Genomic DNA, 72,089 nt, shown 5'->3' on the forward strand with positions numbered 1-72,089 from the left:
ATTTTGTAGATGGGTTTGGTTAAACCACTTAAGATTGAAGATGATACTTTGCCTTCCTACAGAAATGAGCTGGATGTGATCCTTGAATCAATAAGCTTCTCACTACCAAATGACCAAAATGGGCCAAATGGCTCCTCTCGGTTGTACCCTTCTCATCCTCTTAAGATTTTCTATTTTTAGATAAATGTACAACATGCTCCCTAACCTTCCTGTGAACAGAGAATCCAAACCCATGTTGGATTTTTGATGTCATAAAGAAAAAGGTGTTTATTTAAGCGCTTAAACATATGCCCACATTATAGGAAGCATAATTAAAAAATCAGTTTATTTAAAAGAAAGTTGTCATTTCAGTGTCCAAAGAAATACTACATAGTATTCCATAAACACATGTATAAGACATGCATAGGAACTAGTAAAAGTTTATTCCATGTTTATTCCAAGAGACACTGTGTTTCGTGTGACACATGAAGACAACAGATCACACTCAAAGAAGGCCCCACAGCCGAAACGTTGCATCTCTTTTCTTTTCAGATGGAATAAACCTTTACTTGTTCCTTTGTCTATGCATGCTGATGCAGTTACCTACATGAATATTTGTTTTTGATGTCACTTTATTCTTTGAAATAGCATCAAAAGCTTTTCCAGAAATTAATCATGAATATTTATCCTATATAGAAATTATACATCTTTTTCTTTTAATAAAGTGGGAAATTGAGTTAGATTTGGAAAACCATGCAATGTAAATCAGTTCAGTGATTTATGACTCGATGTTAAATGAATAACCTCAATACATTTGCAAAATCTCTTGAAAAAGATCAGTTCATGTTTTCTTTTCAATGCATTCACCAGATTCAATAAACTACCATTCTATCATTTTCTGGTCATCACATTCAATGTAGGCTGCTTGAATTAGCCCCTCAAAGGCAGGACATTTACAGAGCTGTAAGTGTGAGGTTTGTGGTCTGTACAGGGAAATGACAGAAAAAATGTACAACCTAAAAAAAGGAGGTATATGACGATATTTTTACTAGGTAACGTGATTGTAAAGAATGAAATAGAGATCTGCATGGTTCTGTAGTGTAAGCAAAATATCACATCCCTGTGAAGTGCCGTTAGTTGGTAACTGAAGGAATTGCAAATGAGGATCTGTGCCGCAGGGAGTTTCAGGATTGCCGTGTGCTGCAGCTGCTGGTCACTGGAGCGTGTTTCCTGACTTCAGCCCCACCTAGCAACGAGGTGCTGGAAACAACATCCCTCACCCCACTACACAGACAAAGGTGTTGGTCTGGACAAACTGAATGTGTCGAATATAATGAGGAATATATATATACGGATCTAGATTTTAAAGCATATTTTACAAAAACAAAACGAAATTCCATTGACGTATAAAAAAATAAAATTGCTCTTGTTTAGAATCCTGAAGGATTGGTTCTTATCTTCGATTTTTAATTTAGTGTTTGTTCTACAACACTATGAAATACTTAATCTAAACCAACACAAAAAAGTCAGGGGAATAAAAAAAACTGCTGCTGCATTGGAGACAGCTGTGTAATGATAGGATCTGTAGATGAGTAGCTCAGAGCTGTAATGCGGCGGCCAGAGCGGTGTAGTGATGCCTTCATAGATGGTTTCCTATTGGCGTGAAGTTAAACATTGCTGCTATTCTTTGTAACGATTTTTGTTCCTGTACCTTTCTTGTTTACTGTTAAAGGAAAGAAACGACGTGGGAAATATGGTGCAGTGCACAGAAGCAGTTGTGCATGGGTGCTCTTAACGCATCCCCGGAGCGAAGAGCGCTCATTGCGATCGCTTCGCCCGAGGGTTCAGCACACTCTTTCGACCACTGGGAGCAAGGAAACTACGAATGATGCTTTATAGACGTTTCCCTTCATTTCGTTTTCCGATGTGCAAAATAGAAGGTCTGGTAAAAGGGCGCAGCCTCAGTATTCTTAGAAATTAATTTCTGGAAGAAACAGTGGCAAGAGATTTTCTTTTTTGAATTTTAAGCGAAACATCAAGATGAAATTTCCCATTGAAAATCCAAGAAAGCAAGTGAACTGGGATCCTCAACAAGGTTGGTTCATGAATATTTTTTCACATTAACATTATTATGACATTTATTCTAAGCTGCGTGGTGTTTTCTGTTTTTTATCCATTTGTTTTTGTTTGCGTATTTGTCGTTTATTGTATTGCGGACATGAAAATGCAAATTGGATACCCTTATATACAACAGACAAAATTATAATTCAATAATTAAAGCAAAATTAATTCATTTAATTCATTACATTTTGAAATTCAATTAGGATATTTTGGGTATCTAATACTGAGCTGAGCTCTGCATGATGCCTTCTAATATCCTTTGAATGAAAATGAGGTATGTCTAACCATGATACTATGTGGTATTATTGTCTGTTCGTAAATTTTTTTACAACTGTCCAGTTAAACAAAGCCGTCCTAAAACCCTTTAAAGTCCTGACTTGAAGTGGGTGTATTCCGTGGGCTCAGATGTCTGTGTGCTTCAATGGTCTCAGGGGGGATATCTGGGAGTAGACTGCCGGGGAAAGGAAGGACAAACACGGCGACACGAGCGTGTGCAGATAAAGAACTGAGATGAGACCGACTAGCCGGGTAGATTTACAATTAAATTGGGTTTATTGTATTTGCATGCGTATAAAATCCTTCCCAAACACAGCTCGGGAGGGTTAATTTCGTAGTCGTGGTATCAGTTCTTGTCTATACGCATGTAACAGGTTAAATTTAATTTCGACTGTTGCTAATAAACATATAATTGCTACAATACATACAATACAATGTACAGTATACAATACATTGGTAATCGTTAAATAATTCCTAGAATCCATTTTGTGAGATAATGCAAAGCGATTTCAAATTCACAAAAAATATATCTAAACATGTTAAATGTAATGATTGAGTGGTATTTCCTAGTGCACTCATAAAAAATAATGCCCAGATGTAAGCTATTTTACAATTATTTTAGTGGAGTTAGAACTCATTTTCATTTTTCCAGCTGTAACCAAATGTTTTACACTTTAACAATGATTAGTAGCTTATGTTGATCGAGGAAAGCCGGGAATTACATAACTTGATCTCTTTGTAGCCTGAGCACAGGGCAGACCTGGCCATGTAAAGAACATCTTTTCACTCATAGATACAAAACAATGTGGGTGCCATATCAGCCAACTACTCACGTAATTCTTCAGTAAAATTAAGTTATTATTTTCCTTCTTATAGGTTTTTACACAGTCAGTGAACAGAACTTTTGCTACTCCTATATTTAATATTTGTAAGTGATGAGTTGAAACACCCCAACATGTTCCTTATCAGTGATGCATAATAACACAGGTACTTGTGAATGAGAATGGAATATGAAATGGAATTGTTGGATATCTTAGAACAAAACACCATTACAGGTTAGGGTGTGTGTTAAAACAGTGTAGTCTTCATTGTTTCATACAGTATCAATTAATTCATATAGGAAGAGACAGTTTCAGTTTAATATTTGTCTTTTAAGAGCAACTAATATGAATTATAGGAATGAATATCAAGTGTCTCTATTTCACAATGCTTCAAAGGTGAACCACCTAAACAGATTTACTGTATATTGATATAAAACCCATACATATACAATATAGGCTACTATAATATATACAGAATTTTAACTGAACAAAATGTTACTATCTTTTGAATAAAAAAAACAGAAAATCACCTGACCTTACAGGTATATTTTTAACTCCTTGTATTTATTTACTCCATGTTCTTAACATAGGTCAAGCCTTTCCCATTTATTGTCTTTCTGTTAGCATCTTGATGATAGAGCAGTCTTAGGACAAGAGGATTTTAGCAGCATGTTGTGCAGCCATTAATGTTTGTATTATTCTAATATCAAAAACGGACTAATGAGTGTCTAAGTCTAAAGTCTTCTAAAATATTTAAATCATAAAGTAAATGTGATATGTATTAAACATATTAGAATATACATGGATCCATGAGGAATATCGTTGAAATCTGCTATGAACAACAAACTAATAACATTTGTTCAAGCAGGCCTTTAAAAGAAGAAAGGCAGCAAAAAAATAGTGGACATGAAAGAGGCTGGGAAATTTCTTGAATTACCTACGAACAGTATCAAAGTGTAGGCTTGCCTTTTTGTTTGCTTGTTTTTGACTTTTGCAAATAAAAGTAGGTATTGTGCAATACATAATGAGTAACATTCTATGCTGGAGCAGCATGTATTGGCTGCAGAGGAACAAGTACACTGAAGAAGGCTGAACAGATAAAACATTATGTTTCTTCTTTTTAAAATGAACATTTTTTTTAAATGCTTGTATGTTGTCAGATCCTTGGTTTGCCTTTCAGATTCAATGATGCCTTGAACTTTATAAGTAATTACATAGCCCATTAGAAAATAAATGATTCAAAGTAACAATTCTCATTTCATTGTCTGCCCATCCATGTCGGCTGTAAAGCAGTAATTCCATCTCAGAGTAGGAGGAAAATAAGCTATTTTGTGTGTTGCTGCTGGTGTGAATGTCTCAGTAATTCTACAGTATGGTCTCCTTCAGATGTCTTTGGTTGTGAACTCATTCAGCAGTTTCTGACAATTCAATGACCTGTCACCTGACCTTTACCTGATTCTGCTACTTTATTTTGAAGGTACAGGAATACAGCTCTAGGGTCTTATGTTGTTTAAATATGATTATAACACAGCAGAAATACTACCATGAGCAACATTCTATTACTTAATATACAGTATTTATGCTACTTATTCAAATGTACTGTATACTTTATCAACTTTTAAGCTATTAGTACTAATTGCAATTTCCAGTGTTTTTTTGTTTTAATTGCACCTGAGCGCTCAATTATTTTTTACAGTATTTAATTACCTAAGAACTGTAATATCTTATCCAAAATACTTTTATAGCTAGCTGTACTTTTAATGAAGTATATGGTTTGAGTAAGCAACGGTAAAATATTTAAAAAGAAAAGTTAATTACACATTTAATAAAATTAATTAGACTGATTATATTGCTACCATTATATATTTAAATACTTTCTAAAGTGAAAGAGAGAGTTTCTTTGGGGCTTGGAAGGGCTATAATGCTGTGTGTGGTTTCTGGAGAGTGATGTCACTCGGGGACACCATCAACTTTGCACTTGAATACACCATCTGTTGCTGCTTGATATTTCATTTCACTTAGCATCATAAAACTGTGCTCTGGAATGAATTAAACTTACCAAACAGTACAGGCTTGTATTGCTAATAAGGAAATCAAGTGGTTGGTTTTTATTTAAAGTTTTTTGAAACAGAAAACAGCAGTCATTTAACGATTACTTAAATATGGATGACACATAATTTGTTGTTTTTCTCATACATCTAGGAGTGGTACAAATTTATGGTCTAGAAAAGCCCGAAAAGGCATAATACATTGTTCTCTGTCTTCACTTTTCTGCTTTTAAGTTGTCTTTCTTCTAAAGGCTTTCAATACACTGGGCTTATTTTCTTTAGCAATTCCTTAATTTGCTGTCTTCTACAGCAGTACATACAGTAGTTTACAAAAGTATCTCAAAATCTATTTAAACAATAACTTTATACACAAAGTCTTTCATTTCTTAGATCCACTGTTTGTGCACTTGCTTTTGTTCCATTGAATATGACTTGAACCTTATTAGTCACTCTTTCCATCTGTTCCCATTGATTTTTGTGTCTCCTACAATTTATTAGCAATTTATTTTTTATTATTGATTGCTGCATTTCCCCTGTTTACTAAATCAGAATATGTAGATTTAAAAAATATTTCTTTAATGCTTTCCGATATTATAAATGGGACTTAAAGAAATATGGAAAAGCTCTTAAAGCAAACTGTCAGAAACTAGTATAAAATGAATTGCTTTATTAAGCAATACCTTAACAATTACAAGATTTCAATATTATCATCTTTACTCAGTCACATTGTATTGACATTTTGTGTATGAACTTGTAGTATAGGATCTTAAAACATATTTTGATGTAGACTTGATGACATTTACCATTTGGAATGGTTTTATTTATTATCTATGACTATTTATTTTTTCTGCAGCCGCAGTTCAGTCCAGCTCCTCTGCAAGTGATGTGAAGCCCAACGGTCCCTCTCCTCGTCCACGGCTGTCCATATCATCTAGGGCTACAGTAGTCGCCAGTATTGACAGTAGTACTCCCTACCTCCAGACAGTAATGAAGTGGAAAACAGTGCTGGCCATTTTCGTGGTGGTGGTGGTATACCTGGTAATTGGAGGTCTGGTGTTCAGTGCTCTGGAACAGCCCTTTGAAAGTAGCCAGAAGAATACGATTATACTGGAGAAATCAGAATTCCTCCAAAATCATAGTTGTGTCACACGTGAGCAACTGGACAAGCTTATACAGGTAAAGTAAAAGTTAACAAAGTGCTGTTGTCAATTTTAGCTGTTTAGAAGTGAATGAGTATGAATGCTGTGGTTCTCTTGATTGGTCATGTGGCAGGCTGAGAATGTCCTGCTATCCATATGTCTCATCATGGCAGATGTGTCATCATGGTGTACCAGGACTCATCATGACTTGTAGTCTGGTTCATACATAGCTGAATTGTTGGCTACATTCCTTGTGCAAGAGCGGTCTTTGTTTTCAGATTAAGTTCTTATGTTGGTTTCTTCGAGCTGTTTAACACATATTCATATTTCTCTACTTTTAATACATAATGACCTTCATATAGTTTTAATCTACAGTGACATACTGAACAGCAGTATAATGAAACAATGGATTCCTGTATGAATAAAAAACCACAGCTTTTCCTTGAGATCAGTTTCTCATGTAGTGAGGCTTGAATCTTTGTAAGGTCTGAACGTACTGTACTACAACCTCTGACAGTACATAGTTACATAGTTAGGGGCTATAGGGTTATAGTACATAGTTAGGGGCGGAGCGGTGGCTCTGTGGCTGAGGATCTGCACCTGTGACTGGAAGGTTGACGGTTCAAATCCCGTGGCCGGCAGAGGAATCCTACTCCGTTGGGCCCCTGAGCAAGGCCCTTAAACCCAACTGCTCCAGGGGTGCTGTATAATGGCTGACCATGCGCTCTGACCCCAAGCTTCTCTCCCTGTCTGTGTGTCTGTGCCTCATGGAGAAAAGCTGGGGTATGCGAAAAGATGAATTCCTAATGCAAGAAATTGTATAGGGCTAATAAAGAAACATTACATTAGTTACATACTAGTACAGGTATCACAGCTAAACAATAGAGCAAAGTGTCGGGAGAAGAGGGAGTCGTTGGTGATGTTATAGTGCATTCCACTGTCATTTCTAAAATTGAAACTAAATAAATTAGACTTTCTGAATATTCCATTATTTCCCCTTTTTTAAAATTATGAAATGTTTAGTGATGAATGTTGGCACAGCATTTAAACTGCTACAGTACATTTTTCTGTAACATTTAATAGGAAGTCTATGTACTGTATATGGTTACTGGAAACATAAATAGGTATCATGTGTATTTTATTTAACTGAAGTTTTATTCTTTTTTTGGTGTTTCAAGGAAATAATTCCTCAATATTTGTTATGCATTAGATCAGTCTAGGTTCTGAGTGTACATCTAGGTATCCTTTAATTCATAAATGTCTTTTGATAATTTTGAAATTATTTCCACAATCGTCAATGCCATGGACGCTTTGTTAGTGATTTAAAAAGAAACCTTGTTCTTGACCCTTAGGTGTTCAGATTGGCTGTGCCACTAAAGCAAGAGTATCCTGAAAAACATGCTGCAATGGACAGCACAGCCTTAGTTCGTTAGAGACATAAGCAAATCTGAAACTTTCATAATCACAAGAAAAAATAGTTCACTAAAACGTTTGGACAGTTTTTATGCTGCTGTGTGCACTCTTTCAACAAGCCTTGAAGTTCAGAAACAAGTAGTATGTTTTGTTCACATAATAACACACTATTGGACAAGTTTCATTACCTGTCCATTTTTAAGTTTCCAGCAAATATATTCAGTATAATTATCATTTGATATTTAACATGATTTCTATAGTACAAAATTGAAACTTTAAACTGTACAAAAGTACAGGAATAATTAAGAATAATTAAGGAATAATAAAGAAATTAAAAAAATAACATTTGAATAATCCCTTTTAGTGTAAGATTTATGAAAATGTAGCAGTTTAGTATTTTTCTCAGTTCTGACAGGCTAAATTCACATTAGAGAAATTAGGTTATTGCAAATGTGAAAGAATAATGTTGATTATTATTCTATTTCTGTGTAACTGAACATGAGACAGGGGCACTGCTGCTTTAAGCGGGCTGGCATTCTGTGTGTTACCATCTGCTATCAGCTTATCAGCGTGTGGAGCTAGATGGGTAACAGACTGGCAATCCAAAAACACGATGTTATGTGAACTGAGGAATCTGCCGCACATTGAGCTGGTTTTCTGCTGCAGTACGTATGTACAGTATGATCTCAGACATTAGTGATGAAACAAGCTAGACTTGGTAAACAGTTATGCTGTTTTATTCAACCTTCCTAGTGAAGCATCAAGGCTGTTTTATGTTCTTTCCTACAATTTTTTTAGGGAACAAAACAAAAGATTAATGTTTTCTTGTTTTACATAACATACTGTATTTACAAATACCAAGGATAAATTGGTATTACATTTTCTTTATATTTGAGCTAGAAAAGCTAAAATTCATAAGCTAGTTTAACACTAAATTATATCATTTGAACATTGACATATTTATTGTGATTAACTCAATTTTATGATCATGCTAAATATTTATCTTTTCTTAAATGGTGGACTTTAAGCATTTCAGAATAATATTTCCTTTTTTTGACTTACAAACATTAAATAAAATAATGTAAAAATAATTTTATTTAAAATGTATAAACATTTAAATTAAAATTGACTGTAAACTACTGTATGGCTCTCTCACAACCCAGTATTGGATAAAACAATTAAAAATGGACGAATGGATTTATTAAGATGGAACCATTTTTGGAACCATTATTCACAAATGATTAGGTAAGAAAACAATAGATAAGGCTTAACCTTCTTAAAGGATTCTTAGTATTAAGAAAGTTTTATTAATTTTATTTGGAAGTCCATGAGGAACCAATCCTTCATCTGTGCAATTACAAAATAAACTGGAGTGGTCACCCCTGCTTCTGGAGAGCCATACTCCAGCAAATGGTACAGGCCACTTTTAACTCAACAATATCTAAATGCCTGGGGCACTGAAGCTGGTGATTGTTTTTAATGAAATAGTTTAAAGATCATTTGAAATGAAAATATCAACATCATGTATGTCTGAATGACTGCAACTGGCCTTTCATAATTTAGTGTAATTGGACAAATTAACTCAATAAATTGATCAAAACCCATGTGTACCACGTCTGCATGCATGCTACTGTATTTCTTGGGGGATGTTTAGATGTGCCATAAATTACCTCCCTATGTGACTCTACATCTGTTAGTGTGGCAATCTTGCATGACATGACACGTGTTTTACATGCTGTAGTGTGCCCTTGTTGCTTACTCTGCTGTCTTGCACTGGCTATTCTTGCTTGGTGCAACTCATGCTGGACATTGAAGGCACGTATTTTATGTAGTTGTCTCCCCAGCCTATTCATTAACCTATTGATTATCTGGGAAATAACTGTGGCATAACATGTCTACTCTGAGTTTCCAAGGAAATCACACTTTTGGAAGGGCCACTCTGCAGAGCAACACATTTTACTTCAACCACTGCATCAAAGTTTTCGTTCAGCTACATAAGAATTCATGCTGATACGTTCTATCCCAATACTTTACAAAAACAGCACTTTTACAATATACAGGTCATTGAAAGACATTTGTGTCCTGAAACAGCAATTAGGTTGCAAAGGTATTATAGGTAAATAATAGAAAACCTCTATTATAGCATGTGGGCAGACATTTTATAGAACAGATCATCTGTATATATATGGCCTATAGGATTCTAACCCTGTCCTTTCATTGTACCTGGACAAACAAGTGCCTGCTCACTGGTCTCTGTTCTCTAAATTTGGCTTATTATATAATTGTTCAATTGGGTTCAATTCTGACAAATAGAGCACCCATGATATCAAGATGCTGAGGTTTGGTATTTGTTCAAGTGTTCAGGGTCATTGGATTTCAGGATTATACATTTTTCAGAGCACAGCTCATCACAGCTGTACCTACAGTACAGTAACTCAGTGTCAGAGCATCACTCCAATGTTGCACCAAGGATTAAAAAGGCAGTTCAACTTGAGGTTTGATTAGCTGATTGTGTGAGTGATTGACAGGGGAAAGGGTGCAAGGTGAATGGTGATCCCACCATGTCCCAACATTTATTTAGCAAGAGTGCAAGCACTCATGAGAAGGTTGTGGTTTTGAAAATTGTGAGCTGCCACCAACCCAGGTGTGACAGTAACACAGGCTGCATGTGAGCATATGTTGTCCTGTTGAAATACTGTCACATTAGGATGAACCTACAGCAAGGGCAGGAAGGGAGGTCCTAAGGCTTGATCAGAGTAGTGCCATGCAGACCATCAATCACTAAATGTAGAGTTCTATGTGAACAAGATACCTCTCTCCAGAGCATCACACTTAAACCTCTCCATCAATTGGTCTTTGGTATGCAACAATTATGTTTCGTTCTACAAGTTTGTGCCTCACTCACTGATGTCCATCTGGGTAGTCAACACAAAATCTTAATTCATTACTATAGAACATTTGGTAGTCCAGCCTTCAACATACAGATGGCGTGAAGGCATTGTTCTCTTGATAAGTGGTGCATATGGACTCTTTTCTGTCCTCTTTTCTGTTATCATGATTAGGATGAATTCATAAATTGATGAAAATGGCACCAAAAAAATAGTATATTTATTTAGAAAAACAATATATGTATAGTGTGGCAAATTTCTTTTGATGTTCAGTCTGTGAATATATCAATTTTTGGATCAAGATTAACTGGTATCAAGATTATTGTTTTAGAAAAAGTGGATGTGTTATGTGTGTGAATTCAATAATTATTCCTTTGTAGCAACAATTTAGAATATCACTGTATTAATTTTGTCTGGACTGGAAAATGCACAATAATGATTTGAAATGGAAATGGAAATGATAAAAAATGGAAAATTATATATTGGAGATTTATTCTTGGAAGACACTGATTCTCTTTGCAGAATATTTGTTGTTTTTATCACGTTATACAAAACAATTGTTACAGTAGGTGTTTTTTAATGTATTCCATATCTTTTTAAATATTTAAAACATCATACATAAAGGTTACATTTTATATAAACAACAATAACTGATTTGTGGAGTGATAATTCTCATTATGTAATGATAATTATTTAAAAGTTCTAATACTGTACATTTAATATAAGTTCAATGTACTGTATAATTCATGCACCAGGCTTCTTTTTGAAAATAACATGTGTCAATCAGTCTCCTGGGACAGCTTTATAAAGCAAGAGTTCTGTGTAACAGAAGAAGGATGAGTGAAAAAACTGGGCATTTTAGAGTTCAAGGAAATGTAGCTTAACACTTTTCTGTTCATGTACTTTTTTGAAGAATAAACAGAAAACCACAAAGTCTAGGTATAACAAAACCCTCCAGTTTTCACAATAAAATCTTTCTGAATACTGAAATCAAATCTTTACTGTGATTCAAGAATGTTCATAGAGAAATCAATTATTCATTGCAGGGTTGAGTGCTTTCCTATCAGTAAAGTGATGTGGTTGAAGTGCTAAGAGGTATACTGATACACACTGATGTGGTTCATCTGTCCTCAACAAGGTTCCTCGCCCAGCAACGCACTGCTGTAAGGATGCATGACTGTGAGAGAAACACTAGAGAGCAAGGAGAGAATCCTCTATCTATAAGCTCTCACCCCAGGCCTCAGAACAGTGCAACATTGGGACACACAGGCTGAAAGCCTAGGACTTCAGTAAACAAGTATCATACAATGCTGTATGGCTATAAATGTTCCTAGCAGGTTAATAAACCACTCTTTCATTTCCAGGGATCACCAATGTGTAAAATGGAGATACGACTAAAAAGTAATACATTTACATATATATCATAGGTTTCATTGTTAATAAGGGTATTTTATTTACATTTAAATCATCTACACAACCAGAATCCAGAAATAATTCAAATGTAGGAAATGTGTTTAATTCATAATGTCTTGTAAACATTACATAGGGTCTTTCAGTTGTGTAATATACAATCTTACTTGAGCCTTGGACCCAAATAGAAGAAAGGAATCATAAGGAAAATGCTTTTCCTGTATTTATGTCCCCTAATTACTGTCTTCACACTGTAATCATGTCAGACTCGCCTATTTATTTCCTATTTATCTGGGCTTTCTAGCAATGAGTCAGTGCTACACTTATTAAAACTTATGAGTACTAAATGAGTAAATTTATGAATTATCATGAATGAATTTCATTTTAAAATGTATTTTTATTATCAGTCTTAGACTAATAAAAGTTACTTTGTTTAACACAAATGAGTGAAAGCAAACATTTCTCAGCTGTAAGATTTAGCAAGGATATATCAGATTGAGTGTCAATTTTTTTTGTCACACTCTTTTAACATTTAGCTATTGATTAATAGTGTCAAGTTTTAATCAAGAGGTGTAAAGTTAAAAGTGTAAAATGTATCTAATTTATAATGCTGAATACAGGGCAAGGTTGTGAATATGCTATAAAAAACTATTGCTGCTCTGGAATCGGTTTAGAGAAAAGCAACCACGTAAATACCAGTATTCAAAATAATTTCCTACTCTGACAGGCAAAGATAACTGAAAGGAAACTAGATTCCAGTATTCAAAATGTTGCATTGAGAAAAAGCTTTGACAAAGTTTACTAACTAAAGTATGTTTGAAACTGAAAACAGGAGGCACTTAATGGGATTTTGCAATAAGGTACCCGATTATGTTTTCAATGTTGAAACTATGGCTTCTTTGAAGAAATGTTTGAAGTCTTCAGATCATTTACTGTATGTATTTTCAACCAAAGGACCTAAATGGACTGAATCGTCTCATACCATTTTCAAAAGATATTTGCAGAAGAACAGGGGTTAATTTCAAAGTTGCTTATCAAATGTGGTAAACCCTGTGTTACAGTTTATACTACTTGACTACAGTTTGATTTCCCTCTATTTCTTCATAATACATTAACATAATCACATAACTTTGAAACCTGAAATATACATCAGGATCTGGCAGTATCATCGACTGTTATCCACACACAGAATGTCCATCTGTTCACAGGAAATCCTGCTGCTTGATCTTACGTTTCTTACTTGAATGGGACATTCAGCAGCATATCCTTTTGTATGCCTGCAGCTCGTAGAAAAAAATATTAACAGAATAGATTTACAGTAAGTAGTTTAATCATATATGTTACAAAAATCAAGTTTAATATTTCAGGAAACAAAAGTTTTTTGTCATAATGAAGCATCACACAATACAGTTGTTACTGTTATGTGAGGAACGGATATCTGTAAAGGCTGAAGAGGTTCAGTAATGCTTATTAATACTCACGCTATTTGGTCTGAAGATGGTGTTACTTATACAATAAAATGGTATCCAAAAACACCTTAACAGACACACTCTCCTCAACACCCAGACACGTTAATCAAGATGAGGGACAAAAAATAACCAACTTCCACATTTGTTGGTGAGACCCAACACATAATAGTATGTTATGTGTTGGGTCTAACATAATATGTTCTACTTATTTAAAACAGCTTTGTGGATTTACAAAATTATCAGTATTACATAGACAAAAAGCTTTGACTTCAAAATAGCCATTGTTTAGACATTAGAAGGTTAGATGCTGTAGTACAGAGTGAGTAATAAAACAGGAGAATCTATGAATGAGTAGTGAAAAGAGCACCAGAGCCCTGTAAAGCCTTACAGAAGGTTAATATTGTTTTGTTTTAAATCCGCTGAAGTCTTTGTTCATTATTATAAAACATTTAGCAATGTTAGGGTTAGGATTCGGTGCTCTCACAGTCGCAGCCTGGGTTCGATTCTCAGTCAGGGAATTAATGTATAGGGCAGTGTGGTGGCTCAGGATCTGCACCTGTGGCTGGAAGGTTGCCGGTTCATATCCTGTCGCCGCCGGAGGAATCCTACTCCGTTGGGCCCCTGAGCAAGGCCCTTAACCCCAGCTGCTCCAGGGGAGCTGTATAAGTGGCTGACCCTGTACTCTGACCCCAAGCTTCTCTCCCTCTCTGTGTCTCATGGAGAGCAAGTTGGGGTACGCAAAAAGACAAATTCCTAATACAAGAAACTGTATATGGCCAATAAAGTGATCTTAAAACATATTTTATGCCAGATATGTTTACTAATTGGAATTTACTTCCCAATCCTAAGGAACATGTACACTGCCGTATTATAATCACATCATTATCTTATCAAAAGTGATTAAGATTAATAGGATTTTTTTCAAATTAACATGAGAAACAAAGACTGTTCTGTTCTGGATATGTTAGGATTTGATTGAGTATTGGTAAACTAATTTTTAATTTGTCTTCTTTTTCAGCATGCCATTGACGCTGTCAGTGCAGGAGTTAGTCCTATTGGAGAAACATCTAACAATTCAAGCTACTGGGATCTTGGAAGTGCCTTTTTCTTTGCAGGGACAGTGATAACCACAATAGGTACTCTTAAAAAACTCAGTTCTGTTGGTCTAAAACCCTGTTTGTAAAGGCCACCTATTACTAGTTTTGTATTGCTACGTCCAACCTGCCTACAGTTACAAGAGATAGTGCAGTGCTTTTAGTGCAGTGCTATTGTTTATAATCCTACTGTATTTCTTGAAGAATAATGATAACCAATCAGTAAACACATTATAAACGTTTATTGTTTTTAGCCTAATGGTAGGCTTAAAGAACATTGGTTTAATTTGCTTAGTTTTAGCTACCCAAATAATAAGGAAATTGGGTCCTTCAAGCTGACTGAAATGAACCAAAGATTGCAAAGAGGGAGATGGGTTGGAAGAGGTATGCACAAGACAAAGAAATATGAAGAGGTGAAGAACCTATTGTGATTTTTTAGGGTATTTTGGGAAGTGGCAGGGTTACAAATTAGAGAAGCAAAGATGATGGGAAATTATGTTGTTGTTAATCCTCCCAAGCATTAATTAAAAAGTTCATTTGTTTTATTGTTTATGTAAGTAGTCATATAGGTAGAACTGTGTCCAAATTAATACTACAATATGAAGCTACTGCAGTATACAGGTGGACACTTTACACTGTTAGGTCCATGGATGAGCTTAAAGTAATGAGTTTCAATTCAGCCATGTGGCTGTCAGATTGCTATTCAGTGCAATACATTCAAATTATCTAAAGAGAGATGATTGAGACGCCATTTGTCTCAAGCAAAATATGCTTTTTTTCTCACAAAATAGAATCCACTTGAATTCTTTATATTTAACTGAAAACATTAATTTTATTTTTTTATTCTTATTTTATCTATATTTTTGGTATCTTATTTTCTTTAATCAATTTAGGAGCAAATTCAGCTCTGAAGCTGAAATGCTTCAGAAGGAGCTATATTTGTTTCTTTTCTTAATCAATTTGAATCAATTTTCTTCTCTTTCTACACAAGGATATGGAAACATTGCTCCAAGTACCGAAGGAGGCAAAATATTCTGCATTTTATATGCCTTGTTTGGAATACCTCTGTTTGGGTTTCTTTTGGCTGGAATAGGAGACCAGCTTGGAACAATATTTGTGAAAAGCATAGCAAAGGTAGAAAAGGTATTAAGGGTAAGTTAAACTTCATTTAAAGTTATTATGACTTTATTTCCTTGTATGTGGTAGTTACATACAGCTACTGTATATACAGTACAGTACATAGATTGAATACATTTGAAATATATGAGATGTCATTCATAAAAAGAAATAAATGTTTATTACCACCTCACCTGATATTTTAATATAATATAATATTTTTAACCATTAAGTGTTAAATTGCATATAATGTATAAAGTACATTATTTGGAAGTTTCTATTAAAGACAGAATATTTGACAGAAGATTTGACTTCCTTAGAAAAGTAAACCTAAAAAAGAATAAATTCCAATCAGACTGTTAAGCTTTCAGATTTATCAAGATATGTAGAGCATTTACCCTAGTAATAAAACCTCTAATAATGGTCAAAATTACATTTTTAAGAAAAAAAATGGAAATGTTAAAGCCTCTTGGTTGAATCTCTCAGCACATTTTCAATATTGTAAACTATGGAGGAGGACGCTAACATGGACAAGAGGTATATGTTGAAGATTAAATAAAGGAGGAAAGCCACAACTATATTGTTGTGTTCTTCAACATACTGTTGAAAACTCAGCTCTGAGCATGTTCACCTGTTCCTTAGCTAACCTTTCAGCTTTGTAAAATATGTCAAGACTACATACTGTACATTTCCTTCTATTGTTCTGAAACCACAGCTTTATCCTGAGTATATGGCGAAATGGAGACAAAACTGAAAGTGTGGATTGTTTTTCCTGTTACTGACCAATACTGACACTGCTTTTCCTCTGTTTTCAGCACAAGCAGATAAGTCAAACCAAAATACGAGTGATTTCCACAATCCTGTTCATCCTGGCAGGCTGCATAGTATTTGTCACTATTCCAGCTGTGATTTTCAAACACATTGAGAAATGGACGGCATTAGAGGCTATTTATTTTGTAGTAATCACCCTAACAACTGTAGGAATTGGAGATTATGTGGCAGGTAAGTAAATCATTGAATATTTTGAGAATAGTTTTCTGTAATCTTTAAATTTTCGAACTACATGTCAGTGTCATCTAGTATTGAATGAAATGTCACTAAATAGACTAATGTGACAGCTTTGGCAAACCTAAACTAGTTCAGGTGCAAAAAAATAACACTGACAAGTCAAAGATTAGCTGATTTACATCTTTGTGTACAAGAACAGTGATTCTCATGATGTCACAAAAATTATATTTGTCTCCATTATGTCCTTTCGTCAAGTAGTGAATTTCAAGCAAAGATTGAACTGTAGAGACCAAGGAACTTTCAAAACTACTCAAAAACACAGCTTTATAGAAAGACGCAGATCAGGAGAAGATTACAAGCTTTTAAAGAAACATAATGTCTCTTATAGCTAGTGAAGTTCATCATTAAGAACTGGAAGATGCAATATACTATCTAGACACTGCCTATCAACAGGATTAGTCTGGAAAGGAGAAAACAGGTCTGAGATGCAAATGTGAGGCCAATGACAGCTTTGAAGGAGCTGCTGATTAGCACTAGTGAGAGAGATGGGAGAAAATGTCCACAAGTCAGTAATATCCCAGTCACACAGCTTTTAAGTTATGAGTAAAAATCTTCACTTTAACACAGATGCATATGAATCATTTATAATTCAAAAAATTGGAACATTATGGGAAGGGGTTAAATACTTTCATAAACCACTAAATAGCCGACATCCTATATTTTTCTATGGTACTGAAGTAATATTCAGAGCTAAAGCTGTATGTAAAACATAATTTCTATTGCTAATTACAGTATCTACTGAATTAAAATAAGACATTGGTTTGTGCGTATTTTAATTATTATTCATGCAGTTTTTTTTAAATTAATGTTTCATTTTTTTTTATTCACAAAACCACAATATCTAGATTTATGTGTGCTTGAAAACAGGCTAACTTTATAGCCACAGAAATTATATGTTGGGAACAAATACATTTTTTAACAAGGATCAACAAACTGAGTTGGATCAGCAGAGACACTGTAGTAACTATAGTGAATAGTAACTAAATTGAAATTGAAACAGTTTGTGTTGCATATGGTAACGTTACATCAGTCCTGACATTAGTGTTTTAAAAGTGCTTTTTACTATTTAATGTATTATTTACACCATGTCCCCAGGTGGTAACCGAACAATTCCATATAAGGACTGGTACAAGCCACTGGTTTGGTTTTGGATTCTTGTGGGTCTTGCCTACTTTGCAGCTGTGTTGAGCATGATTGGGGACTGGCTGAGAGTCATATCCAAGAAGACTAAAGAAGAGGTGGGAGTGAGCTAAGTAACAAATGCTTATGGAGTAAACTTTATCTTTACTAATAGTACTATTACACATAGTTATTACACATATTTGTCTTTACACTATGGCAATTATTAATACATTATTAATATTATTACTTAAAACTGAGCTCCTTGCATTTTCAAAATTCTGAGTTAGAACCATCTAAATATACTGTACTTCTAATGCCACTTGCATATATCAAGTTAAAGTCTGCAGTCCTTATAATAGCTCTAATTGTAGCTCATTAGCGTAACAGCTAACTCAGACCAGAAAAAAGGTATGTACAGTATACAGTATATATATATAAGATTGTTACAGACTTTAAAGGGCTATGGTGTCTTTTTTCAAGGGAATGCATTTGTGATGGATTATGGGAATTAATATGAATATATTTAACATTTTTCCAATGGTAAATGAAATCTTTTCACTTATCTCCATGACAGACCATCTATTTCTGTTTTTCACTTTCTCAACGATAGGGATGAAAAATAAAAAAACTGAGACATGCAAGTAGTTTTTTGAAAAAGTAATTTGAATTCCACTAAAGCAGGATCAAATAGAAAGCCTGAATCTCTAAAAACAAACTACAGAAATGTCTGATTTCAATTTTAAATTTACAGGTTTTAAATACCTATATTTCTTGAAATTTCATACCTTATCTGTATATCATAAAAATGTAATTTAATAGGTGAAAGAAATAAGAAGAAGAGGAAGAAAAAACAGGAAATGAGGGATAAGGTCAACAATAAGAATGACTCCATCTCTGTCTTGGATTTTGGCTTGCTATAAGACATTAGAAAAGTAGCTCAAGGACCATTATATGATATTACTGTCATATCTAAATTCTGGACATACAACATCACCATCTAGCTAAACTGGGTTTAAGTTCAAGTACATTACTACAAACTGCATCTTACTGTATGTCTTTTCAGAAAATTTAGGAACATAAACTCATTTTTGATAGATCTTGATGTAAATGCTTTTGTCTTGTGTCTGTGACAGGTTGAAGAAATAAAAGCTCATGCAGCTGAGTGGAAGGCCAATGTGAGAGCTGAGTTCAGGGAAACCCGAAGACGACTGAGTGTTGAGATACACGACAAGCTTCAGAGAGCTGCAACTATTCGAAGCATGGAACGCAGGAGACTAGGCTTGGAGCAAAGAGCCCATTCCCTTGACATGCTGTCTCCAGAAAAGAGAGCCATGTTTGCAAGTTTGGACACTAACCGCTTCAAAACATCCTCGCAAGAGAGCATTGATTCCAAACTGAACAACCTGCGCCTCAAGGCAGAGCAGTACGACAAGCATGAGCAAACTTCATCAGATGACAACCTGTTCAACAGGTTTGGCTCCGTGACAAAACTGGCTAAACGAAACAAAAACAAGGATCTGAAGAAGAACATTCCAGAAGATATTCGGAAAATCTATGACACCTTTGGTTGCAACCCGATGGATGCAGAGAAGAAAGAAGAAGAAGGGGAAAATGAGTGCAACACAAGTCTATCAAATTTACCCGAGTACCCAGAAAGCCCCAAGCTGGAAAATGGAAGTATACCTATTCAAACCAAAGAAAAAGAGAGCAAACAATTACTTGAGGAAAAGGACCAACAGACAAGCCCTTAGAGGGGATGATGCAGAAAAGGTTTTTTAACGTCTCAAAATGTGCCTTATCCTTCATACGTAGACTTGGGGTTGACATTAGTCTACAGCATACTAAATAATTGTTCACTGTGCCCTAATGACTTAAGTTTCAATTGCCAAAAATGAGTTGTTTAACTTGACATCAAAGCTATGACAAATAGTAGCTGCCAAAATATTTTATTATTTGATAGCTGTCACAATAAATGTTTAGAAGAAGAAATTTAAAGAGCATAGCTATGCCAGCCATGCATCTTTGCAACATAGAGTAGCAAGAACATATGACGTGTGTTAAGACTTATGATTCCTATAAGCATGCCTGCTTTACTATCAAAATCCTGACCCTTGAATTAATCACTGTTTAATTGTGGATTTGTACAGGAAGACAGAAAAAAACCTGGATAAACAATTTTACGAACAATAGATGATCATAAATACCCGAAGATTTTGAAATTATTTGAATTTGTGCTGAAAGACGACAAAGACATCTATTGGAAACTTCCATTACATTGATTAAAGCAGTATGAATTCTAGGAACTTATAACAAAACTAAAACAGAAAAAGGGCAAAAAACATTGTGCATGGTCTTTGAAACCTGACTCATTAAGTATATCCAAAAGCTATCAATCTTATGATTATGAGAATAAAATCTCAGGGCTTTTTGTCCTACTGTTGTGTTTGAATATGCTTGTCTGAAACATGCTGCATTCACACTGAATAACTGAGTTTGGCAGATTGTGGATAGGCTTTTTTAAATGTAAAAGGGATTCCTTCCTTAAACAGTAGTATGTAAGAGATAAGCCATATATTTAAAAAGGTGTGTTAATATGTTTAAAAGTATTTCAATGTGTTTTATCCTATTAAAATGAAACAGTTCTGGAAAACAAATAATCAGTGATGTTACACAGATATAGACACAATGTTCCTTGCTCAATTTGTTTTACACTTTCTTTAAAAAAATGAAAAAAGGGACTTTTTAAAAGGTGAAAAGAAGCTGTATAGCTAAGTTTGAATTGGATACGGTAGAATTTGTTGACTGTCAGACACACCAAGACATCTAATTTTAATTTGGAGATGGGTTCTTACCTGTTTCTGAGACTGATTTTAAAACACATGTGAAAACAACAATTGTGTGTTTATGCATAAAAAAGTACGTGAAGGGTATATTAATTTCATGGAGTGGAGTGTTTTCAGGTATCATGCTTAATACTTCATGTCTTGTGTGATGAGTTTAATACTTGCAGAGTTTAAATAACTTAATAGATAACACAACGTGTACTTCTAGAAGCAGTTTAGTCTTGCAGCCTCTAAGCGATAGGTTGATATAGCCTTGGATCAAGCCTTATAATACATAATCATTAAACAATCAATTTTTTACTTTATTTTTTAATAAGTTTTCCCATTGCCACAAACATATGTAGTTAGGGGGGAAATAAACAGCGGTTTAGAAAGCTATGGATACTTGTCAAACATTCACATCATTGTGACCATCTACAGGACAGTACAACAGAATTGTTAATGGATCTTTATGTGATTTTGTTTTTCTTTTAATCGAGTAGTAGATATTACTATATAGTGTATTGTATCATTATCTGGATAATCTCTAACTAGTTTAGGAAAAAAGTGCTATAGGTAAATTTATAACATGCTTCTTTACTAAACTTATGGAAAAGTCATTAAAATAAATAAAACATTAATAGGGATCCCATGTTATTTCTGTTTGGATACACACATTCTAGCTGGCTGTTAAATTTGATAAACCAAGTTATCATTAATGATTGGTTTTTACTCTGTTATAAATTATCCATGTGTAGAAAAATTTTATTTGCAACCACACACAACTCTTGTTCCAGTGGTCAATATGTATTTTTTATTTGTGCTATACTATTACAGATCAGATGAACACCACGTATGTCTTTCAAAGATCTGTATAAGATCCAGCAGTCCTCTAACATTCAGGCCGAGTTGAGATTTGGGTAAAAATATAAAAAAGTGTAATGGCATTATAATCATATAATGTTGCTTTTGAAAACAGCTGGTATCTTGAAAGTAAAACTTTGAGTATCAGAATGAATTGGAACATGCCTCAACATATTTTCACATAATTTCCCCACCTGTAAACCTAAGGTTTTAGAATTGTGCTTTTGTATACATTTATAGACCTTGTGAAACACGCTTAAATATTTAAATGCATGCATAGGAAAAAAATAACTTTAAAATAAATATTAAAGTCCTAAATGTAAAGTTTTCCATGAAAATGATAGTTTCCCCAAACAGCATTGTTAGTTGGGTTGAGAAAAAGTGGTTCTGAAGCTGTAAATACCATGAAGGTTATGTATATAATGCATTATAATACAAAGTAAAAGAACTGGACAAACCAATCTTCAAATGTGCTCTCTGGGTTACAGTTGGTTTCCGATAAAACATTCCTGTATTCCAGAATGTTAAATTCATAATAACATGAAATGGTACATGTGAAAGTTAGCATTGGATACAGGGATCTCATCCAGCCTCCAGACGTTTTTTAAAGGATGCTAGGGTAAGAATTTCATCAACATGGCTCGTTAGCATGTACTACATACCCATAGCAATTTATATTAAATTGTGCCTCTGTTCTTAAAATGCATTTCCTGTAGTTCATTCTTGTGTCCTTTGGAGCATGGTTCTTCAGTGTTGAAATCTATTTAGGCTGCCTTTGACAAAACCTTTAAATATTTTGAGTATTTGAAAGTTTCAGTCAAACTGCCATAGTAGGACATTCCTTTAAGCCTGGAATGTATCTTGCTGCTCCTCTCTGGACTGATTTCAGTGATGATATGAGTGACTGATCTCTTTTGTAATGTAGCAAACAAAGTGGTACAAAATATTTCACTTGGACTTAACATTAATCTTAGACTTAATCTAATGTACAAGTTTTTTTTATATCTATTCTATGATTTGCCTTTTTATTGTTCACCACAATGTCTTGAAGATGAAAGTGATATACCACAATGAACAAAAAAGTCTTTATCATAGGAACTTTCTTCATGCTTAGTGTTTCCCATCTTATACTTATAATTTATGTTTCTTCTACCTTCATGTAACACTTCAAACTTGTTTACATTAAATGTCACCTGCCAAGTATTTACCATTTTGTTTCTGAATTTTGTTTTTGTTTCTACAGTTTGCTAATCCTTATAGTTTTGCCTATTTTCCTAAGCACAACACAATCTTGAGCATTCAAAAATCAAGAAGAGCAGTGGTGCTCATACAGATGTGTATGGTACTCCACTAATCACTTCAAATTTGAGGAATCATCTCAAATTTGTACACTCTGTTTCCTATCAATTAATCTGTTCTTCATCCAAACACATGCATTTCCATGAATGCCTAACTCTATGTAGGGAGATTAATCTTTTAAGATGATTGAACAAACACCTTCTAAAAATCTAAACGTACCTTATCACACGCTCTGTATTTATGTCATATGTTTGTGCAAAGACCTCTGTCAGATACGTGAAATGACTTAAGTATTTTGGTTTAGTTAAAATGATTTTTTTCTGTGGTCACACATTGCTTTATAAGTGTCCAGACTGTGACCTGCAACCACCTGACTAGGAAGTTTTTCCCTGATGTCGAGATGTTCAATAGAGAAAACATGTGTTTTATGTATGTTATATGTGTGTGTGTAAAATATTTTATTCTTGAATGGAAAACAATGGAATTACTAGACTAATTAATAATTACACTTAAAAAGTTTAATTTAAATTTATCTTGAATTTATTTCACACAGTTATTTTTTTATATTCCTTATGATACTATATACAATGCAGATACTAAGTAATTATAAGATTAATATGAATACTTAAAATATAAAATAATTAAAAAATAATATGCATTTCATTTTTAGTTTATGTTCATGTGTGCGTTTCAATAGTTTTTAATGGAACAAATTAAATTTCAGAAAATTTCAGAGTGTAAAAGTCAGTAGCTGTTTGCATATCCATTTGACTCAATAACTGCGTGAGGTCTATGACCCAGACTCTTTGTGGAATTATATGATACACTGTGTCAAAACTTTGAGTTCTCCCTTATGCATTGTGTGATCGAAGTCACATACAGTATGGTCTCCTCTATCCATAAATCTCTTGATACCCTCTACTGCCTCATTTTTGTATTTCTGAACAAATTCGAATCTGTCTTTTCATTCTAATTCTGCTGTTTCGGTCTTTAAAGTCGATTTTGATAACTTGAGTTTTGTTAAGGTTTTCGTTGACAGCTTTGATAATTTATCTGTTACCAACATCAACATTTTTTACCAAAAATCTGGTTTTGTCTGATTGGTAATTTCTTCTTCTTCAGCATATTCCAAATAATTGATTTTGGTATTCCCGGTTTTTATGCTAGAACTCTGAATGAGGTTTTATTTTCTTTATCTTATCATCTTAACATTGCCTGTTTTTCTTTAACAATTCTTTGGCTTTTGTTATGACTTTCAACAATGGACTCCAAGCACTGAGGTCAAAGCAAAACAAGAAACACTTTACTAGCAAGAGACCTATGTAATCTAATTTTTTTCAATACTTTTGCTCTTTCGAAATAAAAAAGAACTAAATTGACTTTATTAAAAATAAAATACAAAACTTTAGTTTTGTTTACAGTGTATGGACTTTTTCCTGTTTGGCTCATTGCCATTCATTTTTTATGCAATGAAATAACAGACAGACAGAAATAAAAGAGGATGGATTGTAATAAAAAAAAGTTGCTTTTGAAGATCCCAATGTACTGGCACATCCAAAAAAAACTGCTTGCTAAAAGAAAACAACTGGAGTTAAATCAATTTATCAATGTTCTACTAAGATCTGATCTGATTCAGTATCCACAGTTTTGAAGAGATTGTATACAGTAGGTGTCAATTGTACTGACAGAATCTTAAAAGTCACATGATTTGTTGTGCTGAGGGCTTGGTTATGTATCTACAAATTAATAAGGAAAATGTATTAATGACTTTAACTCCCGAGGACATCCTGACAGCCTGGCAAAATGGAAGTGGCTAAGCCAAAACGATGCAACAAGGGCAAATTGGAAGGTTGCTGAGTTGAAAACACCAGGAGGCAAAGGCTGAAATCTCTTATTTATCTGGTGAAAGAAGTAATTTATTGAATGGAGACTTGTACTCTTCCTGGATTTTCATTGCAGGCCTCATTTAAAGTAAATACTATGGTTTTTAACTGTCTAACTGGCATATTGTTGCTCCTTTGCTGATGTCCTTTGCTGGTTTATAACTATTATGTGTTCTTTTTTTTTTAGATTTTCACATGTGGAAAAATAATTCAAAGCCATACCTAGATCAAAAGCTCTGAAGTTATTACAGCTTTTGAACAATCTGCCAAGCTGTAGTCATATAGCCTATATAGCTACATGGCAAAAGCATAGTGTGAATGCAGCAAATATTGATTAACATGTGTTAAATATTGGTTAACAATGCATATACAAGACAAAAACAAAAATACAAAAAAAAAATAAAGAAATGGAAATATAGCATGCTATTCTGCTAAAATGTTACTATGGTATTAATTGTATCCACAAGCTAAAAGAGATCAAGTTTGCCTTGAAAGGTTTTTAATCATTAAAGTGGGCCACACACGCTTACTCTTTGTGTTGTTCAAAATATTACTTGTGCAACCATTACATTTAAATGTATTGAGTGCCTTTTGGAAATAAATATGATAAACGGGAACATTTAGCAGTGCTTGCATGTGATCTATGACAGTGTCAGTTCTGCATGAGGCAATGCCAGTATACAACTGGCCCAACTCCTTTCATATTTATTGTACTGTGGGACATGATCACATTCACAGTGTTTTTTTTTAGTAACATGATATGCTACATCTGACTGTTCATTTTATCCTGAATTTTGACCGATTAATCTCCTTTATTTTTAACCATTTATTGTGCAACATGCAATCTTCTTTCAAAGTGTCTTCTTTTTAAGAAACAGATGTTAAGTGAATGTAGTGCTGCCTGGATGTATCTTTCTCTGCTGTTTTTTAAAAATGTACTTTAAGACTTACTGTAAGAGGTATCTGAGAGTAAGAAAACAAACTTCAGTTTCTTCTGAACTGGGTGTAGAGATTTATTTGATCAACAAAACATGAGCTTAACAATTTTAGTGGAATGTATAATTGGATTTTTTAAGGTGTCTTTTGGTTAATAAAAAAAACAAGTGTAAATATTTTTTAGATACTGTATTAGTGTGCTTCTACCCATAACAATTCCCAGATCCACAAGTATACTGAATAGTGTATATTAATTTTGTTAGACATGTATTGGCTCTATGGCTACAAAAATATAAAGGACTGGGTATAAAAGAGTTTGGTGTGAAGAGCTAGTTCAGCACTGGAAGTACAATCTACCACCCTATCACTGCTATCTCAATTCAGCATTTTTTGATGGTGAAAAATTAACTTCATAATAGAATCTTCACATTGTAAATAAAACAAATGTAAATACCAGTTATGTTGATCCATAATATGGATTTAATAGAATATATATTATTTCTTCTGTTAAACTAAATCATAAAGGTGCATAGGATTACTGAATGAATTTTGTTTCTCCCCAGACTGATTGCAAAAATTATTAAAGTGAAGAACTCTTAAGAAAAATAAATTTTAGACATTGAACAGTTATATTTTTCACTTAAACATAGTTTTGATTTCAGTCAGACACGGTCATTTGTAGGTATTTAATTGAAATAAAATGTACCATTTTTATGTACCGTAGGTACTTTGAGTTAGAGCACATCTGTAAATTCTGATATAAGTATATGTCGCAGGAGTAGCCTTAGGTTGTGAAAAAAGTGCCTCACTTTCAGGCTATGTAACGATGGCAAAACTGTCCTGCCAGGCCACTGAGCCACGCAGCAACAGTTTTTGTGGTCCTGCAGTTCTGAGAATCAGGGCTGTGACAAACAGCAGAGCAAGCTCCACACAAAGGGTCTTGGAGCAGCGTCAGGATCTGTGGATCAGCTAAGTGGCCGATGGATGAGGCAGGTGTGAATAACAGAAGAAGGGAAAGCTATTAGCAAGAAGTGGGCAGGGGAGAGTAAAAATCTGCCTTTCCTCCGTGAATGGAGAAAGGTTGGCGAATCAATACTGATAAGATGACTGCAGGAGTCAGAAATAACCAGAAATAAAAGAAGGAAAAAATTCAGCAGGGAAAAAATACCTGCTCATTCAGGGATCTACATGTAGGACAAGAGGCTTGAGGTGCAGTTCACTGAAGAAGTGTTGCTGATGCTGCAGCTCACTCAAACTCAGAGCAGTGAGGTGAACAGAGAGAAAGCCTTAAATAGTCTGCTCCTGCAACAGATAATTTAATTATTGGCTGCTCAGTTGAAAAAAGGATGGCTGTCTGGAAACACGTCCAGACTGAGTTCATATGGCTTCAGATTGGGATTGAGACCATGTGCGAATGTGTTTGTTGTCAGTGGTAACGCCAGCACAGTTATGATGGGACCATCATTCCAGACAGTTAGTTTGTTGATTTATTTCATCCTTTTTGTTTTTTTATCCTGGTTTCCTTGAAGGGAGTTATAAAAGATACCTGAGGCAGGTATCTGATCACACATTCCCCCATCTCTTAATGACAGACTACTCTTCCTTTAAATTTTCTCCATTCATTGGAGGGTTTCATTTCACACCTCTCTACACCTATTCTGACTTCACACCTCTTGATTGGCCTCTCTTTCTGTCCCCTGCTCCCGCCTCTCACACCTCCTCCCTTCCATCCTTTGTTCTCCTGCTACATTGCCTTTGCCTACTGCCTTTGTCTTTGTCTCTCACAACTGAAGAAGACTCCACGGCCTAAACGTTGTGTTTTCTCTCTTCCTTTTTCCGAATAGAGGCTTTAAGTGTGCATCCTATAAACTCCTTGACAATTCATTCTGTCATAGATTATTGTAAAAAATAAATCATACAGAGCCTGTTTCAATATCTTACATTCATTACTTTCTGCAATGTATTAGTTTTATTATATTAACAGATGCAAAATTAGTCATACAAAGACTCTTGGCAGAAAACACAGAGGTCACAATAAAGTCCTTGGAAATGTGATAGTGAATTGTAGGATCTTTCACAGAGCAGGGAGCAGTTTCCATAGAAACTATCTTAAATGATCATACAATTTACAATACAGGCATTTATTTTACAAGTGCAGTATTAATGCAGATTATGAAAATAAATCATTATAAAAAATACTTCACATAGATTTTCTATTGTTGGCAGTATACAGTATAACCATAACCCTAACCATATCTATATCTGACACACTTAATTTGAAATGTTGCTGCATAAAAGATTTGTGAAGATAAAGTATTAACAGATAAGATGTATGTAGAAAATTAACATTGGGAGCAAATATTAAAAATGGATCAATAATTGGATCAAATGGTTTATTTCTTAGTCGAGTGAGTCTTTAGGCTTTGTAACATTTGCAAATATCTTATTATAATGATAACAATACAATATCAATGTCTTGTTATTTATCAGCTGGGAAAATATTTTGTTAAAGGTATAAAACTGCTTATTATCCCCACACAATATTGTTTTTTTTTAATACTATATGGTTTCCTAGTTTCACAAGTGAAGTTAAATTAAATTCCAGGATGATTTTGACAATTTTTTGTCAAGAAGCATTTTATAATACAAAAATTAGATTGTGTTTGTTCCAATAATTATATTTAGTTAGCACTTACTAGTTAGCATTACTGCTCTTGGCTCATGAGCAACTAGAATGTCAGTGTGGATTTTATACACTCTCTCAGTTTAAGCATCGTGCCCACAATCCAGTAATATCTTTCTCCATGTGTAAGTGTGGATAGGGTTAACCCTGACCCTGGCTTTGCAATGTTAGGCTCTGACTCACCATGACTCTTTAGTTACAGTAGCTCCTGAAACTAGATGGATGGATGAAACACAACCGTCTATTTTTTCCTCCATATTCTGGTTTGCTGATATAAAGTAATGTATTCTGACCGATGGAGGTCTTTCCTGAGATTTCTATTAACTTGTACAAAATTGATTTTTGCAAAATTAGATTTCTCACTTCAAGTTCCAAACCTTAAAAACAATAAATAATATTGAGTTTGCTAACATTTTTCTAAGGTATACAATTGATTGTAAAAAAAAGGAATCAGCTGTGAAACAGTGTTGCTCTTTTATGTATCCGTCATCGCTCACATATAGTCGAAGTACATCTTTTGCACAGCAAAAATAACAGACAATATTTTGAATGTATATTTTAACATTATACCATTATATTTGGAGCAAAAAGTACAGACAAACAAAGGGTTGACAGAGTAGATAGATAGATAAGACTTTATTAATCCTGTCCATGTGTTACAGCAGTCCAGCCCAAGACAAGCAAAAACAGACTTCAGAATAGTTATAAAACAAAAGACAACAAAATAAATAAAAATAAATAAATAAAAAAATAAATACATAGGTGTGTGCAAAATTTGATGATCTTAGTCACTGTAAAAACAATAAAATATGTGCAAAATGTGCACATCCAGAGTTTTCATTAGGTGTGATGTCAATGGCACTGGTCTGTAGTCATTCAAGACTTTAGGGTGCCCCTTGCCACTGGTCTGTAGTCATTCAAGACTTTAGAGTGCCCCTTTTTGGGTTCTGGCACCAGGCAAGATGTCTTCCAGAGCATCGGAACAATGGCGTAGCCATACAAGAATGAATCTGAAGTGCTAAAAATAAAAATACAGAGCATTGATTCAGAAGATCAGCTTGTAATAAAGGGTGTGTAGTCATGGCTGAATTCTGTATGGTTAGCAGGATCAAATATGGCCAATTTAAATGGAAGCTTGACATTCTGTAAGTACATTTAATGAAGGCATCAGGACAGCAGAATATTGCCAATATAGAAGCCTCTACTCTTAAAAATGTATAGTATACTGAAAGGGGCTTTTGCACAATCGACCTTCAAAAGGAAAATCATTACAATCTAATGGGTAAGAATGTATTCAAATTAATGCTGCTTTATTTAACTTTCATGATTGCAAAACACGATGTTCTTCTGCTGAGAAATGCAGTGTTATGGAAACATAACATTTAGAAACTTAGTAGTATTCAATAGTTCAAGGGGGAAACTAAAAAGTCAATTATAATCTTATTATTCCCATTATGATATGTAGGGCTGACTGGACAGCTGAGACTGCTCTTCTATTACTCTGTTTCACTGTCAGAAATACACTTTTTACAGTTCTGTGAAATACTACATTAAATTCTATAGCATGAGTTTTTTTTTTAATTTAAAGGTTTCTCTATTTCAGAAGGAGACAGAAATTAGACACCATAAAATCAATTTCTTAGACTGCCCTCCATTAAAACCATCAGAGGAATGAAAATGGTTCATGGGGAGAAAAGTCATAGTTCTGTACATTAGAAATACTTCTGTATCCATTCCATCTCACATAAATACATTATTAAGGCTAACAGTTGCTTTGGACATTCTCACATACAGTTAAAGATGACTATTTTTTACCCCATTTGTATGAGAGAAGAATTTCTGTTTTCATTTTTTTTCACTTGCTGAAAGACTTGATACATTTTCTAAAGGTTAAAATACCTGGGACAAACATTTGAGTAGCCCTGGACAGAAACTCAGAGAACTTCAAGCATACACGAACAATTCAGAGACACCAAATAACCTTCTCAATATGCTTTTGAAAGGTAAGAGGAAACCAGATCATCCAGGAGAAACCTACACCAACACAGGGAGAACATGCAAACTTTTTTTGAGGACATTATCTTCTTCTCTGATTACCACAAAGAAATGTTTAGCAATCACTCAAGTTTCTCAGAAAAACTCAAATATCTCTGACTTTTTGTGAACACCTGGGGGCAGTGGTGAGATTATAAATTCTTCTGGGATGCAGTAAGCAATGATTGACACTGAGAAAAGCTGACATCTGATCCCTATGGGCTGACACTACTCTTCCCAGTCTGGAATCCAGCTCTGTCATTAAAAGCAAGAATTTTGGATGTTGTCAGGAAGAAAAAGTGCATGAGGATGAGATCTAAAGGTAATTAAACTTGCCATACACTGTCAGGCAACAAATCTGATTTTCAGCAGCAACATGATTATAAATATCCTTTATTGAACCTCGTGTCAAGTTGCTGTCAGCTTGAATTACAAAAAAGCAGAAGGAGCTCTAACTTTGAAATATTACTTAATTTAACTTTGACCACAATTTTAGATGTGTACTGCAGATAGCAGCTGGTCCATATTCTACTGTGTGGGGTGAAAATAGATGTGTGCCTTACAAAGTGAAAGAATAATCAAGTCTTTTTTGGTGCAGCCACTGTCACTTTGTATTTAAAAGTCCTTTCTTGTTACTTATATTTCATACTGGCAAACAATTTCAAAATGTGAGTATTAACTTTGTGTTCAATTCAGATGGAATGGACCAAGTCTGTACTGTCATATTATATATTAAAAAATATGTTGGGTATTCTTCACATCATAAATTAAAAGTTTTATACCTTATATCTTGACAAGATACTTCAAGATACCGTATATAATTGCAGTGTCTTGTTGTATTATAAACAGGGGCTTCCAAACTGTGGTCTTAGACAATCAGTGTGTTATTTGTATTTCTTCTACTTCTATGCAGAACCATTGAATGATACATATTGCTACCTTTGCTGATCCAGTATTTCATACCCAGCTGACACAAGTAATGAAATTATTGCATGGACAAATACCTCGCAAATTAAAATTAAATACCTTTAAAGGGGAACTGCAATCCCAATTTCTCAGACCAGGTATGAAATCTCAGTAACAAAAATTAAATGACAATATAGCCAAAGTTTACAAATTTAGAATTAATCACAAAATTATGAATTTGAACAATAGTATTGGTCAGAACACAATGGTTTGTACTGCATATCCCTTACAGCAGAGTTAGCGAATCATTACAAAAGCACCAGCTAATGCCTAGTAGAATTAAGAAATAGTTGCTAAGCACAATTAACAATAATATAAGGTGCTGGTACATTGGAGTGGAATTCATCTATAAGTAAAAAACAAAATACATTTGCAGCTAAATAGGTAAGCATAGGAGACTTCTGTAACCGATCTTTTAAGGTCATTGCCGTTTCTCTGAACTTGTGAGCCTTTGGAATTTTAAAACCACATTTTGCTTGTCTGCGTACAAGTCCATTAAGAGCCAACACTGTCACTTAGCATGTGAGGTCCTACACAACCTTGCTATCAACTGGGATGAGCCCCCTGTTCCATCTCCAATGGTTTACCAGAACACTGGGGATTCTTAACTCTCTGCAATATTTCAGGCAGTATACACTTTTAATTACAAATTATCTTAAAATTCACATCAGTAAACAAGTATGCTATTTTCTTTCCCTTTCTGACATGACAAAAAGTGTCAAAGAAATACTACTTTAATAAAGCACAATTTGTGAATGTAGGTTTTATTCACAAATAAACTAGAAATTTCAAATATATAACAATAATGACTTATTGCACTTCTGATTTATAGAGTTAAAGAAATTATAATGATATTGTCATTCACAAAATTACACTGTTTATTACCTGGTGCCCTTAAAAACACTTCTTAATGTATTCTTTGCAAACTCCAATCCTTGATTTGCTTGGTGTAATGTTTTAAGGGGTAAAGGTTTCCTTAATTAAAAATAGAACAGAAACTAAACATAAAAACGCATAACATGACAGATGTACTTCTGAGCATTTCAACAATCTGGAAACAGTAGAGAGTGCCAATATAAATCATATGCTGCATTCTCAGATGCAACCACTAGATAGAGCCAAATATCTGACTGGAGTCAGAAAGGCTTTTCTGTTCCTATAAGGAGGATAGTTCCACCTTTAAAGAGTTGGTTATGTAATCTTTCAAATAAAAATAATCAGAAAAATCACAATTTAAAAAAATATTTTGATAATGTATCTTTTCCATTCAAGATGCAAAGTTTTGCAAAGCATGACAGATGCAGTTTTGCCCCTGTTGGGATTTGCTTATGGTTCTCATAATCACATCCTGTACACCTAGAGGGCACTCTACTTCTGTCCTGCTCCTAGTTCCCTATGATTATTCATGTCTTACCGGTGTGTCTTGTTGTGTAGGCTATTTACTTTCTGTGTCTGCTCTGCTCCTCGTTCCTGAGACCCCCTTAGCACCAGGTCGTCCCACGTCCGTGGCCTGAGGGCACAGGTTTCTATACCTACATCGTCTGACCTCCTGAGCCTGGGCTAACCTCCATGTTGCCCCCTTTTTACCGCTACCCATAGGGTCTCTACTGCTCTCCTGGTAATTCCACGGCTTGCCCTTCCGACATCCATGACAGAGCAGGGAGAGCACTCCCAAGAAAATGGCAAATTCCAATCAATCAATCCTAAACAGGGGGCTGAAGGGAGATGGAACAACAATTTCACCTGAAATATTAGTTAATACTAAGAAAACTAAGACCACTTACTTAACATTACACATTATATTGTCATTCAAGTTTCTATTTCAATTAATTCTGTATAGGGGCCAATAATATATAACCATTATATAGATTCAAGTCTTATTCTAATGTAGTAAGATACATGTTAGTAATGAATGTGTAAGAGTTAATGTTGTGTTGTGGGATCAGAAACTCAGATAGAACAATTCTTTGCAGTCTTCAAAAGTGCAAATGTGTACTTGAAGAAACAAGACATTGTTGAGAAAAACATTTTTTTGAAGATTTTCGTATTGATAAAACACAAAACAAAAATATGGAAAAACTATTTCCAAGTGAAAAACTGTTGCAACCAAACCTAAAGATATGGACTACAATTTCCTTTAGAACATAACTACCTCTACAAGAATCTTTCAATCAGTGTTAATTGTGACTAATTTAAAGTCTATTTTCATATTCTTTTCCTGAGTTTCCAATAAATGTATTTCTTTAACTGATCATGAACAGGGTAGGAACAGTTTACTTGATAACAAAAACTGAAGTCACATTAGTGTATTAAATCATTCGAAAACATATCACCATAACTTTTAAGATGCCCAAGTATAATTGATATAAAATGAAAGGTCAAATGGCTCTTAGTATTACATATTCACAAGATCTTCAGTACTACATTGGGACATCATGTTGAAGAACTTACAGTATACAAGGTAAAATCAGTTTACAAGTCTAGGGATTGCCTCAGACTACAGGGATTTGTGTTGGGAATATTGCTGACAGGAAGAATAAGAAACAACTGTTGCAAATATTTCCCTTTCATCATATCTCAGAGTAAGGAAAGTAATTCAACATACAGTAGTTATGATACTCACAATACAGATGCAGGGTAAGAACAGAAAAAGTAAAAATTTCAGGAGAAGATTATAAAAGTGAGCTTCACACTTGCCAGAAATGCCTGCCACATCTCACAATTCATAATTATGGCACTAATAACATGAAGCAGTGATATTTCAAAATAAAAAGAGTACTTTCCCTGTTGTGTTACAGTATATTATGGTACTAACATTTGAGTTCAGTAAACATCTCTCAATCTTAAAAAGTAGATTAAATTTGTATTTTGTATTTTATATTTTAAATATATCACAAGCTTTACAAATTACAAATACTTATACCTTACTGAAAATTTAAGAAAGTAACAGGAATAACAGGAAGTATAAACATTTCATGAACATTCTGTAAGCAGTTCTCTTCTTGGCTGTTAACCACTATCAGTTATAGCATCAGGAAATACAGACTCTGTGGCAAGGCTTACTTTAGTCTGTGGCATATTCTGATAACAGAACTATACTCGTCATAGTAAGAGATGAAACTACTCTCTTCATAAGTAAATTCTGAACTGAATACTCATCATTTAATTTACCGTAATGTAAGTCTTTATGGTATGCTTTTAAAATAATTGTCAGAAACTTGGGTTTGCAGTGTAATGAGAGGTACATATTTGTTCATTTTTTAGATCAGTGGTCCTGTCAAATTTCTAATGTTGCATTTAAATAATATTGTATAATACAAATATTTACTGTGACATAAGGAGATGCTACTATAAAGCCTTTTCCTAACTTCACACAGTATTTTTATCAACTGAGATTGTTGGATGTTTTTACACTAAAGAATGTCTTGATGAGCATATAGATCTTAATACAAGTCAAACAGTCAATCAATTTTTTTCTTACATAGCTCATTTGAATTGGATCATTCTCAAGGCAATATCCAATACATAAATTATATTATTGTATTGCATAAATAGTACTCTAAAGTAATGTTATAAATATTAAAGTCATTTTTTTACGTGAAGCAATACCATACTGTACACAAATAGCTTTTTATATCACTAAACACAATGTCTTACCGTATGATCAATACGGTATTCAAGTTATACAAGTGAATAAAAATACAATCTTAGTATATTATAGTGGTTTTAATATTATATATGTAAATTGATTTATACCCAGATTATGTGTAAGATTGTGTACATAGTGCATAGTGTAAGCTTAGTGCAAGAGACACTGAGCAACCATGCAGTTTCCTTTAAATCATTGAATATGCTGCATTCAATATTAACACTAAAACATGGTCACATACAATTATCAAGCCCTAGGCTAGACACCTCTGAGATACTCTGGACTTCCACTTTTATCAGACACTCCTTCTCCCACATTAGGTTATTATAATGAGGGTTTACCATAGCAGCAGACTCAGTTGTTGCTGTGTCGCGTTGGCCGGTAAGATAACGGTTGTGGTAGAGTGCACCTGGCCAAACAGAATCAACCATGTAAGGTTTTGCACTGCTTCCAGAGAACAGGTTCAGATTCTTTCTAGTACCCAGAAAGGGGACAATAACATCAGTCAACAATTTTTTTTTAAATGATGGAGTGGATTTGGTTACCCCAAAAGGAGCAAAGTAACTTATGTTGGTTATAGGTTTATATTGAATGATTATAAAACCCAAAGAGCATTTGAGGTTTTCTGGCAGAGGAATAGAAACAATTAAGATTAAAAACAGTGGAGGAAGTTTGAGTAATAAACGTGAATTAGTATACTGTAGGTCTTAAAGAACATGCTCAAGGGGAGTTAGGTAATGTGTCTTGGTTCTACAGGTTAGAAGACTGGGTTGAGAAATATTCAGGAAAGCAGAGTTGAGTAGCTGGCAAACCAAGGGAAAAGAAGTAGCAAGGCACCATCACGGCACCAGCAGTTAAACGTAGCTTGGAACACCCAGGTAGGTGCAGGAAGTTTAAAGAGAAGTCTAAAGAGAACCCTTTCCTAAAAGGGGTCTGAGACTGGAGACATCTCTCTAGTACCCTGTAAAGGGTGGGGAACATCAACAGGGTTACAAACTCAGGAAGGAGTTTGAAATTGAAATCAGAGGTAAGGTTAAGGCTAGTGTGACGAAGGGAGATGGTTCCTTAGGAGAAAGTCCACTGTATGCCAGTGGCAGCTGTCAATTGCCCTGAAGCTTGATGTCTGTGATACAATGTGTAAATCCTCATGAAGTGACTGTAACAAGATCACAACATTTTTGGAAACTTAGTTTTCCAGTCAATGGGAGTTACTCCAGCAATGGAGACAAACACACAATAATTCAGGTGTGAAGTATAGTTTGTATTCTTGATCCTGAAGAGGTTCCAGCTGTGAGACATTGTTTGTATTGCAGCAATATAAACATGTTTAAATTACAGGCATGTTAAGATAAATAGCTGTAATCCATTTTATTTACTTGATTATCATTCTGGGAAATGTCCTCTTAATGCTGATCATGGATGCAAGCACCTACATTCTAAGAAAAACTTGACTCAAAAGGAGCGTCTCACTTAATCATTTTACATCACCAAAACCACAAAACCTTTGCAGAAAACATTTTATCAATCGAAAAAAGTTCAACTAGAGCTTCACAAAACCTTTATTAGAACTAAAAGAAAAAGCGTTCATAGAATCTTACCTATCCCATGCTTGGCGTAATCACAAGCGTCCATGGTGTAAATCAAAACCTACTTTTGATTCCTGCATCATTTGTAATCGTTTTTTACCAACAAAATCACAAAAACATGTTATCAATTGAAAAAGGACAACCGGAGCTTTAAAAAAACGGTTTATTTTTAAAAAACAAGATGATCGATCACAAAGTCACTTTTTATCTGATGATACAATTCCAAACTTCCAAAATGCATCGATAAGGTAATCAATAAAAAGTTCTCCAATTTTCTCACGTGATCAATAAAGTATCTATCTAATAAGCCAGCAAAACAAGACTGCAAAAGCAAAAACCAGCAAAAAAAAAAATATCCCATGTTTTTACCTTATTGTGAAGCACGAGCCTAGACTAACCCTCCTCCAGACCTGGAGGCTACTGATAGATTATTGACTATGTAGTAGATATTTGAAGCAGGACCGCCAGAAATAAGGCTATCTGATTGCTAGAAAACAATGTCATTAATTGTATTTTCAGCCATTCAGAACCCTTAGGGGGTAAGACTTCCTGCATGCCACTTGCGTTCTAGCCGTCAATCATTGACTCAGAAGGGGTAATCAGTCAGTTTCTTATCAGTCCTCCTTTTTTTCACACTAGAAGGCAACTCTGAGTTTTTTTTTTCAATGCCTAACAGCAGAAAAAAACTCTCTAGTAGTGTCTAAAGGTTTTTATAGCAATTGCAATGGTTTTTATTGTTATTAATTTCAATATTTTTGTGATATATTTATTATATGCGAGAAATTTCATTCCAGGTCCAGTCTTCACAAAACATTATGTAGAATTTTTTCAAATTGATCAATTTGTCCCAGATTTTTATCCAAGCAAGTAGACACAAGAACAAGGTTTTCAAAGCATTTCCAGCTACCTGACAGGCCTAGAATTGAAACTTCTGACCTCTGAAGAACAAAACAAAATTTCCGCCTGCTGTTTTTGTGGGTTTGTTTTTCATACGTTTGTCTGCTGAGTGGACACATTAAGAAACTGCTCACACTCAAAGCCAAGGGGGTTAGCTTCAATTAAAGACCTGAACCAGGCTCCTGCTATGTTCTATTGCAGAGATATAACAAAATGTTTAAGGGGAGGAAATTCCAGGCGGACATAGGCTAAAAGGGTCTTCTCCACTAACAGGTTAAAAACTTACATGGAATAATTTTAAGTGATCTAAAAGCATCGCAGCACAAATACTTTTAATTGTAAATTTTAATATTTTGTAATACAAGAAGAGAATTTTGTTCAGGGTGTGGTATATCAGATGTATCCATTAATGACTCAGAGGATGGGTATTGCATTACTTTTTGTTTCACAATCAGAAAAGGGATACATATTGTAACAACCGAGTTGCTAACAGGCTAACATAATATATAAAAACAACAATTGATTTATCCTCTAGGCAGAAAACACAATTTTCTTCTCTCTCCTGAAACGTTGTTATTTTCTGTTAAAAAAAAGCAGCAAGACATCACTATAACACTGCAGCCTACCTCAGCCAAGAAAAAATCTCAATTTTTGAATTGCAATAAAGATTTTAAAGAGGGTGTTATTTCATTGGAATACTGGCTTTGCTGTATCTTTATCATTCTTTTCTCGGAAAGACATACAGGTTTTACATGTGGGCCAAGTCTGTGAGCTGGAACAACAACAGTCTGAACTAGACATGTTATGTATTGCGCAAGGCTTTAGCATATTGTAAGAGATTGCCAATGTTGTGTAATATCCAACATAACATATTACAATATAAGATAAAAAGCCCACAGTGAAGAATGAAAATGGACCAAGTGTATCACATGGTTTTTGTCTTTGTTTTCCTGCCACCTTATGACTCCAGTGGAATGAAGAGGTGTGGGCTTAAAAAATAAATGGCTTTTTAATTTAACATAAGTACAATCTAAACACACAAATTACCATTTACAAGTTCAATACAGTAATTGTGAATTCCTGAGTTCAAGCCTTCTTCATCTAGGCTAGAGTATTTCACTTGTCAAACTCAAAAATGGACAGTATTTTCTCAGCTACAGAACAAAAGTGTCCTATGTGATACAGATATGGAGTTTTTACTTATTCTCATAGAGTTGAGTGAAAATATATATATAAAAAGATGAACAAGCCATCAAAACATCCTCAAATCACAATAGCACACAGCAGATTCACAGTGAAAGAATGGGTTTTTGTATTCAAATAAATCCTCCATTCCTCAATGAGTGTGAAATATCTACTAATCTCTGATGGGAATTGAAGTAACTGATCAAAAGATTCATTGCAGAGGTGAAATAATCTCAATTTGATGTGCTAAGAACTTTATACGTGTGAAATGTTTTTGAAGATGATCATTTCCTTATTCAAGAGAGATACCATTTATAACCACACAGGAAACATCCTTGATCACATACAGTACAAGTCTCTTCCGTGTTCTTTAATACTGCCTTGTTAGACTTTTTGTACAGTTCTTTTCTTTATTTATACTGTATTCTCTATAGTCAAAACAGTTTTATATGAAAAGACAAGTTCAAAAACATAATCTAGATATCTATTTCCTGATGTCTTTCACTCAAGGAGGTAAGTGTTGCTGGAGTTCAGTTTGTCAGTGCTTTGCTTCAAGGAGCTTATCAAAAGAGTTGTACATGCTGTGTCAAAAAGTTACCATCTCTCTTTGAAGCTTTATAATATTTTGGTTTGTTTTCTACGTTTACTCTAAATAACTGATATTGTTTAATGCAATTGACCCTGTGTGACTTATACTGTATATACTGCATATATGAATTATATATCTAGAAATCATTTAGAAATGGTTTTCTTGAAACAATTTAATGATTTAAATAGAATTGAACTCGCAAATTGGGTTCTAGAAGGATAAACATTTACTAAAGTTGCTTTTATCATCAGGAACATGCAAAATGAATTATCAAAAGATCTGTGTTTAAAATAGAAAATGCTTTCGATAGGGAAGGGTTTTGTAAGGAGAATTTCAAAAACAATTTGTGGCACTGAAACAAACTGGAACTGAAACGTTAAAACAGTGTCTAAAATTAAAGTGTGAAAGTGATAAATTTACTATAAACTTTCAAAGTGTTCTCAGTTTATAAATAAACTATATAGCATAATAAAATGTTTTTGTATAATGTTTAAAGGGTGAATCATGTTTCTGTAAAGTATTTAAGACTCATATTTCTTACTTTCCGCCAAGTCAGAATTTAGACAAAAATCAAAACAATACTTGGTTACAAGGATAAATGAAACGACGGGTACTTCCAGTAAGAGAAACTAAAAAATGGTTACCAGATTACTTTTCAAATTAACATGAAAATGTAATGTAAGTTTTTGGGTAAAATTCACTGTACCCCCAGATCCTGAACTAGCCTCTTAAGTTATTCAGAGGCAACTCTCAGACTAAGTAAGGAAGGATAATTAGCACTGATGTTTGGAATGGCTGAGGCCATAAAAAGTATTCTTGAAGAATATAATTCTGTAACTTTGCCCTGTTTCAAGAGCTGGCTCAATTATATATTCTTTACAATTGCAACAATGAAGAATCATTCTATAGGACAGGCACCTTATTGGATCTGGGTTTCCTTTTTTGAAAACTTTGAAAAAAAACTGAACATTGTACATATCCCTGATTATTTTGTGTATCCAATTATACTGTGATTATTTTTATCTTAGATTTTAACTTTATTCTCATCTAAACAAGAATACTGTAAAAAGACATAAGCAACTTTTACCTGTATGTTCTTTCTCTGGCTGCTGTTTTTTCTTTGCATTGTTTTTTTAGGTGTTTTGATGTAATTTTGTCATTTGTACATTTCTTATTATTGTTAGTTTTGTTTGAATTTTTCTAAATTTCTTAAATGAAATACTTAAAATGCAAATACAACAATAATTCCAGTGCTGCCCAAACTTACTCTTATTTTCAGTCTTTCTTATGTTTCTGTCACAAAGCGTCTTTCAGGACCATATGCAGACAGCACAATCAGGAAGGGAGTGAGACAAACACAGGGAAAAAGACTAGGTTAGGGGCTGGAAGACAAACAGGGGGCATGTCCAAGGTGCGCTGGTGTTCGGGGGGTGTCCAGGGCAAACAAGTCCAAGAGAGTCCATAAGATTATCCAGGGAAAGCCAATGCCAAATCCGGGTGATCCATCCTGACACAGACAAACAGTTAAAAGCCAGAGCAGGATCCGGCGAAGGGTTGGGGGAATAAAAGGGGGTTATGGGACCAAACACTCCAATCCCCGGACCCAGATGGTCAGGATGCTGTTGTGAAGCCTATGCCTTTAAGTCACTCCTGGACTTCCGGGCATCCATCTTCCAAAGCTGAGCCCAGATTGGCAGAAACACCTGGCTTTTAAGGAAGGGGGGCTGGAACCAGAGGCAGGAGCAGGAGATAAATAATAAACTAGGAAGGGCTGGAGCGTCCATAAGAGGAGGGGTTTATGGTCATGACAGTTTCTTCATATATAATGCAAATTTGATATACTTACTTTTGTTGTTTTAGCTCCACAAGATGACACAGAAAACCAGCTGGACAATTCATGCCTCACAAGGAATTCCAGCTTTGTGATTCCAAGCTCCTATAACAGTTGCACTATTCATTATCATTTTAATAATGCCTTGTTCTCTTCCTTTTATATTACAATCATTCTGATTAGCATTCCAGCAAACTTATTTTCATTGTATGTGTCTTACAAACAAATTAAGAGAAAAAATGAACTGGGGGTCTATCTTCTTAATTTATCTCTGGCAGACCTGATGTACACAATGGTTTTGCCAATTTGGGTGGATTTTGCTCTGAAGGATGTTTGGAGTTATGGAATTTTCATTTGTCAGCTTTGTGTATTTGTGATGTATACCAATATCTACAGTAGTGCAGCCTTTTTGTGTTGCATTTCATTAGACAGATATCTGGCTGTTGTTCACCCACTGAGATATTTCTTTTTGAGGACAGTGAAAAACGCGGGATACATCAGTGTTATCATCTGGGCAACAGGACTCTTGTGCAATGTGTTAATTTTGAATATTGAGGAGACATATACTTGTGAAGAGTTTTATTTAATTTGCTTTGACTTACACCCTCTGCCTGCATGGAAAGCAAAATTTAATTTTATCCGATTCTTCGCAGGCTTCCTTTTACCATCATTGCTGATAATGTTCTGCTGCCAAGGAATTTACAGAGCCGTAAAAAGCAACAGAGCCACAGTAGATTGTGAAAAGAGAAAAATTAATAAGTTGCTCTTCAGCATAATGATAATGTTTTTGTTCTGCTTTGCCCCATTTCATGTAATTATGGTGATCCGTAGTGCACTGGAACAAGAAAACTGTGATTTTGCCCAAATACTGTTTTATCCCCACAAAATTTCTGTGGCTCTCTCTGCCTTGAACTGTGTTGTTGATCCTTTTCTCTACTGTTTTGTAAGCACCCATGGCAGGATGGAAGTTCTAAATATAGTGCTCTTTAGGAAAAAATGTTCTTTCTCAAGCCAAGGGAAAGAGTTAGAGCCCACAGCTTGAAACGCATGTTATTTTGTTCATGTTCTGCAAAATAAGTCAGGCGTCATTTATATTAAAATGTATAAAATGTATAATGTACCTTAACCCTTTTGAAACATCATAAAACTGTTGTCATGGTCTCTAATGTTGGTCAATTGAATTGGTCCATTGAATTTTTTTCTTGGTTTTTTTTTAAACTCTTTGTTGTGTTTTATTATTCATTATGGTTTTTGATACCTTTTTTTGTAATGTCACATTGTTAAAAATTAAGAATTCACATTTTTCCTACTTACTATAGCCAGGCTTATATACTGTATATAAAATAAATTAAATAAATTAATATAATTATAATTGAATATACTAAATTAAATTGTATTTTTTATTGTAATATGGTAACATTTGATGTATACATTAAAATGATAAGGCTGAGTCTAAAGTTGTGGTTTATATAATAATTTGGAAAAGTGGACTGCGAATAAGAATGTTTGTAAACAGGAGGATATAGAGTGAATAGACAACTGGTTATCCTGTACATCAAACATGTATGTTTAAAGGGCCAAATACATTCATCCTGAAACTAATGGAAAGGGTATTCCAAATGGAAAACATTGAACATTTTTTTATACAAATGGTATGGTATGGTATGTGGGAGCCTGGCACAGACTACCCAGTCATATTCTTGAAGCTAATCTTCTTTAACAATTGGCTGCTTGAGATCCTCAGATCAAAAGGCTTATTAATAATTTGTAATCATTCCTATGTTTTAAGTCTAAGTCTATGAAAATATGGCTTCAAATAATTCATGGAGAAATTCTGAAGAGAGCACTCTACAGGCTGTGTAAAGGTGCCCAAAACAATAACAATCACAGAGAAATAGAATACTTACTGTAAGTGAGGAATTACTGCACAAAGATCGTATCCCTTGTTACCACTGGGCTCAAACTGTGCTCACAAAGTGACATATGAGATAGAAGCTGCATAAACACAAGATCCACCCCTGGACCTGGACTCTTGGTCCTGTTGTTCTGACCTCTAATCCCCCTCCTTATGAAAAGGACACGGACATTTTTGTGATTCAATTGCCTGTGAGGTGTTCAGTCTTTCTAATTTCTCTTCATGTGATTAGGCTGTTCCTCATATAGCACCCTAAACAAGTTCACTAAAGCTTCTTTTGAAAGTGTGATAGATAATTTGAAATTTGTAATATGTTTGTAAATGCAAATATATTTGTCAATGTAATAGGGCTATGAACTGTGCATTTGTAAACATATTTGTCAGTACGTTTCTGCTTAAAAAAAAACATAAAAGCAGTACCTGGGATCACCCTGCAACTCACAACTGGCAGCCCACTGAAGCTCAGCAGGTGTGAGCCTGGTCAGTACCTAGATGGGGGACCTCCTGGGAAAAATCTAAGTTTGCTGCTGGAAGAGGTGTTAGTGGGGCCAGCAGGGGGTGCTCACCCTGCGGTCTGTGTGGGTCCTAATGCCCCAGTATAGTGACGGGGACACTATACTGTAAACAGGTGCCGTCCTTCGGATGAGATGTAAAACCGAGGTCCTGACTCTCTGTGGTCATTAAAAATCCCAGGGTGTTTCCCATTGGCCCTTAACAATCATGGCCTCCTAATAATCTCCACTAATCTGAAAAGCTCTTCCTTTTAAAATAAGCAGATTGAAATTTTAATCTTGTTGCTTTAATTCAGTAAATCAATTTATTAATAACAATATATTAAAAAGAGAACAACCATTAAGAATAGCTTCTTGCGTAAGAGGCTCTGGACTCAAAACCACAAATAATCAAACAGAAAAATCAACAAATACACAGGGTCTTTAATGTGTTTAAGCACCATCGAGGTATTATTAGCAGAAATAATTAATAATAGTTATAGACACAGATACTAGGTCTGGTCTAACTCAAATTGCCTGATTTGAGTTAGACTGAAGAGCACAGAGAACATGAATTCACCACTAGAGGTCACCAATGGATAATGAAAAGGTACAGTAGTTCTTTACAGTCATTCAGTTTGTTCTTTTTATTTTGTTTTCTGGTTAAAATAATCATTTAAATAATTCCAGGAATAACCCTAGACCTTTTCTGTGTTTTCTGTGTATCATATGTGCAAAAGTCCCCATCATCCATAAACCCTGAAGGTATTTACTAAGGACAATGCATTTAATAGAGGTATTAAGAAAATGTAGTACAAATCACTAGTAATAATTACAAAATACTTCTAAAATATAAACATATATAATAGAACCTGTACTCACAACAACTATTAAGCTATGTGGTATAAAATCTAAATACCCACTTTGCTCTTTGTTTTCATAATTATTTCAGATAAGTTATAAATTAGGAGATTCAAATAAATAGTGAAGGATATATGAAAAGTATATTTTAAAATATTTAAAGAATATTGTATATGTTCCCGTTGGCATTTCATGGGACTTCATGTTATTTTTTTTAATTGAGACAGACTTAGGTCTGTAACCTACCATAAAATCCATATCTGTCAGCTGTTTATCAACAGCACTTTGTGCCCAGAAGAAATTAGATTTAAAATTTAAAATAGGAGTAGAATGTAGAAGACCTGCAGGACTCGATAATCACTAAAGGGGGTTTTAATCACTCCCACATTTATGGGAAAGACAACATTCACGTGTGGGCTAATAATACATTAGGTACTGGAAAACATTTTAATTTACTCAAAGAGTAAATGTTTGTCCTAAAACAGCTATTTGTTCATGTTAAAATGTGTCTCACTTAACATAGGCAGATCAGTTCTAGTTCTTGGAAATATTTAAATATAACAACCAAGAGATGGAGTTATGTTGATTAATAATGTACGTCACCATGCAAACAGAAGACAACAAGCAGAGTACAGTGTTTTTCAAAAGTCAACATCCAATGTTGTTAATAGTCACGCAACAGACTTTCTCCCCAGTCCTAGCTGGCCTCAAATAACTATTGAATTTCATTCTCATGGCTACAGTTTATCCTATTTATTTTTATTCCTTTTCTATTTATTTTACTAAGGATACACAATAAAAAAACAAGAGTTTTAAATGTGCTAAAAGTCTTAATTAATAAGTAATGTCTATTGACTAAACTCACAAATTATGGAATGATATAAAATACAATGAGATCATTTAACTTTTTGTAATGTTTTTAGAATGCTCGAATAGGAACATTATTTTTTCTTTATTTATTTGTTGAATGTTTGCTTGAATTCATACTCTACTGAATGTTATTGTAGTATGTATTTGATTATTTTTTGTAGCACCAAAGTGATATTTCTAACTATTAAACAACGTGATAACTGAAAAAAAACATTGTATTTCTCCAGTTCAAATTTGTTTGAGGTGGCGTACAGTACAGCTGTGTCACTCTCTTTCAAATTTGAGCAAATTCTCTGGCACTCTGGGATTTATGTCAGAGTGACAACATCAACAGGACAGTACCTTTGAAGTTTGAAGTGTTTACTCTTCCCAGTGTCACAAACTTTATCTAAAATCTAAGACACACTTCTCAGTCACCTAAAGCTATAACAATATATTGCCTATCCTTTGCTTTATTAGTTTCTTCTACAATCCTGAGTTATACCAATAAGCCTATAATTAAAGGTATAAATGTTCATAAACCATCAAAGTGGTTCAACTTGTAAAGGTGCTTGGTTGATCACAGGTTGAAGTTGATGATCATGGGTTCAAGCCTGTGTTATGTCCCCTGTGACTGGCCTTCATTATTTGGCAGTGCACAACATTGGGAGTGTCGCAAAGGACAGTATGGTTTAGTTAGTCATGGCTGTCTTGGATCTCTGTAATACATGTGCCCCTTATAACCTTAGCACACCTACAGACATGTAGAGCTGTCAATGAGGAAGGCGAGGAAGGTGATAGTCCTCCAAACTAAAAAACATGAAATCACATGAGGCTCTGGTGCCTCTGACATGGTAAATGATGAGTGGTGTCTTCATTCTCCCTTATGTGCAGTCAAGAGGTTTATAGCTGTGACATACAGTACAGTTGTAAAAAATATGCTGTTGGATTTTATTCTTGTGTACAACAGGGATAAACTAGCTGCTTTTACCAATATCTGCTTTTTAAATTTTTAATGCATAACCATGTAAATGAGCATTTGTGGCATCCTCAATGGAGACAGACATGCAGATTGAGAAAAGCTCAAAAATAACCAGACTGTACTTGGGTGGTCAGTAAACCAGCCCTTTGTGGAAATGGTACAATAAGGAAGAAATGTCTCAGATCACAGTAAATAAGATTACACACACTGCCTCTGATCCTTTCACTGACGATAAAGGTGCTCTGTGAATGGTTTGCTACCTTTTTTACAACTTCACAATCTGAACTATTCTGAACTATGAAGCACAAATATAGACATTGTAATTTACAAAGCATTTTACATTATAAATGTATTGTTCCAGTGCAGGAATTTCTTTAAAATCCAGAATAATTAAATGTTATACTTTATGTCACACAATTTAATTGCACTGCTGGTTCAATATGAATCAAAATTTTTAAAAAATCTAATTTATCAGTAAGAATTTGTATTTATCCCCATCAATAAAACATTAAAGTGCTGGAATATTGTTTAGCATTCACTTCTAAACAAAAACACAATGACAGAAAGAGCATAAATAAAATAAAAAGACCAGGATCGGACCAGCAAGAATTTACATGCATCGATGTACAGGTATACATTCTTGATTACATTTGATGATAAATTCCCTAGTCTCCTATATTTAAAGAAATGCAAAATTATAAAGTGCTATTTTAGGATTCAAATTTTCTTTAGCAAGTGAGAAAAAATATCAATAGTGTAACTTGACAAGCAGTAATTAAACACAGCTAATCTCAGTTTTGAAGGGTTTGAACATTGAAACATTCTCCGGGAACACAAAATAAGCACATGTAAGAGATTTTTTATGTTGAATGATGTTTATGCAGAGCCATTTAATCTGCCAGCCAACTCATTTCCTTCAGCCATTTATATACAGTACAGTAACACACACAATAAGCCATAATCTAATTTTTTTTACATTACTTTTATGACTTCCATGACTGTCCAAACCAGTTTAAATATGATACATTGTTTTACTGCTTTTGGCAACATTATGGTGTTCAGATCAGCTGCTTCATAAGGAATTATTTAACCTTGCAGCCTTTTTTGAAAAAAATCTGACTTAAGTTTCCAAGCATTTTGATTTCATTCTTTTTTTAATTCTCATTATAAATAGCCATGGTAATATACAGTACTTTGTGACAAAACTGTTCATTTTCATATGTTCTGTTGTAGTTAAGATATAAGAAATATATATATAAGATATATCGACTATTGAAGATGCCAGTATATATGTCAATCAAAAAGAAGAGATTAAACCAAAATAAAATACAAATATTACACCACATGACAGTACTAACTTCAAAGATTTTTATTTGTTTAGATTTTTTCAAGATAGCTTTGAATGCTTGCTGTATCTGAATCTCTCCATGGCTTAATCTGTCAATAAATATTGCTTTTTCCTCTAAAATACATTGTTTGCCACCGAACACAAAGTATGAGATTCAAGCTGACATTTTAAAAATTATGTAGATAACTATTTTGTAATGTCCAGCCTTTCTTGTAAAATATTTGCACTATCTGCACCATAGAGCACCATATAAATCAGCAAGGAAGTCTCGGTGTTCAATATGAATAACACCAACAAAACTGCAAAATTAATTTTGTTAATTTACAATCATTTCTGTCTTGAATGAGATTAGATATTTTAGATTTTCTAAACTCTGACAACATTGCACTTTCAGAAAGGAACTGCTGTTACTGTCAATAGATAGATACTTTATTGATCCCGTGAGGGAAATTGCAGTGCAACATCAGCTTAACACAGACAACACAGCAACAGTGTAACGAATGATACAATAATAATAATGCAATACATGCAATACAATCAGTCCAGTGAGAAGTGCACTAAGAAGAGTTACTCACAGTCCAGAACACACAGAGAACAAACCAGAACAGAACAGTACACAAAAAAGTCGTATTGCACAATATAGATATAAATATAAATGTACTGCACAGGTCCCTGGCATATATTGCCCAAAAATGGTTTTAAATGGGAAAAAGAAAAAGATCAGATGTAGCAGTTTACTGATTAGTCCAGAAACAGGTCACTCCCAGCCTGCCTGGCACTGACTCCCCTATGAGTCACTTGTCAATGTTGCCTCTGCCCAGACGCAACGTGGATGTGTTGTACAGTCTGATGGCAGAAGGCAAGAATGACCTCCTGTAGCGCTCCCTGTCGCACCGTGGATGGATCAGTCTATTGCTGAACGTGCTCTTCATTTCTACAAGCATGTCATAGAGGGGATGGGAGACGTTGTCCATGATGGCCTCTAGTTTGGACACCATTCTCCTCTTGGCCACTACCTCCAGGGGGTCCAGGCCAGACCCAATGATGGAGCTTGCTCTTCTGATGAGCTTGTTCAGCCTGTTAGAATCCACTGCTCTAATCCCAGAGCCCCAGCATACCACTGCGTAGAAAATGGCACTCGCCACCACCGACTGATAGAACATATGTAGCATCTTACGACATACATTGAAGGACCTGAGCCTGAGTAGTTCCCATTGAGGGCAAGAGGTAAAGTTGGCTCTAACCCTTCTTGTAGATGACCTCAATGTTCTTAGACCATTCCAGTCTATCGTCGATGTGCACTCCCAGGTACTTGTACGAGTCCACTATCTCCATGCTACTCCCATGGATATAGACAGGAGTAGGTTTGACCCTTTTCCTCCTGAAATCTACCAAAAGTTCCTTCGTCTTTGTTACATTCAATTGCAGGTGGTTCTCCCCACACCACTCCACAAAGCTGCACACCAGTCCTCTGTACTCTTCCTCCTGCCCACCCTTGATACATCCCACAATTGCAGAGTCATCTGAGAACTTCTCCAGATGGCATGACTTTGAGTTGTATTTAAAGTCCAAAGTATAGAGTGTGAAGAGGAATGGAGAAAGAACTGTCCCCTGAGGAGCCCCTGTGTTACTTACTACCTGTTCAGACACACAGTTCTGAAGTCTCACAGACTGTGGTCTACCTGTCAGATAGTCAGTGATCCACAAGATCATGGAGGCACCGACTTGCACCTTCTCCAGCTTCCTCCTTTGAAGAAAGGGCTGAATAGTATTGAAGGCACTGGAGAACTCGAAAAATATAATCCTTACAGTGTTGCCAGCCTTGTCCAGGTGTGAGTAGGCCCTTTGCAGCATGTAGATCAGGGGTGGGGAACCTTTTTTCTGCCAAGGGCCATTTGGATATTTATAACATCATTCGCGGGCCATAAAAAAATATCAATTTAAAAATTAGCCTGCTATATTTGTTCAAACATTTAATTAACTCACCCCTAATGTGATAGCTGGAACTGCCTCTCTTTGGTGAGGCATGTGATGTTAGCTATTGATGATGTTGCTACTCGCAACTGCTTTTCCAGGTTTGCGTCGGTCAGTCTGGAGCCCAGTCGATCAAACAGCCACTTGCTATCATTGAGTTCCCTGACAGGTTTTCCCTTCACCTCCATGAACTGCTTGACTTCATCCCACAGTTCGTAAAACACAGTGTGTTAACACTTTCACAACGTGTACACTCCCAGCCTGCCTGGCACTGACTCCCCTATGAGTCACCGCAATACAGGGAGACGGGCCGCGGGCAGCCGGTGAGAAGCATGCGTGTCTGTCCCGTCATGTACTCGTATGTGTCCTGTCTATCCTGTAATGGACATTCCTTGCTTGTCCCTCAAAATTAACGTTATTATTATGATTCACTTTATATAAATTTATGTTGCTATAAAAAAAGCTCCTAGATTTATTGAATTTCAAGTACTGCCTGCTTAGGGCTGGGCGATATGGCCAAAAACATTATCACAATAAAAAATTTCATATCAGTTGATATCGATAATTATCACGATAAATGTCAAATCATTATTTCTTTCAAGTTTAAAGGCAGATTTTTTCCTCCTGAGTGAAAGTTGAAGACGCCATACAGTTAATTGGTGAATTAAACATAATTTTAAGAACACATCACTTGCCAAACAGCAGAAACATTAAACAAATCTGTTAGCTGCCCGGTCTGCAACACGCACGCGCACTCGCGCAGTATTTAGTGCGCATGCGCGTATCATGCGTAAGGCATGAACATTTATCGAACTTTTGTTAAAATTATATTGAGGAAAATTATATCGTGATAATTATCGTTATTGAATTATCGCCAGGCTCTACGCCTGCTGTTGCCTTGGCAGGGCCAGACCAAATGGCCGGACGTTCCCCACCCCTGATGTAGATGATTGCATCCTCCACACCAACACTGGGCTGGTAGGCAAACTAGGGTGTCCAGTGATGAACTAACCAGGGGTCTCAGGTGGGATAAGACCAGCCTCTCCAGTCATTGAGGACAGAGGGGCACCCTTTCTTTGGTACCGGGACCAGGCATGATGTCTTCCAGAGCACAGGGACTTTCCCAAGTGCAGGTTGAACAGTCGCTGGAGCACTCTGCTCAGCTGATCAACACAAGCCCTCAGAACTCTGGGACAGACATTATCTGGTCCTGTGGCCTTACTCTGGTGCAGCCTCTTCAGCTCCTTCTTCACCTGGTCAGCCGTGATGGTCAGCCTGGCCTGGGGGATGGTGCTCATAGCGCTTTCAGTGCTGCAGGTGTTAATGGCGGAGGTGTTGGAGAGTGGCAGCTGTGGGGCATGGGGGGGGGGTGAGTAGCTGTCGGGGGTTGTAGCTGTAGGCGGCCATGATTGTGGGGGGATGGGGGAGGTGTTGGGCAGTCGCAGCTCCAGGTTCCCCTCCATTGCACCCCCAGCCTGTTTGAAGCCAATGATTTCTCTCAGGCTCCTCCCTACATCTCTCACCCTATTCCTTTGCAGCTTGTCCTCTACCTTCCTCCTTTAAGCGTCCTTGCTCTCTCTTGACTTCTGCTTTAGTTCCCTCTGTACATGCTTGACCTCTTCCTTATCCCCCCTCCTAAAGACTCTCTTCTTGTCATTCAGAAGAGCCTTAAGGTCACTGGTGATCCAGGGTTTGTTATTAGAAAAGCAGTGTACGTCTTTGGTGAGGATGGTGTTGTCTACCCAGAACTTGTCTATGTCGTCCCCATGTGGTTCGCACAGCACATCCCAGTCAGTAGCCTCCAAAGCACCACGTAGATCCTCCATGGCCTCCTGAGACCATCTCCTCACAGTCCTCATTGTTGCAGGTTGGCGCTGGACAATAGGCGTGTATAGTGGTGTAAGCAAGACAAGGTTGTGATCTGATCTGCTAAGGCGGGGAAGGGCTGTGGAATTATATGCATCCTTAGCATTGGCATATAATAAGTCAATAAGGCATATAATTGGCATATAATAAAATACCTATAAGACGTAATAATGCTTTGTGGTGAAGTCTCAGTTTTTCTGGAAATTTAAGAATGTTTGCCACTGTGTCCAGTTGTGGGATATGTCTCATGGATCTGTAAAAAAGTTATTTTCATCCTTCCAGCAGTCACTGTCCCAGTCACTGTCCACAAGAACCAAATAGTCACATGATGCTTCCTATTAAGTAAACACTGGTGGACTTTATTATAATAGTTATGGTGGTGGTCCAGCACATTAGCACATTAGCTACCCAAATGTTAAAGTGGTTCATGATATTTATAACCCAGAGAGGAAGGCACGTGAGGGGTATAAGATCAGCAACAACTGTGTTTCATAGGTAAATTTCAGCCTCTGTGCAACACAAGCAAGACAAACATATTTCCAAGCAACACAATCATGCACAAGGTGAAAAGGTGGATTGGCAAAATACTATACAGAATTCTCGAATCAAGAAAAAGCAGGCATTCTGTGGAGTAATTGGGGGCATTTGTGTTGTTAAAAACTCATGAGAGGCTTGGGAAAGGGTTGCTGTCATGTCCAAAAATGCCATTTGTTAATCTGCCAAGAAATGACTACAGTTACTTTGTAATAATTGTTACAGTTACAGTTAATAGTAAACAGTTACTATTTACAAATAAAGTAAATTATATTTTTAACCTTAATATGTAGCAGAATTGTATTTTTTACAAATTTTGTATATTAACTTTTAACAATGTAACCATATGGCTAATACTCCTCATTTACCATTCCTTTTATTCAAATGTCATACTGCTAAACACTAAATTATAAAAGGCCTATATGATCTGAAGTTCCTCATGCATTCTGGAAGGGAACAAAAGCATAAAAATAGTTAAAGTTATATATGCTGAAAAACTGAACTATGGTAGCTTACCTTTCATAGAAAAGAAACTGCTGGTGCAATAATTTTGATATAGCTGGTAATACAGCAACAGTCCAGAGGGCTATGTGAAGTTTTCTGTTCACTCCTGCCAGACAATGGAAAGAAGAACATAGTGCGGCAAAGAATGTGAACAATATTTCATCCCCTTACTGCCTAACAGTAGAGGGAAGACTTACACGATCATGTAAATAGGTTTACTTGTAATGTATGGTATTTATCTTCTAGCCCAAGATTCTTTTTACTTTATGCAGCTGCTAACAGAAAAAGACATTACAATTTTCAGTAGGCATCTGAAGTAGGACTGGACATTTTAAGTAATATTTTTAAACTTAATTTCATTGCAGTACATAACCATACTTTTTACTGAAAATAAAAGACCATGACTAAGCGGACTAGGACTTTTAAAAAAATAATATTGGATTGAGTCCATAAAAGATTGACAAGAACGAATTTGAAAACACTGGGTACTTCTTTATTCAAAGGGTTGAGGGCATATGGAACAAACTGCCCAGCCATGACTGTTGGAGCTGATACTTTGGCATGTTTTAATAAAAGGCTTGATGGAATTCTTGGATCAATTATCTACTATCTACCAAATGGGCTAGATAGGCCAAATAGCCCCTTCTCAGTGTTTCTTTTGCCCCAAACCAGATATCTGTTGCACATTTATCTAAATTAAACTGTTAAAACACTATAGGGGGATAAATAATTCTTGCTGTAAATAATTTTAAAATAATTTCCAAAAATCGCACTCTATTGTTTACATCTTTTTTTGTAAACATTTTCATTCCTAAATTTCATTCCTTAGGGATGAACAGTTGTTAAATCATCAGTGATTAACAGGAAATTCCATTATATCTTTAAAGAGTATGTGGATGTTACCAGTAGGAGACAGAATGTCTGATTCAGTGGGTGTATGGCAGATGTTTTTTCTAAAAAAAGGGAATGAGACTGTCATAACTGGGTAATATGTGTAAGATATCTAAGGAGTGTTAAATTAAAAACCTCAGGGATAGAAACAGTACACATCATATAGGAATAAATAAAATAAAAATATTTCTGCTTTTTTACCGGAAGAACATTATTACAGAAACAAAGAGAAAGCCTGGTGCATGCTTTGCTGTGTAATATTAGATGTACTGTAACAGAGAATAAGCAAGGGTCTCTAGATATCCTTATTAATACCCTAAAATAATAAGAAACCGCCCTTTGTACAGTATAATGACTTGCTATAATTTCACCACCGAAGAATGACACAGAAACACTGAAATTAATATAATATATGATTTTCCATATTACTTTTTTCACAGTTTCCTTGGACTTTTCCTATCTAAATTTAGTGTCACGGCTTGTAGGGAAAGTATTACAAATACAGTATGCCAATTGGAAGGATAAGGGAAATGTTTAGTACACAGTACAATGCTTCTGTGCTAAAGCTCCCTGTGCTTTTCTCTCCCTGTCTGTGTGTCTCATGGACAGCAAGTTGGGGTATGCGAAAAGACAAATTCCTAATACAAGAAATTGTATATGGCCAATAAAGTAATCTTATCTTATCTTATCAATGCAAGCAGTATGAAATAAATGCAACATGTCATGAAAAAGAAAACCATATCAACACTGTTTTTGTTGCGATTTATTTATACATTGTACAATAACAGAAAGATGACATGGAATACCTTTCTAATAACTGTTTTACAGGCAGAATGCAGAGGACAGATTTGCAGGTACCCCAGGCCTTAAGTGCCCTGGATCCTGTAGTTTTTACAGTATCATTGAATTAACCACAGAAGAAATTCAGCAGAAAAAAACTAATCAGACTTTATAGCCAAGCTATTACATTAGTTATGAGATTAAGATCTGAGATTGAATGAAAACCAGAAGCCTGTGGCCTCGGTGGACTGAAATTCCAACCAACTGTGCTACAGATGTAAAATGCCTGTATAAATTATCAAAATGCCAAAAGTACAGCAACATATTGCAATTCTGTAAGTTATAACAGAAGATTATTTTCTAATGCTAAACGTTTCATCCAAGTGAAATATTTAAGTAGCTGCAATATATGTGTAGGCAAAAAGACCTTTTAATTTGACTTTCAAAATGTAGCTTATTTTACACAGTCAAAGAAACAAATGGAAAAATAAAGGAATAAACCACATCTTAAGGCTGTTTTCAGTACATAAAAATCATTCAGTGTCCAAATGGAACTGTTACTAATAAAATATGGTTTTGCTCACCATATAGCATTATGTGAAAAATAAAACTGTTAAAGTTAGAGAAAAACATAATAAAATTCACAGATATCTTTCAGCAATCAATGCCAAAATCTTTAAATAGATTTATATAAAAAATCTATTTTTGGCAAAACACAAGAATTCACATTTTATGTATTAGAATACATACTATTTGAACAGAAATATACCTTTATAAATTCCACCATGTCCCCAAATACAGTATCTTTAAACCAACTCTTGTTTCTTTTTGCTCAGTGTCACTGGCTTGCCTAAGCAAATTCACAGCTAAACATGTCACTTAGTAATTGTCTCAAATTAGTACAACATCGAGTGGTTTTAAAGAGAGAAGTCCATTAAGATATTAGTATTTTAAAGGCTGTGATTGCACCTCATACAACCAAATACATTTCAATTCATTATGTCATGACAGTATTCATTAAAATTCTCATAATCTTTGCAATAAATACAAATCTTCTGTACTGTACAAATATAACACTTAATTTAAGTAAAATGCTACATAATATTATAAATTCTCTCTCACATGTAGACAACAGTGTCATCAAAATAAGGCAACTTAATCGTCCATAGCATTCATTTTAACAACATATAAAAATACATAAATTAAGTAGTGTTTACCTTCAACAACTGTGCCTTATTAAATTATTGTTACAGTGCCCATATCATACTTGAGTGGATTCAAAGTATTTTAGGGTTGAAGTAAATTTTGATACTTGTGACACTTTACCTTTTACATCCCAGCTTGATATTTGTCTGAACAATCCTTTAGCTTTTTTCCTGAATTGCTTTCCAACAATAACATAAAGGATTGGATTTAGAGAGCTATTGCTGTATGCCAAATATGTAGATATCTGCTCTCCAACATCAAGTATGTCTTCCCAATGGCACCCTGAAATGGCTTGGTAGTGAAAGAGCGTGTCTAGGAGCATCACAATGTGGAATGGAACCCAGCAGACCAAAAAGACCAGGACAACTGCAAGAATTAAAATGCTGGCTTTCCTTTCAGTTCTTGCAGCAGAGAATTGTTTCATTTCGTTCTTCTTTAAAGTCTGGATTATTTGATAACTGCAAAAGGAAATGACCACAAGAGGGATGAGGAAACCTACTATATTAATGATTAGGTTGTGTCTGACTCTCCATCCCTCATGTGGGTAAGCCAGGTAGCATGCAAGTGCATTAAACTCAGGGAAGTACTTCACAGAGCGGAATATCAGGACGGGCAAACTAAACAGAAAACTAGTGATCCAGATGCCAAGGCTGATTTTTTTTGCCCAGGTTGCTCTTCTCATTCTGCCAGCAGTCATAGGTCTTACAAAGGCCAGATAGCGGTCGATGCTGACCAAAACCAGGAACAGTATACTACTGAATAAGTTCATTGAGATTGCTACATTTACCAGTCGGCAGAGCAAATCACCAAAGTTCCAGTTGAACTCATTGGCTATAGTCACAGCCCAAAAAGGCAAACAGGACACCATTACCAAGTCTGCGACTGCAAGGTTGCTGAGGTAGATCTCTGCTACTGAGCATTTCTTCCTGTGGAAGCAGAATACACACAGGACAAACACATTGCCTATTGTACCCGCAACACAGATAAATGCCATGAATGCTGGTTGCATCATATAGAGCCATTCCCAAGCTTCAGATGAAGGGCATTCATTGAAATCCACTCGGCTGCTGTTCGAGTATCTCTCAGGGCTTGATGTTGGGTGAGTTATGTTAAAAGCCATTTGGAAACTGTCAAAAGAAAATTGTGTAATTAAATGATTATCAAAGCACATTCATGAATTTTGCAAGGAAAAGATACCTGATTTGAAACAAACTTGTTTCCCTCATATACGGTTACATAAACTCATGTATGGTTTTACAAAATATTTTGAAGGATTTGAAACATATTTTGTGCATCTTTTTAAAACCTGAAATTTAAAATTCAGTTTGGATTTTATTTAATACATTTACTTGCCAAACAAAGGATTTGTGTAGTTTATTTGCATTTATGATCTATGCATGCAGTTTCCAAGACAATCTGGTTACTATACCAAACAGCTACAGTATTTGCGTACACCAACATGATGTGTAGTGAATGAAATGCACCTTAAAGATGATAACTCTGTTAATTAGTCAAAGTAAAATAATGATGGTAGAAAATGCTATTTTCTTGACTCCCAAGGAGTGTGTCTTTTTTAATTCCAAGAACTGGAAAACATAACACAAAAGGTACTTGTGAATTTGATTGTGTCCCTCAGAGGAAATTGGGGATTTTTGTTTAATTATTTTAATAATTTGTAAGAAGCATTTTTTTATTTTTACTTGTATAAACTATTGATAGTTACGCATTTCTATTTTTATCAATTTGGAACAGCAAAACAGTAAAGATGTGTTTCCCCCCTCTGAACTGTTTCAAGAACAGTAATCAAAAATCTGATAATCTAATAGTGATATTGATTCTTTATGAAACGAGATTTTTGTATTTGTTCTGGGGACTCACATACAGATACCAAACAACACTTCTGGGATGTGATCACTGACCAAAACCACCCAGCTAAATCTATGTCACCCAATCACAGCAGATCCCTGCAACAATTTTGAGCTACACAGGTTATCTGGTTATACTGTGCCATCAACATGTCTTGAATCTCAGCCTATAGTCTCATTGCTGCCCTGTTCATGAAATCCCAAGTAATCCCAGTTTCTTTGAGCCCTGCAAAATATGGTTTTGACCACTGTTTGTTTTGGAAATAATATTGTGAAGCTTGCAAAATTGTTTCTAGTATCTTTAATGTGATTTCTTTTATCAAACATATTGTAATACAAAGAACAAAAGTACAAAAGAGTTTTATTTGTTCTTTTAAGGATAATACATCACATCCATTAAAAAAATTAAGAACAAAGGCAATTCTATTATAACGTGTGTCATTTGTTTATAAAAGCTTATACTTCCTTACACAATTTATAAATATTGTACATAAAAAGTATGTATTGTATTAACAGTAGAAAAAATTGAAGTAGATTAATGTAATATTATTTCCAGAAAATTGTTCAACAGAAGTATTTTAAAAAAGATTATTAATTGATCACTCTATAGAACGTTAATAAGGTTGCACAGGACAGAGCATCAAGTAATTGATATACAGTATTATGTACTGTAAGTCAGACAAAGGTTTTCAATGTAGACAAATACTGAGATCGAGAAGATTCACTGGTTGAACCCCTTTTGTAAAACATTTGTTCAATCACCTCTTTAGCCTTCTTTCTGAAGTTCTTTCCCACAATGACATACAGTACAGGATTCAAACAGCTGTTGCTATAAGCAAGATAACTAGATACCTGGTTGCTTATATCAAGGAAGACTTCCCAAACACATCCACCGAAAAGTCCATTGTTAAAAAGAATGTGTAGAAATGTTGTTGAATGAAAAGGAATCCAACATAAGAAGAAGACAAGGAGCACAGAAAGGACCAGAAATGATGCCTTTCCCTCGGTTTTAACTGTATTGAACTTGTGCATCTTTTTATTCCTCAGGGCTTCAATGATCTTGTATGTACAATATGAAATAATCAATAATGGTATGAAAAATCCAATCAGACTGAGCAAAAGATTATAAGAGGTTTCCCATTTCAAACTAGGATATTCAAGGTAGCATGCAGTAACATTATACTCAGGGAAGTATTTTGGCGTCCTAAACAACATGACTGGGATGCTCATTATAAAACCAAACATCCAAATTGTAAAGCAGCTTATTTTGGCACAGGAGACACTCCGCATTCTTCCGTGAGACATAGTCTTTACTAATGCCAGGTAGCGATCAATGCTAACAAGCACCAGGAAATAGATACTACAGTACATATTCATGCTAATACCAACATTAATGAACTGGCACAGGGAATGCCCAAAGTGCCATTCAAACATATTGGCTACAGTAATGGCCCAGAAGGGCAGACAGGACACCATCAACAAGTCTGCAGCTGCAAGGTTTCCAAGGTAAATCTCTGCTACGGTGCAATGTTTTTTGTGGAAGCAGAAAACACTCAAGACAAATGCATTTCCTATGAATCCCAGTACACAAATGACTCCCATGTAAATAGGCTGCATGGCATAGAGCCAGTTCCAGGCTTCAGAAGAAGGGCACTGGCTTGAATCAGTTTGGTTGCTCAGGATGTCTGTAGCGTTGTCTGGAATAAGGCTCAATGCAGTACATTCTGTTGTGTTGGAACCCATTAGGAAGCTGTTAAGAAATATGTTACCTAATGAAATCACCTTTTTACAGAAAGGGAGAAATACATTATAGAAAGGGAAGTTCACAATAACAAACTAATTTGCAGTGTTTTAATGATACTCAAAAACTAAATTAACTTCAGTATAAGGAAATGTGTTCTGTTAAAAGTCAAATGAAAAAAGCAAGAATTGGTGTCCATCATATAGACTAACATGCTGCAACACAGTGTGATTTTTATGCAATAAAATGTAGTTTTTTTATGATAAAGTAAAAAAAACAATTTCTTCATTATAGTTGCAGTTTAGATCTGGTAGAAAATTTAGAGCTACTTAATAAAAACCTAAAAAATCTAAACTAAAATTTTATTTAAGCAGTGAGAGCTCCCTTTAGAACAATACAATCTTTTGGACAAGATGTTCCTACTCTGATGCACTATGTGATTGATGTGTGTTGTGGAGTTTCAAAATAAAAGATTCATCATTGTTATTTAGAACAGCCTACATTTTAACCTTAAAGGCTCCTTACTCCATACAACAAGACAATATTAAAACATGCATTTCTGAGGAATATATTTTCAGGGTTCTGAACAATCCCATTTAAAAAAATAATTAATAAAAATAATAGTACTTGAGCTAGTACTGTAAAAAGAATTTAATAAATTAAATGTGTTTTTATTATTATATTAATTTAAAAAGATCAACAAACCAGAAAATATCTTGTTCCCTTGTTCATTGGAAGCAAAATAGCAATTTTATTTCTAGTTATAGAAAAAATAGAACAAAAAATCCAATACTGTACATATTAGTCGTAATAGCATTAATCTGGACTTCTCTATAAAGTCAGACTTTCCATTTTAGTTTTATGGGTATTTCAAAGGTATTTATTGAGAACATTTGATATTGTCTTTATATTTTAATATTTGTAGGCCTATACTGAGATGTATATGAGATTGTAGATGTAGTGTATTATCTCCTTAATGCTTAATATAAAGTGCAGAAAGGGGATGATAAAACAGACTTGTGAAATGTTCACATATACCCATAATGAGTCCTGTTTTGGAAATGTTATTCCAACTCGAATTATTCGTCTAATTAATACCCGTTTCCCAACCACAGAGGTGCGTTTTAGTTAGGTTTCAATTGGTTTTGTGACTTTCCTGCATCAAGGCATCTGTATGAAAGATGTACCAACAGACCTTCCATTTGTTAATGTGTTAAATACTGTGGCTGCAGGTACAGCAGGCGCGTTTATATCTATAGGAGTTCTGGTGACAGATATCTGTATATCAATCATTTTAGTACTTTTTGCTTTGCATCATGATTTGACGGTCAATTTGCATGCTTCTACTACAATTTATGCATAGAAAATTATAGCTTCAATGTGAATTTTGACACTTTAATTATTTTAGACTAAACCTTTTAATTAGTTTTGATCACCCTCCTCTACTAGGCAGCTTTCTTTAAAATTACATGGTAATGAAAAAAATGATAAAAGTGAGAGACATTCATTTTAATCATATTAATAATTTGCCAAATTCACAATGTTACACAAAACAAAATATTATAATAAATAATTATTTATCTACACTTGTACATATTCTGCTAACTTAGTTTTATTTTTAGTTTGTGATATCAGAGTCTCCATCCTGACTCCAACTTATAGGTTCATATTTAAGAATACCAACATGATGCTGATTACTGCTGAAAAAATAAAATCACTTGATTCTTTATATGCTTTATATGCTATCCCTAAAGAAAGCAATACAATAGTGATCTCATCTCTGTGCCAGAGTGACTGTTAATTTACATCTATCTTTAGTCCACAGAAGATTGAACTGGAGAGCTACAGCTGAGGCTTTAAAAACAATTATGATTTGGCATTTTGACAGCAAATCTTAGTATTTTTGTATCGTTGTATTCTGTCAATTTAACCTTTGTACGTCAGAATGAAACATTTTTGTTAAACCCTTTTTTCTGCTCACATCTTTTTAATTCATTTAGATGGTTTAGTATCTGATTTATATTTACAAAATATAAAAAAATATTTTTCAAAATGACTGATAAATGTAAGCATTTTCATTTCAAATATTGTCATAGGAGTAGAGAAAACTAAATAAGACATTTAAAATCCAAACTTTCATTCTTTGACATTGAAGTCTATTCTGAAGTCACAATTACAAGTACAGTATACAAGCAAAGTAAGGTGAAATCACTTTCAGTGATGCAGAAATATATACAGTACGTAAATATATATTATTCTGTACATCTTTGTACTCTGTAGTTTCCATACCTTGCTGTAAATGATCGATAAGTTCTGGAAGCAGATGTTATACCCAAAGCTCAGCACAGCTGCTCTCTCACCCTCAGTGTTGCTCTTTCTTCTGGAATCATCTTAATGTTAACATCCAGGCTTAAGAGAGGTGGGACCTGTTAATTATGTGATGTCATCCAGCGTCTGCTGTTTTGTAGCATCTAGTATAATCTTGGCTTTTCATTTAAAAGAAAAGAGAAAATTAATATATTACGTAAATAAACACATAGTAGCAGACACTTACTATCTGGGTGATTTATTTTGGTTTTTAATGTTTATCATACTTCATGTGAACATTTTTTAACATTCTTAATATATTATTGGTGTCAGCAGTTCTAGTGTAATCTGCTTCTGCTCAAATATTTCAGATTTGATAGTAAGCCAAAGCCATACAGTACAATTCGGATATCCCAAGCATAAGAATGTCAATTTTAATACAAAATAAAATACTTTTTTTTTAATATTTAGGAAATATTTATATTAGGAATGGAAATTATTTCCCCAGTAATGACTACTTTTGGAAATTAAGAACATAAATTGTTTCAGTTGACTTCTGACATGTTTTTAGTCTTAAAGTCAGGAATTCTATTTAAACTTATATGCAAAAAAAAACATAATTATGTTCTATAAACCAATATTTCATATGAAACTATATACAATAAAATTTCAACATCCCATTTCCATTTCTTTTTCTGTCTTTTGGAATCATGTGACAAAATAACATGCCTGAAACAGTGCTCATCTGACCAGCCTGTTTTCGGTATATTTGGATATTATGACACAAACAAGCAACAGTGTAAAGATAAAGAACATCAACAATTTCCATAGAAAATGTCATAAAAATTGAAAATTAAGGTACTGTAGAAGGAATCATAGGATATAAGTGGTATATGTTTTCATGCCATACAAAATTCACTGCTACATAAACAGCATCAGGAAGTAGGTACAAACGTTCTGCTTCAACAGCATGGCTTGCTCCATGTTCCAACTACCCTTTGTGTGGAGTGACTCCAGTACTAGGTTTTAAATGCACTCCCATGTAGTTTCCATTTGTGTCTTCTGGTTTGCATTTTCACTGGTATCCACTGTTAATTCTAAAGTGACAAGCTACAAAGTGGGTTAACTTTCTCAGTACTTTGGAGTATTTGGAACACTTGTGTCAGGTAACCTCATAATCCTCACTGTTCAAGACCAAAAATATTTATATCATTTCAGCCTGTCAATGAAGGTCATTCTCTTAAGCCCAAGAGAGAATACACTAAGTCTTCTGGTTGCTATGAACTGTCTCCAGAGCAGTAATATATTTTCTATAACGTGGTGAGTGAAATTATACTTAACATTTTAAAATAGGTCTTACTAGTGTTTATAGCATTTTAATATAACTTCCCTGGATTTGAATTCTAGGCTTTTAATTGTACTAACACTTTGTTTCCCTATGTAATTGCTTTCCCACCTTTCCTAGAAGATGTAACTGAAGTTTCAACATAAATACCTACTGCAAGTAAGTAGGCTGTTCTGCCTCAATGTTTTCCATTTTGTATTTTTGTTTGTGTTTTCTATCTGTATGAAAAACCTTCCACTACCCTAAATAAATGAATGACCAAATAATCAAAATAATGTCTTCAGTATAATCAAAATACTGTCAATCAATATTCAGTCAATCAATCAATATCCATAATCTGCATACAATGGTGTTCTAAAAACATACATTTATCAATAGATCAATAATTTAATTCTGATGTTCCATATAGTTAACATATGCGTGGAATTGACAGTGAAACTACAAATAAAAATCAAAAACAGCTGGACTGAGCTGAATTATTTAATCAGAACAAAATTATAACAAGATACAAGCTTTCATGGACTGTGGTAGACCTTACCAGGAACACAGTTTCTACAAGATTTTGCAGGTTGAAACATTTATGGTGACTTTTTTATAGGAAAAGTAAGGACTGATAAACATTAACACTGAAAGACATTCTTAGAAAATATAATGTAGTTTCGTAGAAATATCTGTTTTGTGAACACTGTGAACAATAACTTTTATGAAATGTACATTGAAGATAAAGAAAATAAGTTTCATGAATTATGTCATTGCTTTTACCAGTTAATACAGTATATGACCATCATCTAACCATTTAAAAAGCTTTTCATGTAGTTTTCTTTAAACTAAAGTGCAAATCTGTTTGACTACACTGAGTGTTTTTGTACTGTGGGGTGTAATAACATTAACAGTATTATTGTGAAAAAAGAGACTGTATGCAGCAAACGTTTTCTGTGTACTTTATCATTTAGAATAACTTGAAATATCTAACTGATGCTGCGTCAGTTCATGCTGATCTAGGCTGATGAGCTCTTTGGTCTGTGTCATTAGCATAGTTCTGTTTCCATGGATCTGGCTTAAATGCAATTGACTGAAATTCATTTTACTTAATTCAGATCCAACACCCAATTAATGTCTTTTTAACAATTAGCAGATGCATATTACAAATAAATACTGCTTATTCTGTAGTATGAATGTGGATTCAAGAGTTATTTGTAAAGAAGAAACAATGCATTTGTTTTTCTTAGTAAATCAACACAAAACAAGGTACAATCAGATGAGGCTTTCACATTTAAAGTTATTTTAAGTACTGTTGCATACAGATTTATAAGGTGGCCTGTATAGTTTGATTATATTAATAGTTCTCCTCTATATTAGAAAAGGAATCAAATCATTATCACAAGGTAAATTTTCTGTTACAATAAAAAACTACACTTATGATAGACAATCCTTGTAGTACCACAAAAAAGAAGTTTTGTTTAAAAAAAAATACAGGATTATAGGATTTCACAACAACTGTTTAAAAAAATACTTTCTGAATTCATCTCACATATTTTTGCTGGATAGGTACAGTATCATCAGCAGTTTCCAAGGCAACTGATAACACAGGGATGTGTTTGGATAAGTAAAGAAGCACAGTGAGGTAGGAGCTGCTCTCTCACATTATTCTGTTATGAGTTTTCACTTAATTGTTTGCCTGTCCTCTGTATACGCATGAATGTACTGTCTACAGAGTGAAAACATGAAACACATGAAGCCATTAACAGTTGTAGCGATGCTTAGGTCAGGACCCTATGCAGAAGGTATAACCCGGGAGTAAGTGGAAATGGACACAGGGAGGAGACGACGAGGAACTGGGCAGGTTGACAAACAGGGGGGTGTGACAACTGTGCACTGTTGCTCGGGGGTGTGTGGCCATGGCGAACTAGTCCAGAGGAGTCCAAGGGAAAATCTAGGGCGATGTCCAAGAGTCCAGAGCCGGGTGATCCATCCAAGACAAAAACAAGACAAGGTTTAAAAACTGGAACGGGATCCGGCGCAGGGATTGTGAATAAAAAACGGGTTAACGGGGCCAAGACTCCAAGCCCCGGACTCAGATGGTCAGGACGCCGTGGTGAAGCCTATGCCATCAGGTCACTCCAGGACCCACTAGTAGGTGGGCTTCCGGGCGTCCATCTTCCAAATGCTGAGCCCAGAATAGTAAGAGCGTCTGACTTAAATAAGGAGGGGCAGGATAGGAGGCAGATTAATAGGAGGGATTACAATTGTGACACAGTAATTACATGTGGAACATAAAGCTTAAAATGTCAATCAATCTCTTGGCTATATTCTAATATTTTGGATACAGAACACAGTTGGTGGTAACAGGCATAGCTCACCAGATTGCAGAACCCTGCAAAACAGTTGGATGTTCATGATTATAAATGTAAAAATGTGGATGTGGTAAATTGCACCTGACAGTAAGATTTCCTGACGATAATCTGTATAATTTAGAATGACTCCTATTTTCTAGACCTTAATCATGCACTTATACTTTATGTTAGTGAAACACCTACCTTCAGATGCTGACTGAGAAAAATTGCATTCCCACTTGATCTTAAACAAGAGTTAATTTCAATTAGAGTACTACTGTGGATGAAGACAGCTATATTAAATAAAATATACATAGTGTATATATGCATGTCATTGTCATCAAAACTTTAAAATACTCCAAGAATGTAAGAAAATTCAATCTTGCTCTTAAATTGTGCACCCCTGCTATGCATTTGAAAAAATGTTGCTCTTTTGATGCAAAAAATACAAAAATGTTAGATTTACTTATCCGTGTACAGTATTATTGTTCTTAAGTGATGTGTAGTGTTGAAAGACTGCCTAATATATACATGTGTTTATTTAAAAATGTAAAACATTGTAAAACCTTAAAACAATAATCTGATCTCTGATATTGGATTTTTTGCAAATTGCATGTTCATGTTCACTATGTGACCACATAATGTAATTACAAATGTTTAATTGTTTTTACACATGGTGCTGACAATTTTCATCATGTAACAGGTTGGTTAAAATCTCTGTCACTCTAACTTCTGTTAACTATAATTATCAGAGAGAAATTTGTTAACAGACTGGCAGTTGTTATTCACAAACCTCTTCGACGGAGTCAATGTTTTTGAGGGTCACATTAAAGGTGCACAAAGGGATGGAAATTATAAAGTCTGTGGAAAATCCTGTGGTCACCAACATGTTGGTAAACTATAGCTTTTGTACTGAATGTCATTCAAAAAAGAGTGGATGTTATTTTTTTAACTTGTGGCTGATACAAGTTGAATTAAAGAGAACATTCACAGATTAAATAATGTTCTAATTAACAAATGTCCAGTTCCATTTTAAAATGTGTTTCTGGATGAACCCTAACCTTCCTTTGCCCACTGTGTACCTGCGAATTACCATACACAATTGTTCCATCAGTCATTCTGCCTCTTCTTCAGGAAATGGCTGAACACAATGACAGCTGTCAGCCCAGATATCAGGGTTCAAATACTGAGCAACTTAAAAGCATTGCTTCGTTGGTCATATACTGAGTAGCTTTAAATATGTAAAAAATGCTACTGGTTCCATTACTTATTTTTGGCATTTTAATGCCACTCAGTATACAGTCCTGCATACTCAAAACCATGATCATGAAACCTAATGGTACTGGGCTTTCAGAGCACTGCTTTATCCAGGTAACCCAAGCTAAGTAAAATAAATAAATAATGCTTAATAGCACAAGAAAAAAAACTTATTTGAGAGAGAGATCACACACTAGACTCTTAATGCTGAATTATTGTACTTCTCTGTGTGGATTACCATATTAAAGCTTTCTTTTTTGTTACAGAAAAGAACTTATCCTGTTTTTTTAATAGAAAAGAGTTCAGCTCATTAAACCTTGTTTCGCTTTCCTTTCTATATGTAGAGTTTGCACCTCTTTTGTGGTCATGTGACATTTTTTTAAATATTGACAAATATTAGGACAGTACTGGATGCCATTTTATCTGTGTCCGCGAAAATCTGAAGCTAAGTGATTTTCTCAAACATCCCATGAAACTCCATAAACTTTCATCTATAATATTCAACACTCTGTTGCAAATAATAGCTGCTAAGGTACAAAGCTTTTAACTGAAATGTTACTATTTTGTAGTATCAAGGATTTAAAATACCAGAGGCATTAAAAGTCACACAGAAGTATGGAAACAAAGAAAGACATCTAGGGAAAACACTACAGGGTATTTATAAGTTTACACAGTATATATGATTTCTCGCTATAGATCCCGTGCATTGTACAAATGTTGTACAATTCTGATATTGTGAATTACAGTATAAAATTGCTTAAAGATATAACAGAATTTTCACATGTTATGTATTGTTACACAGTATACACAGGTTTACTGAAACAGTCATTTCACTAATGCACTAACAGCCCTGTAAATAATTATAAACAATGATGTAATGGCCTTAATATATTTTAGTTCCAAGTAAACTAAAGCCTGGCACTGTTGGTATGCTCATCAAAACACTTCTGTTGCATTTCTGTGTATGCAAACTATATTTATTGTGTTTATACAGGCTATCGAATAAATGTCTAAATAATTGCATTACATTACAAACACTTGAAAGATTTATTAAACATTCTTTTAATGGTGTCATTCCATATCTAAAACAAAACAGTGTGCAGACTCTACTTAGGTTAACTCTACATTTTGCAATATACATTAGATCCTCACCTGGCACATAGAGTTCTTGATATTGTTAAGAAATACTTAGGTATGGTTCAATATATATAAAAATAGATAGTATAAAAAAGAAGCCTATCACTTAACTTCAACATATTAACAAAGTAAGTGAGTGCACTGACTTTGTATTGAACAGACATGTTATCATTACATTCATTAAGCTAATTAACATTTGTCATCAACAGGGCTGATCAACACAGGGGTCTACAGTAAAAATAAGTAGCACCTGTGACCATTGTTGGAAACAACAAGTACTGTAGTACATCTGTGATGCATGGTTTGCATCAGCGTCAAATTCTATCCTGTAAAATTCTGTTCCTTTCTATTCATACAGGCTGGTCAAGCAAGTACCAGTTTACTGGTCTCTGAGCCCTAGGTGTCACACCATCTCAATTTATCACACAAATGCTCAATGGGGTTTAGGAATGTCAATGGCATGTCACATTCTCACCTTCCAAAACAGCCACTGTTACAACAGCAGCATGAAGACAAGCATTGTCCTGCTAGAATTTCCTCAAGTCAGGAAAAACAGAGCACATGAGGTTCAAGATCTTGATCAATGTACAGCTGAGTAGTCACTGTTTCCTGTGTGTTTCTTGACGTTTACAAACCTTGACACTCAACAGGTTAAAGCACCTCATTATCTGTGCCCATTCAACTGTAACACTAATGAGTTGATTTAATGCTTATGAAACAAAGTCACTCAAGGGTATCATTGTGTGTGCTCTAGACAATATGTGGTTACAAAAAAGCAAAAAATAGTATAGTTACTATGTAACTACTGTATATGTATACTGTAGTTAAAAGCATAGATGTTTCTGTAAATCAGGAGGTGTAAAGTATATTCGATTTTAACAGTAAGTCCTTGTCTGGTACAAAATTTCCTTTTATTTTTCAAAAAGTATGCATGCAGGAAGTGCATGAGTTCCTTTGAAAATTAGTATATTGATTTAAAAAAAAAATGTTTCCTCACACTATATTTTGCTAATTCCAATGTTTTACTTCTACATTTTTTAATATTATAATTAGAATGGTTCAAGAAATTTAGAAACATTCACCCTTTTCCAACAAAATATTTAAATCTAGAGTACTCGCACAAATAAATGTGTATTAATGCACTATAAACATTTTTCATTTGCATCAAATATACAATATATGCATGTGGAAAGATTAATTGATTGCAAAAGACATCTGTTAAGAATATTTTATTGTGCTTTGTGCTACTGTATTAACTTTATTTTTCATTAAAGGGATGACAGTTATTATTTGTGGAGTGTTTATACTCTAGAAAGTGTCAGGTAATTGTGGTAATTGGGTTGACCAGGACATTTAAAATTTTCCACTACCCAGTAAACAATTATGTTATAGACGTACTTTAAACAGATTATCATATACTGTACATTTTTTATGTCATTAAAAATACAGTAAGTAACTTATCCCTATGAGATAAAAATAATGAATGAATGTTTATTAAAAATACTGTCATTTACATTATTCCAAATGAAGCATGTTAATGAATGTTATGGGATTTTTTATGTGCTATGAAATGTTGTATTGAAAACTCCCAGTTTTATGATCTGCCGTTGTCTGAGCAGCTGGCTAGCCTGTGGTTAAATGAACTATAAAAACGGGTGTAGCAGATCAGCATTCATGTCTAGAAAATTGCATGACTTTTTCCATCTGTTCTGTTTTAAACATTTTTAGTGTTAGCTTCTCTTCCTGTCTCCTGCTTAGTCCATTGTCGTCATACTGGCTTCTGGATTTCAGTGGTGATGTTGAGACTCACCACCACACTAAGCTGGAACATTTGTCTTCCTCCCCCAGGAAAGAGTCAGAGCAGGCAAGTGTGGTGTTTACCCAGGCACATTTCCAGGACTGAAAACTAACATTTTCTTTTGCCAGGAATTAAGCAACACTGTATTAAAAGAGAAAGGGATAGACGCTGCACCCACATAATTTTAATATAAACAGGAGAAGCTCAGACCATACAAACAGTGTGATACATTTTACACGAGTGCTGCCCTTCAGCCCCCGCCTTACCACAACAACTAAACAAAACATTAATAACACAGACCTAGGAGACTTATGGTATTACATTTATTTTGATTTTACTGTTTTTTTATGGAAAAATAAAACACATACCCCTTTGAACAGAGATATAGCTCAGTAGAAAAGTCTTGCTCCAAGAAAAAAATTCCTTGCTCACTCTCTTTAATCACAGCAGCCTTTACCATATAAGGATGGTTTGTTAATTTGCTGGAATAAAAAGCTCTTTCTCAGAGCTCAAAGCGAGGAATGTTGACGAGACTCAGATCTCAAACAGCTGGGTTTTGATCTCTGAGCTCTTGGCCTTTCTCACTTCACTTTCCACTCCACCATGTGTCCGCATGTTCGGAGTGCCAGTGCGTTTCAGGGCATTTTATCACCTCTGCCATTTGCCGTGCAATGGTACGATGGATGAGTAAATCTTTAGTTTTTGTAATCTGACAATATATAGTTTCCAGCTGCAGGCCAGTAACAATTGCTGAGCTGAGTGCACAAAAACAAAAACACAAAAACAAATGAATTGGACCTAGATCTTGTGTTGTAAAACAATGAAAGCCACTTTAATACCAAATCTTAAGAATTATAAGCATCATTAATTCAGAGGCAGAAATCTGTATAGGCATGCTTACCACAAAATTTCAGACTTACGAGAAATTAAGTCAAGAATAACACAAGTGTTACAGTTACTTTTTGTATTAAATACACAAATGTGCAGGACTGAATCTGAATTGGATAAAGTAATGAGAGTGGCTCCATTGTCATTTCAAATAATATATAAAACCTATCTCACTTCCTGGTATGACATTTTGTGTATAAAAATACATCTGTGAAATGACAAACCTGAGTATCACATAGCTCCCGGTAAACAGAACCTCTAATTTCACATACTGTCACCATCATTATGTCCTTCCTTTAAATGATGTTGGAACAGATATGTGATAATATGCTGTTAATACAAAGAAGGAACATTTGCAAAACTTTTCGTGCTCACCCTGGCTGCTGCTCTGGGATGGCAGCCGGCCTCTGATCCACCCACCTGCCACTCAGCACAGGTTGCCATGGACACAACTGACAGGAGAGCCAGAGCGCCTGGCTGCAGTTACCATCTCGTCTGCTCACACTCTGCTCTGGGCTCCATTACAGAGCTTGATCTCTGAGTCTCTGGAGTTTTCCTTAGCTTTGTCACCTGTACTCTTCTTTGGATTCCTCACTTTGCATTGTTCCTAGACCACAATTCCTGGATCTGCCCTGGCTTTGTTTTCTTTTCCACATCTCCCCTGCCTGACCACCCAAAATGGGTTTGCCCTTGGTGCTTTCGCTTGTCTCCAACACTATGACGTGGCTGCAACTCCCGAGCCACTGTGTGGCTGACTGGCTGTACAGCCGAATCCCTGCCTGTATGACTGACCGCCTGCAATCTCTGCACTGTTGCTACAGCATCTTATCTGCTGCCTGGAAACCTGTCAGGACTCTTGCCTGCAGTTCCTTTGGGTTTAAACCGCCTTTTACCCAACAAGTGGATTCTCCCATATAGCTCTCAGCCCACTGCTAGTCCCACCAAGCCGTGAGATCATTAAAACTAAGAACTGAAAAAGAATCCTTTATTGTCTCAGGTGGAGATATACAGTATATACAGTAATGTGAAATGAAGAAGGAACTAACATCCTTGTTTTTTTGGATATTTAATCTAACAATCCAAAATTAATTTAAAAGAAGTCAAGATCATGTCCAAGAATAAAATAGCAAAAAGAAGAGGCCTAACAGAGCTTTAATAAATGAGTAAAAAAACAAATTAAATTGTTAAATTTCTTTATTGGATTTTTGTTAAGTAAATATCAAAATAGATGTCCTCATTTTCTTCACACATCATATCACCATCCACAACACACTGTATAATCTCAGTTTTTCTATTAAATAATTTGATCAACGGTATTCTATCAGATAGTGTGATGGTTATAGGCTGGGAAACAAAACTACCATGATATTTCTAAATAAATATATAAGACAAGGTGAATGAAGATCACTCCTGTTTGTAGCTGAAACCTAGTCAATCCTAGGGGCAGTGATCTTCAAAAGGTTGCAACTCTATGAAATGAATGCTTGATCGGTACTGGGTGGAATACAATAAAGATTCATTTTTTTTAACTTATTTGCATTTTTAAAGAAACATGTTAATATTTTCAAAAAGCCCATATTAATATTGCCTAGTGAATTGTGTATTCAATAGAATGCTCTATTATCAGTGATGATAGATAGCCAAACATAAATAGGACCACAAAACACTTACTTCTACTAAAAATAGTACAAATTGAAGAATTATTGAAAGAAATGGTTGAAAAAAAGAAACATTAGAAAAGTGAAAGTTATTGAGAAATAAAACAACTAAGCATTAGAAAACTTGAATTTTAGTTTGAGCAGAAATGCATGCTTACTCATACTGTACAATTACGGTATAATGATTATGCAATAGCGATTATGAATGCAGGAAGTGTGATAAAGACTTCCAATACACAGCCCAGCTGCACACTGGTTAACCTTGCATTTACATTTACAAAGTTAAATGTATTTGATATAAAGTATACAAACATTTTTTGAAGTGGCTCTTTCTCGCATGCCCTACCAGTTTTATGGCCCTTCTTTCTGGT

General features: G+C 34.8%; 2 protein-coding genes across 3 annotated transcripts; one reads left to right on the forward strand and one right to left on the reverse strand.

The window, feature by feature from the left end:
* The first annotated feature begins 1,255 nt into the window (after positions 1-1,255).
* LOC102682976 (potassium channel subfamily K member 10) lies at positions 1,256-25,951 on the forward strand. The gene is made up of 7 exons (XM_069192965.1): positions 1,256-2,074; positions 6,099-6,421; positions 14,583-14,700; positions 15,650-15,810; positions 16,590-16,776; positions 17,938-18,080; positions 19,098-25,951. Exons 1-7 carry the CDS (start codon positions 2,020-2,022, stop codon positions 19,713-19,715), a joined length of 1,605 nt encoding a protein of 534 aa, XP_069049066.1. The 5' UTR covers positions 1,256-2,019; the 3' UTR covers positions 19,716-25,951.
* A 28,214-nt stretch (positions 25,952-54,165) lies between these two features.
* On the reverse strand, positions 54,166-61,369 carry bdkrb2 (bradykinin receptor B2). Of its 2 annotated transcripts, none has more exons than XM_015350100.1 (2): positions 61,285-61,369; positions 54,166-56,516 (listed from the first exon to the last, which is right to left on the reverse strand). In XM_015350100.1, exon 2 carries the CDS (start codon positions 56,507-56,509, stop codon positions 55,445-55,447), a length of 1,065 nt encoding a protein of 354 aa, XP_015205586.1. In that variant the 5' UTR covers positions 56,510-56,516; positions 61,285-61,369; the 3' UTR covers positions 54,166-55,444. The 2 variants fall into 2 exon arrangements, with proteins under 2 accessions (XP_015205586.1, XP_006632312.1); XM_006632249.3 differs by lacking the exon at positions 54,166-56,516 and adding an exon at positions 57,705-59,004.
* Positions 61,370-72,089: the final 10,720 nt, after the last annotated feature.

This window comes from Lepisosteus oculatus, chromosome 8, assembly GCF_040954835.1.
Source record: "Lepisosteus oculatus isolate fLepOcu1 chromosome 8, fLepOcu1.hap2, whole genome shotgun sequence".
Classification (NCBI taxonomy): domain Eukaryota; kingdom Metazoa; phylum Chordata; class Actinopteri; order Semionotiformes; family Lepisosteidae; genus Lepisosteus; species Lepisosteus oculatus.

Coding starts and splice junctions, on each gene's coding strand:
- LOC102682976 (XM_069192965.1), top strand. CDS start 2,020: ATGAAATTTCCCATTGAAAATCCAAGAAAGCAAGTGAACTGGGATCCT. Junction 2,075..6,098: donor GAACTGGGATCCTCAACAAG/GTTGGTTCATGA, acceptor TTTTTTCTGCAG/CCGCAGTTCAGTCCAGCTCC. Junction 6,422..14,582: donor AACTGGACAAGCTTATACAG/GTAAAGTAAAAG, acceptor CTTCTTTTTCAG/CATGCCATTGACGCTGTCAG.
- bdkrb2 (XM_006632249.3), bottom strand. CDS start 58,997: ATGGGTTCCAACACAACAGAATGTACTGCATTGAGCCTTATTCCAGAC.